This window comes from Staurois parvus, unplaced genomic scaffold, assembly GCF_062004578.1.
Source record: "Staurois parvus isolate SC_StPar_1 unplaced genomic scaffold, SC_StPar_1.0 ptg000417l, whole genome shotgun sequence".
Classification (NCBI taxonomy): Eukaryota; Metazoa; Chordata; class Amphibia; order Anura; family Ranidae; genus Staurois; species Staurois parvus.
Window position 1 is genome coordinate 308,564 of NW_028318213.1, and position 72,089 is coordinate 380,652.

Below are 72,089 nucleotides of genomic sequence, written 5' to 3' on the forward strand. Positions count from 1 at the left end.
CTATTAATATGCCCCAGTGATTACTGCTAGTGCCTATAACTAAAGCTGGTTCACTCAGAATCTTGTGCATTTCTGCATGGAAACCAATCCGCTTCCAGGTTTTATTGCTAAAGCTTAGTTGAACAAGCTGAGGTTAAAAGCTGATTGGCTGCCATGCATAGCTGCACCAGATTGAGTGAACCAGCTTTAGTAAATCTCCCCCACTATGTTCTGGCTGGGACGTCTCCCCCCCCGCCCCCTGTCCATGGGATTCCCCCATTGACACTAAGGGGATCAAGCATATTGTATGTGTAGTTCCCTGAAACCCATGGTGCTGGAAATAAAATCACATGGTCTATGGTTGGTTTTACACAAAGCATAAGAGCAATAAATTTCCATGTGATAAAATTTAAAGATACTCTTTAGGTATATGTCCAGGATTTATATAAGGACCGGGTGTAAACATGCAAAACATCAAAGGCTTAAAAATCTAGCCATAGAATCTATGGACACTGCCTCCACATGTATGGGTGCAGAACTGGAAAATTGGTGACCAAATATTCAGGCATCACAGAATGGGGAAATAAAATGAAAGCAAAGGTTTATCTGGTATTAAACTAAGGCTTCCCAGGAAGAAAGTATTAATTACAAATCTGAAGGTGACACAAAAACAAGGAATTGATGGTAAAAGCAAAGACTGAGCAGAATCACATCATAGGTTCATACAAAGTGGTCCCAGTCCCACCCGAGAGAAAAGGGAAACATTACAGATCATGCAAAATGCAAACCATTTCAATTTTCAAAGGTCAGACTGCTATAGTAGACAGGTTGGGACACATTCTCACAATCACTTCCATCTGCACCTATGATGTAGGGAGGGATGAGGGCTATGAGGAGTATTGGGAAGAGAAGGATGCAGATCTAAATTTTTTATCTTTCCAGTGATTATGGAAGAAATTGCTGATCTAAAGGAAAGCGGCAAGTGCACTACTGTGACCCAGACCACAATGGGACCAAATTCTTTTAACTGAAGGTATTAATAAATCTCCCAAACTCTAATATCTGATGCCTGGACAGTCAGCTGGCTCCATGAGCTGCTGGGAGACTGAACAAGCTGCTCCCACCCCCTCCACAGTCCAATGTTCCAGTGAGTGCTGGAGGGACAGTGAGGAGAGCAGGTGGCTGACGGTCATTGCTCTCTGCTCCAGTAAAAACCAAGAACTGAGCGTTCAGTGGTCATGTGATCACTCAGTTCTGATCTGATTTTAGATGGGGGTTGAGCTTATGTCTTTGTATGTAATTGTGTTCAGCGGAGTTTGTGGTCCACACATGTCTCTTTAAACCTCTTACTGGTATTGGCTTGCCCATGATTGAATTCTCTGTTTCATCTGTTTTTGTAATGATCCTATATGTTGTAGTCTATGGGGAGGTGATCAGGGCCCTTGCTGGTCTGGTTCTCTGGGCAAATGGTTGGAAATGCTGCTGCAGTATGGCTCAGCAGTGCATGTGGTCCCCATTAGGGGGGCATGTGTCTGGGGGCTGGGTTTTTCAGCAGTGTAATGAAGTGGGATTCCTTCATCTTCTGTTCCATTTGGTGCCGCACCCACCTCCCTATTCGATTGGCGCACAAGCTCTGGTTGCCACCATGTTTAGAGGCAAAAGCCAGACAGGCACATGGGCATTATGTTCTGGCCAGGCCGGGTGATGTCAAATACTGGAAATCCTGCAAGTGTGCACCCTGGCAGGGGCTATGTAGGACTGGCTGTAGAGTGGCACCATATTACTATTCCAGGCATCTGCCTGGCAAGGAGGCAGATAACTTATGCTGAGAACATCCAGGGACTGGTATTTCACCTTGTGACATGTGTTGTGATTGGTCAAAGCAATGCACCTGATCTGTGGTCCAGTGTGTTGCTTTGACCAGCAATCACAGAGATTGCTGGGGGGGACGCGGGAGGGTGCATCCTGGTAGGACGTCATATGACGCCCTCCCAGAACTGGACAACTGCCCTGTAACTGTCATTCAGCTATAGCAAAGTTAGAAAGTGTTTTAAATGTGAAATTCAAGAAATCAAAGGTAGCTGTTCCACAAACCAATACGGAGTCAGCGGCTAGACATGTGCAGAACAAACTGTTTTGTTTTGGATTGATTTAGTTAAGTTGCACATTTCATTTCATTGCATTTGTAACAATTTGTATAGTTTTGCTTCATCCTTTTTGGTTTCAGCCATATTCAAAATTTTCCAATGGATTCAAAAGTATAGCTGATTCTATTTACAATTCAGAAGACTATATATATATATATATATATATATATATATATATATATATATATATATATATATATATATATATATATATATATATATATATATATATATATATATATAAATTTTTTTTTTTTTTCTTCTTAGTCTACCTTTTTTATTTTTTAGTCTCTCCTATTTTCCGTTCTATTCTTCTTTTTTTTTTTTTTTTTTTTTTTTTTCTATTCAATTGTTTTTTTTTTCTTTTTTTTTTCAACTTGCATTTTGGAAAACTACTGTAACACTAAAACATAGTCTTCAAAGGAAATTGGTAATGTTATGTAAAATTGTATTCAGGATTTATAGCACCAAACATTTTGCTCAGCACTTTATAATATAACTGGAGACAATACAGCAATACAAGAGGGTTCAGAAGGCCCTGATCCTGGGAGATTACAATCTAAGAGGGAGGGGCTAGTGGTACAAAAGGTAATAACTGAATCTTCTATTCCTCATCAGTTCATACCACACAGTTATTAGCTGAAGACAGGATTGGCTTCCCTGAAGAGGTGGGCAGAGTAGGCGATAGTCAGATTGGAGTAGAGTTCCATAGAATGGAGGAGGCTCTGGAGAGGAGCATGGGAGGACAACGCAAGGGAGCTAGAAAGCAGGAGGTCATGGGAGGAGGAGTTTTGATATTTCAGGTCTAATTAAAAACTAAATCAAAATTTAAAAACTAAAATTCTGTTTGAAATTTCAATTTGAAATTGGTAACTATTGTAATTTGGATACATCCAAATCTCCGCATAATGAAGTGTGTGAAATTTGGACAAAAAAAAAAAGTTTGGAACAAAATGAACTGCACATGTGTCAGTGGCACCAAGTTAACTAGTTGCCGACCGCAGATAGCCGAATGACGGCTTCACTGCGGCCGGCCAGTTCTGGGTGGACGTCATGACGTCCCCCCAGAACGCGCTCTCCTGCGCGCCCCAGGGGGCGCGCACCCGGCGATCTCCGTGATCGCTGTGTCCTACGGACACAGCTGATCACGTGATGTGGTAAAAGGCCGATCCCAGCGACCTTTTACCACGTGATCAGCGGTGGCCAATGACACGCTGATCACAGGGAAATGCAAGTGCCGGTTCTCGGCTGCACTTTCCTCACGCTGTCAGATCGTGAGGAAAGTACTGCCGAGAACCGGCAGTTGTCACAGCGGGGATTGGCACCGATCATCAGGACACTGATGATCGGTGCCCTGATGATCGGTGCCCAGCAGTGCCACCCGCAAGTTCCGCCCACCTGTGCCCAGCAGTGCGCCCACTAGCTCCACCCACCTGTGCCCAGCAGATCACCCACCTGTGCCCAGCAGATCACCCACCTGTGCCACCTCATTAGTGCTGCCTATCTGTGCCTTTAAGTGCTGGAGAAAATACCTGTTTGAAAAATTTTATAATAGAAACAAAGAAAAAAATTTTTTTTTCAAATTTTTTGCACTTTTTTTATTTATAGCGCAAAAAGTAAAGCGCCCAGTGGCAATTAAATACCACCAAAAAGCTCTATTTGTGAGAAAAAAATGATCAAAATTTCATATGGGTACAATGTTGCATGACCGCGCAATTGTCAATCAAAGTTCGGCAGCGCTGAAAGCTGAAAATTGGCCTGGTAAGGAAGGGGGTATAAGTGCCCGGTAGGCAAGTGGTTAAAATCCCCTTTTTGGAGAATGTTCAAGAACCAGGACCACACAAACAGATCTACATTATTAATGGACTGCTGTGAATTAAGAGCCATAACTTTTTATTATGAACTCATTACATTCAGAGCAAATGATGGATTATGAAATATGATTGCCATTTGAATATGGAAAGTTTTTTTTTTTAAAAAAACAATTAAAATTTTTACAAAATAGTTTTGGCAATGTCTTTCTGGATATTGCACATGAACTATTGTTGTCAGCTGGTAATAACGGACTCTTAAATTGAGGTTCATGTGAAATTGGCAGATGTAAGTAGTCATGTACAGAAATATTTTGAAGGTTTTATGGTTTAGTTATGTTAGCCATCTGTCTTATTTTTTTTTTATGTAAAAATGTAATTAAAATATGAAACAAAAGTCGGTGTATTCTGTGAGCTCCAGATAATATGCTCAATAGAAGACAATAGGCTGGGAGAACTCCTACAGACAGGTCGGTGCTAGATGTATTTATTTAAACAATGTGAAGTTCTTTGTCTCCATATTCTGGTTTCAACACCCTTCCTTGTCTGCAATGGTGGTGACCAGATTGTCCATACATTGGCTAGAAGTCCTATCACATCTATGCATTTCCCTCTAAAATTCTGGGCAAATCTCATAACCCTTTCCATGAAAAGGGGTGAGGTTATGGTAACAAAGAATTCAATCCTCAGAGGATTAGTCTGATTTATTAGGTGAGTGATGGCTGCCCAACAATTAGTGCTGCCTAATTAATGGAAGCTAACCCTATAATAATGGAATTAATTTGGTGGTGGAAAGACTCATTCATTTTTTTTTCTTTTTTTTCTAGTCTTAATATCGTGTCGGATTGGTTCAATACCAGAATAAGCCAGCAGATTCATTGAATCTGTACTAACAGAGGAAAGGTGAATGAACCTCTTCCACAAAGTCCTCTCTTACCTCCCCAAGTAAAGATTTGCATAAGGTGTACAACATGTGCCCATGGCAACATCTTGGACTTGTAGATATAATTGGTCCATGAAAACAAAGACATTTCTAGTCAGAATAAAGCGTAGATTCAGAATAAAGCTGTTAAGGAGCAAGATGATCCCCCAGGGGGGAAGGCACCTCTCTTGGTGGTTTAGAAACTCATGCCTCCTTGTTTGTCCTGTCATGGCTGGCTTATCCAGTCAGTCTTTGGCAAGTGCACGGGTCATTTGATCTGGTGCAGTGTGCATGGCGGACTGGGGGTATATAGAGAGGATCCACTCAGCCTCCCCCTGTGAATATGTGGCAGGAGGACATGATACACTACATCTTTCCAAGGTAGGTGTCCGCTTCTGCTGTCCTATATGTATTGGCATCTGGCCCTAGTGAAGCCATGTGAGGCCTTTTGTTATCTTGATATATTGACACTGGTAAATACGCTGTGTTCGAAGACACATACTTGTGATCTACATAGAGTATTACCATCAAAGGGATTTTTCTGGTATCTACCTATAGCTGCTTGCCTGATATGATGGTTCACCTCAGGTAAAAAAAAAAAAACAGATGTGTGGAAGTATATGCCTAACTCTACATTGGACCCAGTCATGGTGGATAATTTGCACCATATTAACTGTAATTTCTCTGCTTTTGGTCTATAGAAGGCCAACAATCCTTCACCCTTAAGCCTTGGATACTTATATCTACCAGGTTCATGTTCCTCCTGGTTTTTCCGTTACATGCATTGAAGGTGAGTACATAGGCTAATTTTTTCCTAGTATATGGTGATTATTTTGGCTTCTATTTTCAGTCATATAGGCTGTGTGCCAACCCCTTTGCCCCCTGTGCCCACCCTGGGGAAGGGATATTGGCTCCTCTATGTGGCCCCTCACAAGCAAGTGTCCAGTGGTAAGCAACTCGTCCACTAATCTTAGTGTCTCATACTGTATTTCCTGCGCTCATTATGTGCTTGTATTTTGATCATTGTGGTTTTGTTGCAGATATAACGGATTCTTCTTCCTGAAGAAGCAACTAAAATCTGCAAGACATGTAGAGGAGCAAGCGTGAAAATACAATATCTGACTTGTGTACCTTTATTGTACCATGCTTCCACTTTATGTGGTTTTATTATATGGATTTGTGTATGCGTGAAAGATTTTACTTTTTTTTTTTTTGCACCAATAAATATATTTTCATATTGTGTCATTTATGGGTACAGAGTCCATTTACTCTAGTCTGGGGTCATCCCCTCTCAATATCTAGTCTTACTGAGATGACCCCACAGACTGAGCTAGAAACTGCTGGACAGACAGTATCCTGGGACTTGTTTATGTGCATTGTCTGTCACGGGGTTTTTTATACAATGTTATAGCATTCCTGATATTTTCCTTGTGTATATACTTTGCTGGTTTGCCACAGTTAGGTCTTTCTACAATGATACCTTTTTTCTGTTGGTATGTTTGAGCTCTTCACTTAAAGTATAATTAAAGGTAAGACTTAATTTTTTTAGCTTTGGATATAGTGGAGAGGGATTGAATGCTTTTCAGTTTGTATTGTTATCTGTGCCCATTATGGAGATTCCTCCTCTCAACCTGTCCTGTATACCATTGTCATTGAAAGTAAAAATAAAATCCCAAATTTTGGGTTGTCCAAAAAGTAATAGAGGGGAATTCTTCCAATGGGGATACTTGTTCTGGTCAACTTGGCATCCCTAAGGAATTCTCTTAATTTGTAGGGATTTCATCACTTCCTGTTTGGCCATGGGACAGGAAGTGAAGAGAAATCTCCACAATGAAACACAGTGACAAATCTATGAAGGGTTATAACTCTTCCTTGCTCTATCCAAAAGGACACTTAAAGTAGAACTATAAACAAAACTTTATTTTCAAACCTCTTTAGCATGTTATAGAAGTATTAGGTGGAGGATTTATAATGCAGTCATATCTCTAAGTATCTCTATTTTTGTTTGGGTAACTTGAAATGATGACTCTGTCTGGTATCTATGATACCAGATCAGTCTGTAGTTGGATCCCCAGCCATCATACATCACTTAGGGATAAGATCAAACAGAGGAAACTAGTTCCATAGACCCAGGAATTGTCTTTGTTCCTTTGGTGTCCTTAAGGATGGTACTCGTTTACCTTTCAGCTACCTCAGTCACGTGTTTGATTTCTTGTACTTTCCTAGAAAATTATCCACCTCTAGCAGATTCTGTCAGGGGTATATAAAGCGTATTAGCACACCCTCATTCATTACTATGGCTGGGGCCACCATATGTAAAAGGAAAATAAAGGCATGGTTGCTATTTGCTGTAGAGGCCATGCCCCAGCCAAAACTTTGTTCTTATAAACTGTGGCACTGAATGGGGCTGCATATTAAAAAAAAAAAACACATTTCTGGATGGGTCTTAAAGTGTTACTAAACCCACACCAGTACCACCAGCCTGTATATCATCCTTGTTCTACTCCTAAGGGGTTATTCCTCTGCATTGTGTAAAAAAGGCTGTTTTATTGGTCGTCTTTGATTTTTTTTTTTCCCTTTTCCCTTTTACTGTCCACAATCTATCTGTTGCTACAATTCACAAAAACATTGGGGAACTGGAGAAATTACAGAGAAGGGCAACTAAACTGATATGAGGCATGGAAGAGATTGGAGGAACTGAATTTATTCTGTACGGAGATCAAGGGGGGGGGGATATGATCTCCATGTATAATACATGGGGGGGAGAATATGATCTCCATGTATAATACATAAGGGGGGATATGATCAAATGGGGTGGGATTACAATTCACTATTAAAACCGTTTTTGGAGGGAACAAATTTTTTTCCCCCTCTGAGTAAAGAATATTGCAGCTAAATAGATAAAAATACATGACTAAAAGATATAAAAAAAAAAAGGGTAATTATGTTCAATTTTAAATCTTAAAGTTTATTTTTGAGGTTAGATGAGTGGCGGTATTCTCAATTGAGACATTTTGTGGCAGCCACTAAGGGTGGTGGAGAACATGTATCCATTGGAACAGCTTTTCAGTCAAATGATACATAAACTTATATATAACTTCTTGTATTTATAAGCTTCTCACTAATAGATCTGGATTTGTTTCTCCACTGTTCTTGGAAAAGTAGGAAAAAGAACTTGGAACAAAATGGGAGGAGCAAGAAAAAAAGAAAATATTCAAATTGACACATTGTGCCAGAAATATGAATGTAGTACCTGGAATTGAGGGTTCTGGGTCGTGCTCATTACTACAGGACTTGGGGCTGTCAGTGAGACCCCAGTCTCTGTGCTGGGAGAATACCATGCAGCACACCCCCAACACAAAGACAGATACACAAAAATGTCCCACAGAAACAAAGTCCAGTCCAGCCTTGATGCTCTGCACCAAGGGGTTAAATAGATCTTGTTAACCCAAGATCGCCACATGGGTGCTGTGTAGCACACCAAAATGCTGCTCTTTTGACTTGGAAACTAAACAAAAAATGACCAATTGGCCCATTGAGTCTGCCCCCTTTTTTTGTAAACATATTTTTGTTTTCCTGTCTTTTGCTAACTTGATCATTGTTTGTTTGTCCCAAGCATGTCTAAAGCCACTTACTGTTGACTGGCTCACTACCTCTCCTGGAAGTCTTTTCCAACCATTGACTACTTTCAGTAAAATAATACCTTCTAAAATTAGTTTTGAACATGTCCCCGTGTTCTTGATATTGGCTTCATATTAAAGATCCTGCCCTCTGGAACCTTAGTTACCCCCTTGATGTATTTAAAGGTTTCAATCCTGTCCCCCTCCCCTTTCCCTTTTTTCTTCCATATAGAACATATTAAGTTCCTGCAGTCTCGAATATGTTTTATCCCTCAGACTTTTCTCCATTTTTGTTGTCCATCTGTGAGCTCATTATATCTTATCAATATCTTTTTGCAAGTGAGGTCTCCAGAACTGGACATAGTATTCTAAATGAGGTCAAACTAAAGATTGATGTAGAGGAACAAGAACTTCCTTCCTCCTGCCAGTGACCCCTCTAGTGATATAAAGATCTCCTGTATATAGAAAAATCAGAACCTCCTTCCTTCTTCTGGTTGTCCTTCTAGTGATATAAAGATCTATTTAGAGAAATAAGGCTATCCTTTCTCCTGTTAGGGATCCCTCTAGTGATAGATCTATATCGGGGAATCAGGACCTCCTTCCCCCTGCCAATGATCCTGCCGATGAACCAAAGATATATATCTATGAGAGATAAGAAGAAAAAAAATAATAATCAGCAGGACTTCCTCCTGTCAGTGACTCCTCTAGTGATATAAAGATCTATATAGAAATCAGGGTCTCCTTCCTCCCTCTGGTGACCCCTCTAGTAATATAACGATCTATATAGAGGAATCAGGACCTCCTTCTGCCAGTGACCCCTCCAGTGATATAAAGAGAAATATAGAAGATTGCCTCCTAAAATTCTAATCACTTTTCTCAGAGCCTGGCCACACTGTTTGCTCATTTTGCAGTCTGAAATCAGTACCCCATTTTTTTTTCCTCTGTGGTGCTGGTCAGCACTGTACCCCTAATGTACTCTGCTAAGGGATTCTTGTTCCTTATGTGCATTATTATACACGTAGAAACAATTCCACTGCTTTGACCAATCTTCCAGCAATGCCAAATCATGTTTCATATACCTCCAATAAATATCAACCCTATTATACACCTCCATATTATCGTTGAAAGACATACCTACCAAACCTTTATTTGTATAAAATATATATATATATATATATATATATATATATATAGCTTAAAAAGAGCAAGACCTAGCACAGAGCATTTTGGTACACTACTAGTGACTGTTCTCCATTCCAAATAGACCCATTCCAAACCCCCATTTAAAGTCACTCTGGTATCTATCATTTGGCCAACTGCATGTCCACTGCACCACCCAAGTATTAACCAGCTCCTAAGCTCAACTGACCCCTCTATTTGTGTGCAAATGAGACCACATACAAATTAGATATATTAAAACAGGGGATTTAATAACAAAGTTTTTTTGGGGGGTGAAGAACACAAATATATAATATAAATGTGTATACAAAAATCTGAAATAAAATCTAGCATGGATGTGGAAGATGCAGCTGTGAGGAGGGTTAGATTTGGTGGGCCAAGGTTGGAGGAATTAATCAGAAAGCGGAGGACTGGGATGGGGAAAGGTTGATGGGGATGAGGAAGATCAGGAGAAATAGAGGAAGGAGGGTGTGAGGAGGTGGAGGAGCTGAATTTGGTTGAGAAGGATAGGAGTATGTTTGGAGGATGAAAAGTGGGCAGAGGTTTGTGTGGGACAATAGGAATGCATTGTAGAAGATTTAGTGTTAAAGGGTTGAGTGGCAGAAAAGAAATACTGATGGGGGAATAGTGAAGTTGTGCTGCAAAGTTAATAGGTTCAGAATCATGGGGATATATGGGGGTAGGGGAAGGTAAAGTGTGTTCGGCCGAGTTAAGGAGAGGTAAGGGGTCGGGATATGAATGTGTTAGAGGGAGGAAGGGTTTAGTGATGTGAGGAGATGGAAGCATGGCCGGAAGTGGACATTCCAAAGTTATTTCTTGTTGTGGTGTTCATGTTTCTCGAGATATTTGAATCTGCACATCTAAGACTTGGGAAACACCCCAGTAAACTAAGTTTTGTTTCAATGTTTCATTATAGACGTTACAGACATTGTAGATTTGATGCAGGCATGCTGGTATTCTTTCTGAAAATGTTGCTCTTATCTGTAACTTGGATGTTGCCATTTGCTTCTGGTCACTGAGATGCTGCATGCCGCTCTGCTTATTCTTCACCTAAGAGGTCAGACATGCCTAAAAGAAGGTGCTAATACATCTCACAGTCCTGCCTCAACCCCTGGAGAAATTGCTGTTGGAGCATCAGTATTCATGCCAAATCTGTAGAATTATTGGACGGGCCTTCTTTTGCTCCCATAATCTAGCCATGAAGGCAGCCAGACTTTCACCAACATCTAAAAGTTGGCCGCACACCTTTTGGTAAGTCAATCCAGCTGCATCCAATGTTTTCTAAAAAAAAATGAACATCAATGAAAAGTGTTTAGGTCACAGCATAAGTATATAATAGAAGAGGTGAGGGTCTTCATAAAAAATTAGACCATTATCATGTTGCAAGGGTTTATACACTTATGAAAATCAAAGTGTCAGCAGTCACAAACATTCTATTGTAAGATTTCCCTTCTATTTGTATTGTGGCGTCAACTTCTACTTAGTCATTTGTTTGAACTTCCCCTCTTGGAGAGTGCAGTCACCCAGGACATATAGACCAACGGGGGCACAGGCAGCAATAACAACCTGATAGGAATGTTAATATTTGTACAGTTTATTCAGATAATATATATATATATAGCCTTTAGTTCTACTTTCATGGAAATGTCAAGCTGTTATCTTTGGTTTGAAGGGGAGAGTGAAAAAGGTTGTAACTCCTGTGTGCTTCTGGTTGCTCTTGTGGCCAATGTTAGCTAGATTACCAATCACTTCCAGTCCTGCAAAAACTCTTATACATGCGTCATGTAGGTCCAAAGAGCAGATCAACCTGGCTGGGGGGTTTGCCTTCTCAACTTTAAGCATCTAATCATTTACAGGTCCTTGTTACTGGTGGAAAGTGTCTGCCATTTGTTGGAGTAACATTTTGGAATAGTTAGTAAGTGATGTGAAAAGTGTCTCTTAAGGAAACAAGGCAGCTAATGACTTGAAAAAGGGAAGCTTAAGAAATGGAACTACGTGGCCCATTGTAAGGAAATGGGGAGTGTGATTAAACAAATAATACCAAAATTAATAATAATATAATTGTTATTGACCCCCACCCACTTCTCACTGTTCTTTCAGGGGTAGGCCAGCAAGGAAACAAACACTGTAGGTGAAAAAGATTCTATTGTACAAAGAATAAACATGAACAGCTTTGCTGCAGACAAGAAAATATGACTTTAATTACATAGAAATATAACCAAGTGGCATATAAATCATAGGCAAGGATTAGCAGCAATATGACCCAATACCTTCAAGCAATAGACCCTCTGCATCATGGAAAACAAAACCAAAAAAACAAAGACAAAAGTCCAGTAAATATATTTAGCTAGCCAACAAGATATCTAGCTAGCAAGTACATCACACATTACCACTCTCCATAGTCAGCCTCCACTCAAGGTCTCCAGGCAGCTCCCCCCATCAAATCTCCAGTAGAGCTTCTCAGTCAAGCTTCCCCCCCCCCCCCCATTAATATCCAGTCTGGCTATTCTTATACTAGTTCCCTCCATTCACCATCAAGGAATTTCTAAGTGGTTCAATCATATCTTTCTGAAGAAAGCAATTGGATGTAACTTATGTCCTACTATAATGTGATGGCTGTCCAATGTTAACATCTCTGCCTACTAGTTGGTGACGAGATGTCTTCAAGATGTATGCATTCATTAAATCTGCCATCACCCTAGACTTTTAGATAAACAGACTCCATATTAACATGATAAAGCCCTTTAACAAAATGGAGACACAGGGGTTTATTTACTAAAGCTGGAGAGTCCAAAATCAGACTCCCTTCTGCATAGAAACCAATCAGCTTCAAGGTTTCATTGCCAAAGCTTCATTGAACAAGCTGAGGTTAGAAGCTGATTGGTTTCTATGCAGAAGGGAGTCTGATTTTGGACTCTCCAGCTTTAGTAAATAAACCCCACAGTGTCTCACCACCACCTTTCAGCAGGCCTTAAAGACAAAAATGGCCATCTTAATTACAATGTCTAGCATTTGGCTTTGACATACTAATAAAGACATGGGCGGTTAGTTCTTTTGAGAATCAGGAAGACATTTTGTTCCATATGGTTTACAAACTTACTTCAAACCAACTACTTTCATAGTCATATCACTATGTAGTCACAAATATCCTATTATTCCCATATAACATAACATAACATATTACCTATTGGTGATGGGCATTTCTTACATCATTTTACCTAAGAAATCCACAATGACCCAGATAGCAGTGTGCCCATTTGATGGACATATCATCATCCATCGGAATTACTGGATATAAGGTATTATCCTGCCTTTTGACTTGGTAACCGCCTGAACTGAGATCCAGAAATCTGAAGATATGGAGGTGAGAACCAACACTTCTGTCAAGGTGGTTGATTAAACAAGTTGTGTAATGGCTGAAAGAGTCCTTAGATCTGGTGAGTGAACTGGAAGTGTCTGAAGGAGTCATTAGATCCTGTAGATTAGCTGGAAGGGATGCCACTTAGGTTCAATCTGTTGAATAGGTTGAATCTGTTTTCCAGCTCTCCTCCATATAACACAAGACTTCAGTCGGTTTGCTCCTCTGACTGTAGTCCACAGCTAAGAGACATCTGAACATTCTCTGCAGACATGTGGGCAGTTTGTTCCATGATGCTGGGGGGTCATCACAATGATTTTTTTGCCAGGCAACAAATCTGCTGAATCTTTTGTCTTTATCTGTGGCCACCTTCCAGGGAAATTTTCCTGTGATCAGGCAGTAGAGGAGCACTCCAAAACTCCATACATCCAGGGTGGAGTCTATAGCCAGTTCTTCTTGTCCAGTGAGATCACACATCTCAGGGGCCCTGTAGGAGGTGCTGCCAGACTTAGATCTAATCACTGTTCCTTTCGTACGAGTAAGGCCAAAGTCAGTGATTTTTACACAATGACACTCCTGGTCAAATACCAAAATGTTTTTACATTTTATGTCCATGTGCACCAGTCCTTTCTCGGCAATAAATTCCAGAGCACTGGAAATCTGCATGGCACATCTCTTAACACTGACTTCTGGAAGTCCAACCTGGAATATAGAAAAAAAAGTTATTACCCTGAAATAGAATGATCCAGAAAATTGCTAAAATTCGGAATCAGCTGGAATCAGACTTACATTGCGTACAATTATAGAGGACAGGTCACCAATTGGTGCCGCCTCTAGGCCAAATACAAAGTGGTCTTGGGTCTTGAAGGCCATGTCAAAACTCCTGATGATGTTGGGATGAGGAGAAAGGTAGGAGGACAAACTGAACTCTATCAGAAATTGCCTTTTACTTGTTCTTTTCTTTTCCATGATCTTCAAAGCCATCTTCTGATCTGTAAATAGGACATGATTAGATTGATATTAAGCACAGCATTTGTGTACATTTATATTTAAATCATGTTATGGGTATGGAGAGATGTATAAAATTAAAACATCCTGTATAACTGGCACTTACTTGTTTCTTTGTCCTCCACCAGCAGCACTGAACCATGTCCTCCACTTCCAAGTTCCTTTATGAGGTGGAATCTCTCCTGTAAGTCTATCTCCTGTAGACCTTGTGATGATGAGGAGACAAGTCCTTTCAGAAGGATCTTCACATCGTGATCAGCAGAAGTCATTTTGATCTGGAGAAGACAGAACAGTTTTTAGCCCTTATTCAAATAACATCTAAAACCCCCCAAATAACATGTAAAATATCCTTCTCATAATACAACCAAACGCACAACATAATAAAACATATACTAAAATATTGACTTAAAGTCTTCATTTGTACCAACTATATGTACAGGCTGGTAGGGAATAACATGGAAAATGTGGTTGATAGTAAAAGCTCCAATTAAATTCTGATTTTCATAAACACATACAACTGAGGGCCGATATAAAACTACAACATTACTATATACAGCTCAGTTATATTTGTGTATTGATTGACAAGTGTCATTCTGTAATAGTAAGGAAGTAACAAAACATTCCTTATAATAGTAAAAATATAATGACTTACCTTAGGAAATGTTGAGATCACTCTTCAATGTATCCTGCAAAGTGTTCCTCTGTTATCAGGCTCCACTGATTTCCAGGTGAGATCTTCAGCTATTCTACAATGTCACCCTAGATCTGGTGTTGGAGAGGAGTGAAAGAGGGAAGAGAAGGTCACCTTTAAATGGGAGTTTAAATGGGGGGGGTGAAGTTGAAGCATTCTGATTGGCTGCCTGGGAATTTACATACGTTGTACAAGTAAGCCAACATTCAGTTTGCCAATTTGCATTTGAACTGATCACTTGTAGACTGTAATCAGAATGTGAGAATGAATACAAAGAAACAAGGAAGACTTGAGGTTCGGGAGTATCAGCGTTTGCTGGGCTATAGATGATCACTTTATATACAGTATATTACACAGTACAGTAAATTGAACACATTTAGGATGATTGTTTAGTCAATGACTTTGCATGTATATCATCAATTTCTTTTAGTTTACAATTATACTCATCAATCAATAGACATCATATTTTTAGAGTGTATTGTGAGGTGTGTTTTTTTTATTTTTTTCTCATTCCTCCAAAGTTGAACTGACCTTTTTCCAAGGTGGAAGGATTTGAACTTGGGATTGATATCCTCTTTGATGTAATTTTCAAAAGATTGTACGTGCCAAAAAAACCCTTTTCTCTACAAAATTTTACATAATTTAAAAGGCTGAGTTCAGAATCCTTAAATTCCTTCTGCCCAACCACAAGTCTGTGTTTATATACTGTGAATTGCATTATTCTACATATATGCACATAATTAACTTTTTTTTTTTTCTTTTTTGCACCCGTTTTTAATCATTATGACCTACTACAAAGGTAAAAAATGTGAAATCCTTGTGTCCAATCAATATGAGGAGGATTCCAGCGAACATAATAGGATACTCCATAGTATTTGCATTTCCACCCTATGGGCCATTGGAAGTCCCCAGTAGTCCCTCTGGTCTCTGTATTGTGGGTAGTTGATATGGTCATGCTCATGGGACGTATTCAGTACACATTACTGGACAGGATGCATTTATTCAACAGAAAATGGGATGGTTGGATGGTGCATTGGCACTTAATGATTAAATCTCTGCTGTACCATTATTTGTCTTTGACTCTTGTCAGTTATGTGGTTAATCTGCCTACAATGATGACTTCCTCTTTCATGTATTTGATCTTTATTTTTTTGTGATTAGCTTTATTTCATTGTAAATTATTATGTGCATTTTTTTTCCTGCTGTTCATTCTACCTCATGTATGATGTGCAGTTTTTGTAGTCTATCTTTCAATAAAAACTTTGTAAACAAAAAAAATAAACTGAACTAAGATTTGATACAGTTTTTTTTTTTTTTTTTTTTTTCTCTTCACTTAAACTTCTCTCTAACATGTTTAGAAATACTGCATTATAACAAAACCAAATCTGGCTATTTATAAAGTATTTACGGCAAAGGTTTGATGGACATTTATTCATCTGTATTTTATGCCACTAACTGGAGATTCATTCTCTTGGAAAAATGCAGCAGATGGATGAATCTTATTTGAGAAAGGTAAACAATATTTAACCGTCATCTACATACAGCATAATGTCAACTAAACTAAGATTTGTCCATCGCATTTAAATTCAAAGAGGATTCACCCATCATTTTCCATCAAGAATCACACTTCCGCAGTGAAGCATATAATCCATGAAAGTGACACATTAATTCTCATGAATTCCTATAAATCATACTTCTAGTTAAACCATTACATATCCTTGTGATCAATAAAATATAACTGAGCTGCGTGCAAAAGAAGTGACTTAGTGCAAATGATCCACTTCCGGGAATTCAGCCAAAAACGCAGCTGGTATTCGTGTTTCTCCACCCCCACAAGGATATGCAATGAATTATTTATATGGTTTAATACAAATTTGTAATTTTCATGATTTGATTATATGCATCCCTGGATTCATTGAGATGATACAGGGCCAGCACAACACATTTGATCTGATAATAGTTGGGTTGTTTATGGCAACTCTTGTAGCAGTTACTAATGTAAGCAGTTGTGTCCCTTCCTATGCTGAGATAATCCTGCAAATTTGTCATTACCAGAGGTCCACAGTTGGACATTATTAGTCCCAACAATGGAGGGTGGCTTCCATAAACAAGGCCATTGTGAAAGAAACAGTATCATCAGTTACATCTCAGCCAGGTGTTCTACCTCCTCTTTAACATCTATTCACAAGCCCTTCACCATTGATATGATCAGTTCTGTCCTGGGGGTAACATTTCTCTTTATTCTGCAACTACATAGTCATTGTCATAGAATGAAGAAAAACCAAAAGCATATTTCAGTGAATATCACAATCTCTGTTGTATTGTTACATTTACCTAACTTGTAAAATTTGTTTTATAGTTTTCACTATATTTCAGCTGTTTCTTTTAGTGACCATCTCCATGCAGTAGACCTCCTTGATGAACAACAGCTGACATGAGGGGGAAGCTACACAGCAAGTGTATTGATTGTATTCAGTCTGTTCAGACAGGTAGAACAATAATGAGAAGAGGTGAATTACAACAAATATGATAAGATGGAATCAGATTCTCCTTATAATGAGCCAATATGACTACCTTCCTGCAACCCGGTCTATTGTTATGTCATACAGTATCACCTGTAATTAATAGAATATCGCCCCTTGGCAGCTTACATTTAAATAAAACAATTCCCTTCTATCTTCAGAACCCGGACATACAGTATAAGATATTACACAACCACATTGATCAAACTCTAGCTAATATATATTTCTCAGTACAAGAACTATTGATATCTACCAATGGAGATTTCACATAAACTCATATTGTAACAGTCACCCCCTTGTAGCCAGTAAAACTAGACCACATATGTAATAATGGTTTATATGCAATCTCCTTTAAGATTTAAAGTTTTTTGCCTTTGTATTCTGAAGACGCTTTAAGCACAAAATGATATCTACTGACACATTGGACCCCTTTGGCAGGGAGGGGGACTAGATCCCATAGCCAGGCAGAATGGAGGCAGATTGGACCCCATTGGCAGGCAGCATGGAGGTAGACTCCAGTACAGCTCTGTGATCTCTCTTCCATAGATCTGGATCTCAATATCTTTAGTCCATCATTTGCTCTGGGTGTACTCAGTTCATAATCACAAAAGAAAATTAATTTATTAATATTATTATACAGGATTTATGGCGTCAACAGTTTGCTCAGTGCTTTACAATATAACGGGAGACAATACAGCAACAATACAGTTCAATACAAGAAGGATAGGAGGCCCGGGTATCCAAAGATACTCATTCAAAGTTCTTTTTGAACCTTTAAATGTTCACATTGCTCAACCATCCAACAGCAGCAAATGTTAGCCTTGTCTTTCCATCACATTTACTGAATTTTATCGATAAGCCTTCATTTCACATCCTCCTGTGTCTGGTGCCATGGGCTTCCTTCATTACTTTTATCATTTCAGCCCTTTCTTCAACTTTGCCAATCTTGTCCATCAACTTCTCCATAAAGCTCAAAAGTTTTGGTAGCTATTCAACAGTACACCACCACCACATAAAAAAAAACGTATCCCACAATGTTCTAAGACTGGAATATTCCATACACAGGATTGAGACACAAAATTTAGAATAACAATGGTGTCTACTTTGAATAACCAACACCTAATAGTCAATAGACAGAGGGGACATAAATAACAATAGTGATGGGATCCTGTATGTATAGTAAGCTTGGAATGAACAATAGTACAGGTGGACCCCCCCAGGAAGACAAAAATTCAATAAAAATATTAGAATATAAAAAGGGTAGCTTAAGAAATAGAATTGCGTGGGCCATTGTAAGGAAATGGGGAGTGTGATTAAACAAATAATACAGAAATTAATAATAATATATTGTTATTGACCCACACCCACTTCTCACTGTTCTTTCAGGGGTAGGACAGCAAGGAAACACACACTGTAGGTGAAAAAGATTATATTGTACAAAAAATAAACATGAACAGCTTTGCTGCAGACAAGAAAATATAACTTTAATTACATAGAAATATAACCAATAGGCATATAAATCATAGGCAAGGATTAGCAGCAATATGACCCAATACCTTCAAGCAATAGAACCTCTGCATCATGGGAAACAAATCCAAAAAAAAACAAAAGTCCAGTAAATATATTTAGCTAGCCAACAAGATATCTAGCTAGCAAGTACATCACATATTACCACTCCATAGTCAGCCTCCACTCAAGGTCTCCAGGCAACTGTCCAGTCAAGCTCCCCCCATCAAGTCTCCAGTAGAGCTTGTCAATAAAGCCCCCCCCTTTAATATCTAGTCTAGCTATTCTTATACTAGTTCCCTCCATTACCCATCATCAAGGAATTTCTAAGTGGTACAATCATATCTTTCCGGAGAAAGCGATTGGATGGAGCACAAGTCCTACTTTAATGTGATGGCTGTCCAATGTTAACACCTCTGCCTACTAGTTGGTGACAAGATGTCTACAGGATGTATGCATTCATTAAATCTGCCATCACCCTAGACTTTTAGATAAACAGACCCCATATTATCATGCTAAAGCCCTTTAACAAAATGGAGACACAGTGTCTGACCACCACCTTTCAGCAGGCCCTAAAGACAAAAATGGCCATCTTATTTACAATGTCTAGCATTTGTCTTTGACATACTAATAAAGGCATGGACGGTTAGTTCTTTTGAGAATCAGGAAGACATTTTGTCCCATATGGTTTACAAACTTACTTTAAACCAGCTACTTGCATAGTCATATCACTATGTGGTCACAAATATCCTATTATTCCCATATAACATATCATATATAAACATATTACATATTGGTGATGGGCATTTCTTACATCATTTTACCTAAGAAATCCACAATGACCCAGATAGCAGTGTGCCCATTTGATGGACATTTCATCATCCATCGATATTACTGGATATAAGGTATTATCCTGCCTTTGACTTGGTAACCGCCTGAACGGAGATCCAGAAATGGGAAGATATGGAGGTGAGAACCAACACTTCTGTCAAGGTGGTTGATTAAACAAGTTGTGTAATGGCTGAAAGAGTCCTTAGATCTGGTGAGTGAACTGGAAGTGTCCGAAGGAGTCATTAGATCTTGTAGATTAGCTGGAAGGGATGCCACTTAGGTTCAATCTGTTGAATAGGTTGAATCTGATTTCCAGCTCTCCTCCATATAACACAAGACTTCAGTCGGTTTGCTCCTCTGACTGTAGTCCACAGCTAAGAGACATCCAAACATTCTCTGCAGACATGTGGGCAGTTTGTTCCATGATGCTGGGGGGTCATCACAATGATTGTTTTGCCAGGCAACAAATCTGCTGAATCTTTTGTCTTTATCTGTGGCCACCTTCCAGGGAAATTTTCCTGTGATCAGGCAGTAGAGGAGCACTCCAAAACTCCATACATCCAGAGTGGGATCTACAGCCAGTTCTTCCTGTCCAGTGAGTTCACACATCTCAGGGGCCCTGTAGGAGGTGCTGCCAGACTTCGATCTAATCACTGTTCCTTTCATACAAGTAAGGCCAAAGTCAGTGATTTTCACACAACGGCACTCCTGGTCAAATACCAAAATGTTTTTACATTTTATGTCCATGTGCACCAGTCCTTTCTCGGCAATAAATTCCAGAGCACTGGAAATCTGCATGGCACATCTCTTAACACTGACTTCTGGAAGTCCAACCTGGAATATAGAAAAAAAAAGTTATTACCCTGAAATAGAATGATCCAGAAAATTGCTAAAATTCGGAATCAGCTGGAATCAGACTTACATTGCGTACAATTATAGAGGACAGGTCACCAACTGGTGCCGCCTCTAGGCCAAATACGAAGTGGTCTTGGGTCTTGAAGGCCATGCCAAAACTCCTGATGATGTTGGGATGAGGAGAAAGGTAGGAGGACACACTGAACTCTATCAGAAATTGCCTTTTACTTGTTCTTTTCTTTTCCATGATCTTCAAAGCCATCTTCTGATCTGTAAATAGGACATGATTAGATTGATATTAAGCACGGCATTTGTGTACATATATATTTAAATCATGTTATGGGTATGGAGAGATGTATAAAATTAAAACATCCTGTATAACTGGCACTTACTTGTTTCTTTGTCCTCCACCAGCAGCACTGAACCGTGTCCTCCACTTCCAAGTTCCTTTATGAGGTGGAATCTCTCCTGTAAGTCTATCTCCTGTAGACCTTGTGATGATGAGGAGACAAGTCCTTTCAGAAGGATCTTCACATCGTGGGCAGCAGAAGCCATTTTGATCTGGAGAAGACAGAACAGTTTTTAGCCCTTATTCAAATAACATCTCAACCCCCCCAAATAATATGTAAAATATCCTTCTCGTAATACAACCAAACACACAACATAATAAAACATATACTATAATATTGACTTAAAGTCTTCATTTGTACCAACTATATGTACAGGCTGGTAGGGAATGAGATGGAAAATGTGGTTGATAGTAAAAGCTCCAATTAAATTCTGATTTTCATAAACACAACTGAGGGCCGATATAAAACTACAACATTACTATATACAGCTCAGTTATATTTGTGTATTGATTGACAAGTGTCATTCTCTAATAGTAAGGAAGTAACAAAACATTCCTTATAATAGTATGAATATAATGACTTACCTTAGGAAATGTTGAGATCACTCTTCAATGTATCCTGCAAAGTGTTCCTCTGTTATCAGGCTCCACTGATTTCAAGGTGAGATCTTCAGCTATTCTCCAATGTCACCCTAGATCTGGTGTTGGAGAGGAACGAAAGAGGGAAGAGAAGGTCACCTTTAAATGGGAGTTTAAATGGGGGGGGTGGTTGTAAAGTTGAAGCATTCTGATTGGCTGCCTGGGAATTTACATACGTTGTACAAGTAAGCAAACATTGTGTTTGCCAATTTGCATTTGAACTGATCACTTGTAGACTGTAATTAGAATGTGAGAATGAATACAAAGAAACAAGGAAGACTTGAGGTTCAGGAGTATCAGCGTTTGCTGGGCTATAGATGATCACTTTATATACAGTATTCCATTCTACTGGAATATGAAATGACATTTTTCATTTTGCTGTGGAGCTCCTGGTGAGAAGGTTCGGTGTGTGAAGGTGAACTCAGGTTCTGTGACTTTCCGGCCACAGCAAAATCCTAGAAGGTGGAAAAGACATAAGCAGGAATCTTCTGGTATCGGATTTTTAGATATATTGTTAGTTTAGGATAACTACAAAGTGAATGGTAACATTTATCAAAGCAAAGGATCTTAGTAAGTTTAACCGATTTCCCAGCCGCCCTATAGTAGAAATAGCGCTACAGGGCGGCACGTGCGTAAAATCAAATACCACCGAAAGAAAGCTCAATTCATGGGAAAAAAAGGACGCTGAGAGTGTTTTACTATGGGGCTGTGTGTGTGCGTCACTGTAATCACACGCGATGACAGGGAGGAGAACTGTTAGTAAACAAAACAGTTCTCCTCCCCGGCGGAGATCCTCGGTAATCATGGGGTGCCGGCGAGTAATCACCGGCCAGGACCTAGTGATTGACAGCCATGGCCCCTACCTGGAAATGCAAAATCATGTGTTTGTGTGTATGTGTATATATATATATATATATATATATATATATATATATATATATATGTATGTATGTGATTATGTGCACCCGTGCCGCCCTGTAGCAGTAATTCTTCTATAAGGCGGACAGGAAGCGGTTAAACTGGGTGTTTAATTTCTTCCCTCTGTAAAATACGTAACATGAGACCCATCCAATGATTTTTATTATGTGGCCCTGCTCAGAATTTGCAATAAACAGCTCTTGCTAGAGCCTGTATTTACGGCAAATTGCAGTCCATGCCCTTATTTCCTTTACTCATTTCGGCTTCATCCATAGGAATGATTCGGGTCGTGCTCATAAGTTTACATACCCCTGACAGAATTTGTTAGATACAGACCATTTATTAGGAATGCATTCATGATCAGGCCAAAAACACCACCAATGTAGTTCCCAGAAACCACTTCCCATCCTTGAAGACACCACAGGAACAAAACACAATCCCTGTGTCTATGGAACACGTTCCTTCTGTTTGGTCCCCAACCACCATACACTAACTCGGGGACAAGGTCAGCCAACCACAGACATACTGATCCATAGATACCTGGTCACTACAAGCTGACCAAACCAAATGAGGACACCTAGAGTCATGACTGCTGTATACGCCTCCACATCTACACTAATATTCCTTTAGATCAGCAATTTCTCCCATAACCACTGGAAAAGGATCATTTAGATCTGTATCTTTCTCTTCCCAATACTCTTCACATCCCTCACCCCTCCCTACATCATAGGCACAGATAGAAGCACCTTACGAACCTCTCTGTTTCCACCACCCCCCTCTGCCAATCCCTCCACTGGCTTCCGATTGCCCAACGGATCAAATTCAAAATCCTAACACTGACGTACAAAGCTGTCCACCATACTGCCCCAAACTACATCTCCGACCTAATATCCAAATACCACCCAACACGCACTCTCCGCTCCTCACAAGACCTGCTTCTCTCTAGTTCCCTGGTCTTCTCCTCTCATGCCCACCTCCAGGACTTCTCCAGGGCGTCACCCATCCTCTGGAACTCCCTACCCCAATCCATCAGATTATCACCTACTCTCCTCTCCTTTAGGTGCACCCTGAAAACTCTTCTCTTCAGGGAAGCCTACCCCACCCCCTGCTAATTGCCAACCTCCTCCACTCTTCTTACCACTCCTTCACCCATAGCCATTTCCTCCTGTACCACCATTCCCTCCCTCCTAGATTGTTAGCTTGAAAGAGCAGGGCCCTCGAATCCTTCATGTATCACATTGTATTGTTATTGTTCTTTTGCATGTACTGTCTCCCATTGTAATGTACAGCGCTGAGCGAACTGTTGGGGCTTTATAAATACTGTATAATAATAATGTGATAATATGTCCCAACCTCTCGGCTATGGCAGCCTGACCATTGAAAATTGAAATAGTTTGCATTGTGCATAATCTGTAATGTTTCCGTTTTCGCCCGAGGTTGGACTGGGACCACTTTGTATGAACCTATGATGTTTGCTCAGTCTTCACTTTTGCTATCAATTCCTTGTTTTGTGTCACCTTCAGATTTGTAATTCTTAATTTTTAAGACTTTCCTCCTGGGAGGCCTTAACAATAATAATACTTTAACAATACCAGGTAAAAACCCTTTACATTTACTCTTTTTCATTCTCCGATGCCCTAATATTTGGTTAATAGATTTTCCTGCAACCACGGGTTTCAGGAAAGAAAATTGCTTGATTCCCATATCCACACAATCAGTGTTGATGGGAGAATCCCTTCCATGAAGCTATTGTGTTCTCTCAGTGGGGATAGGGGGTGGGGAAGTCATCCCCACTGGGAGAACACAGTGATTTCTGCTAGTGGCTATATTAGCCTCTAGCAATGATCACATGGAAAACCCAACAGGTTGGTTGTACTAAATTTGACCAATCAATCAACTTAGATACATTCAGCCTGCCTATACATAGGTTAAATCTTGGCCTTGAACCATCCGAGATTTGAACCTTCTATGGACGGCTTTAGTTACAAAGCTTTCCATGCTAGATATGGCAGCTGTTTCCAGCAGATGGTGCCCACAGTTTCCAAGTAATTACCTTAAAACTTTTCAAAGCTCCACTAACAAGTTGAGAAAATGGAAGAAAATAAGTGATAGAAAAATAAATGACACAAAAAAAATATATATATATTTTTTCAAGCCTTTAGTCTGAGACTACAATATTCAGTACACCCAAGGTGTTGGAGCACAGAAATTTACCATAACAATAAGATCTACCCTGAATGGTTTCAGCCGACACCCAACAGACAATACACAGAGGAGGAACTGAAGGCAATGGGGATGGGATTTGGTAATTACAGTAAACAAACAATAATAGAGGTGAACACCCAGACACTCAGCAGAAACAATTGACAATGACAATGGCTACCATTTTCCCCAACAATGTTTTGTAGTGTATACTAAAATAACCTAAAAATACTCCATACTCTGGTCCAGAAAAGTTCCACTTTTCCAAAAATGAGGATGCTAAAATGTGAACATTACCAAACATCCTCCCTGCTACATTTAGCTTTAATTTCATACAAATACAATCCATTTCAATAAAACAAATCACAACTAAATCAAACTAAAACAAGTTTTTAAAAAATAAAAATGTCAATTCATGATTTTTTTGCATTAATAATAAAATAAACAAAAAAAAAATAAAATCAAACAAGCAAAATAATATTTCCTCTTCCGTATACTATTATCCCTATTAAATTGACCGGCTTCAGTTGGTTCTTCCAATATCCTTTTCCTGAATATGGCACTCCAGCAATCTAGTAATATAGAAGGTAATTATCAAGCATGTTCTACTATCCAACCTAATGCAGAGTAGCTGGTTATTTCCTGCATTTCCTCCACATTTGGTCTATGATTCCCTATGCCTTGCTCAATAAAGTACTGGAAGTATGGGACACACTGGTGAGGCCACCTCCTTACCTTTACTATGGCACCCCAAAAACACTTCATTACCCTTAGGAGAGAAGAAAATCTGGATTTTACCAACATCAGGGGGTTTATTAACCTTTTCAGTTAAAATAATTTGGCCCCCAATGTGATCTGGACTTGTCACAATGGAGTACTCTCTATTTTCGGTTTTGTGACCTCAAAGTGAACATTTAAAGTAAAGTAGATTGTGGAGACAAAATACAACAAATACAAACCAAACATGACAATAAAGACATACATTTCACCATCTCAGGGAAAGTTCCTTCATCTCCCCAATGAACATATATGTGTATGAGCGCAGTGCTGAGTCTGAGCAGTTCCACATTACTAAAAATGACTAGTGATGAAGCCCCATAGCAGAAAAATGTATTTTGGCCCTCAAACTTTATATGTAAATCCTCTGCTTGTAAAAGATTAGTATATATCGTAAGAATCTGCAGAAGATTTTTGAAGCTTTTAGTGATGGAACATCTTTGTTAAAACCTTTAAAGAATAACTTTACTTTCAGGATCCAATCACAGCTCAGCATTCCAGCCTTTGTCAGTTCATATATATTGTCCACTTTATAGTCTCAGGTGGGTGGAGTTCTATGTTGGTTTTAGATTGTATATTTATGATTTATATATGGATGCATGTTTATATTTCATTTATTTAGACAGATATTTTATACATACATTTTCCATGGCTAAATTGGGTGAATGTGATATTTTGCATTTTTGTAAATTTATGTTGAGCGATTTAATAAAAATATATTAAAAGAAAATTAAGACATTTTATACATTATCTCTATAAATCTTAGCATCTAGAAACTTTTTTCTTGGTAATTAAATCAATCAAAATTAGCAATTTTCCCGCCCTCATCACACTGGCACAGCATAAACAATCCCCATTCATATGGACCTACCTGCTCCACCCTTCAGGAGCCCATTCCAAAGTCCACAATCATATGTTAATGAGCAGCTCCTCTGTGTTGGCCAATCAGAATCTCATTTAACAAATTCCCTTTTCTCCTCACATATATACCAGACCTCCAGTTCTTACTTTCAGTGACTCTCATTTTGCTTGTAGCAAAAGTGATTCATCTTCTCCATTGACTGCTTCCCACCAGAATTACTTTTCAGAAGACCACATAGATTTCTTCCGTGAAGACCGACTTGGAGACCATCTATACCTTCATTTTCCAAAGTAAGTCATAGAGAACTTCATAGTTTTATAATCCTCAGTTTTATCCTTTTCTAGGGTTTTTTCTACTATTAGAAGATGTACTTAGCAGAAAGTTAGATAGTAAAACTGTTTAATGTTCTCTATTTTTCACACTTACCTGTTATTTATTGTCACAAAAATAGGCCTTTTATTTTACAGATTTATATATTGATTAAATATCCACATTATCTTGCAGTCATTTATTTTTAAAATATATTCAGCCTTAAGCTTTACATTCAGATGTTCATTCTTCTTGTACCCTTGAAATAAAATGAAACAATTCCATCCTCGGTTGTGTGATAGATGGTAGATTAGCAGTTGCATGTTAAATACAATTCAAAATCAAAAGTTTCACATTTTGCATTCCTGTAATTTTGCCATTCCAGTCTGTCTTTTTCATATATGGAAATGTTTTCCTAATTCTCTCTTTCATCATATTTTACAATGACAACCTAACAATACAGATTTTTTAGCAGAAAGTTAAATAGAAAAAAAACTGTTTTTAATTCTCCCAAAATTTAAATTATTTTTTCTTTCTCACTTGCCTGTTATTGCCTTACAAAAGGGATTAAATCATTGTCTTTTGTTTAGAGATCCATAGATTGATGGAATATCCACATTAACTTGCAATATGTTGTTTTTACAATCTACCCAACCTCATGCATTACATTCAGATGTTCTTTCTTCATGTTCCCTTGAAATAAAATGAAACAATTCCATCCGAGGTTGTCTGGTAGGTTGTAGATTAGCAGTTGCATGCTAAACAATTCAGTACCAAAACATGATTTCATTTATTGCTAGCTGGAAATATTTTTTTCATTCATTAAGCTCTGACATTGCTCTGTATTACTAGCAGTGCATGCAGAGAATGAGGAAAGTGAGGCTTCCCACCTGTTAGCTAGGTGTCTCATCACACAGTGGAAGCAAAAATGTGTTACATCACCTCTGCATTCACCACCAAACATGGAGTCACTTTCACACCTGCAAATGGTGGAGTATTTCCATCTTTTGTCTAACCCCTGTATATTCCCTATAAATGAGACAAACTCAACTGATGATAAAAGAATAAAAAATACAAGCCAATTACTCTCTGATTCTCTGACCACATATACACAGCTATATACCCTAGAACATTCTAGCCAAAAAATCTCATCAACCTGTCACATCACATGCCAGGAAAATTAAGAAAACAAATAAGTTGTGCTTGCATATAATTGGATGATGGAAGTCAGCAGAGCTCCTCCCTTATTTACTCTAACAGATTCTATGATATCTAACAGAAAGCACTCCTACGCTGAATATTATCTAATGTATTTCATAGATTTTGAATGTGTTGTAGTATTTATTATACCCTTTTTCTTTTCTTTCTGTCTTTTCTATCTTTAATTTGTATATATGTGATATTTAGCATTTTTGTAAATTTATGCTGAACAATTTAATAAAAAGATATTATAAAGAAAAAAGAATATTAAGACATTTTATACATTATCTCTATAAATCTTAGCATCTAGAAACTGTTTCCTTGGTTAATTAAATCATTTAAAATTAGTTTCAGGGTAATTTTCCCGCCCTCATCACACTGGCACAGCATAAACAATCCCCATTCATATGGACCTACCTGCTCCACCCTTCAGGAGCCCATTCCAAAGTCACCAATCATATGTTAATGAGCTGCTCCTGTGTGTTGGCCAATCAGAATCTCCCATCAATTAAATTCCATTTTCTCCTCACATATATACCAGACCTCCACTCCTTACTTTCAGTGACTCTCATTTTGCTTGTAGCAAAAAGTGATTTATATTCTACATTGCTTCCCGCCAGAATTGCTTTTCAGAAGACCACATAGATTTCCTCCGTGAAGACCGACTTGGAGACCATCTACACCTTCATTTTCCAAAGTAAGTCATAGAACTTCATAGTTTTATAATCCTCAGTTTTATCCTTAGCTAGCATTTTTCTCTACTATTAAGAGATGTACTTAGCAGAAATTTAAATAGTAAAAATGTAGAATGTTCTCTATTTTTTCACTTACCTGTTATTTATTGTCAGACAAATAGGCCTTTTATTTTAGAGATTTATATATTGATTAAATATCCACATGATATTGTGATCATTTACTTTTTAAAATATATTCATCATTAAGCTTTACAATCAGATATTCATTCTTCATGTACACTTGAAATAGTTAAAAAAAACAATTACTCCTCAGGTTGTCTGTTAGATGGTAGATTAGCAGTTGCTTGTTAAACACAATTCAAAATCAAGTTTTTTTACTGAGTTCAAAATTTTGCCATTCCTGATATTTTGCTATTCTTGTCTGACTTTTTCATACATGGAAGTGTTTTCCTAATTTTCTTTTTCATCATATTTTATAATGACAACCTAACAATACAGATTTCTTAGCAGAAGGTTAAATTGCCCTACAAAAGGGATTCAATGATTCTCTTTGGTTAGAGATCCATAGATCGATGGAATATCCACATTATCCTGCAATATGTAATTTTTACAATCTACCCAACCTCATGCATTACATTCAGATGTTCTTTCTTCATGTATCCTTGAAATAAAATGAAACAATTCCATCCGAGGTTGTCTGGTAGGTTGTAGATTAGCAATTGCATGCTAAACAATTCAGTACCAAAAGATTTTTTATTTCCCTAAGTTTCATATGTTGCCATTCCTGTCTGTCTTTTTGTACACGCCATTGTTTTCCTATATTTCTCATTCATCATATTTTACAATGACAACCCAGCAATACAAATGTTGTAGCAAAAAGATTAAATAAAAAGAATGTTTTAATGTTCCCTGAATTTAGATGATTTTATCTTTATTTCCCTTGCCTGTTATTGCCCTACAAGAAGGATTAAATGATTGCCTTTTGTTGAGCGATCCATAGATTGATGGAATATCCACATTGTTTTGCAATATGTTATTTTTACAATCTACCCAACCTCATGCATTACATTCACATGTTCTTTCTTCATCTTCCCTTGAAATAAAATGAAACCGTTCCATCCGAGGTTGTCTGAGAGATTGTAGATTAGTAGTTGAGTGTTAGACAGGAATGGTGAAAAAACTTTTGATGGTGAATTGTTGTTTGTCTTTTTGTACATGAAACTTTGTTTCCCCCCTAATTTTCTTTGCTTTTCCAAATTTTCCAATAAGAACCTGTTTTAGCAGTAAGTTAAATAGACAAACGTTTTTATGTTCCCTCAATTAGATTTTTTACCTTTTATCTAAATTGCCTGTTATTGCCCTACAAGTATGAATACATTATTTTCTTTTGTTTAGAGGTCTGTGTATTGATTGAATATTTTTTTTAGAATATAACCAACCTCATACATACATTGAGATTTTCTTTCTTCATGTATCCTAGAAGTAAAATTATACAGGTCTTCTTAGGTCATCCTAGATTGTCTGTTAGGCAATTTTCAGTTTGGTTTGAAAGCACAATCCAGCAAAAAAATGTTTTTTTATAGTAATCGGGTTCCAAATTCCACTGTTCCCATTTGTCATATTTAGTACATGTGGGGTTCTGTTTTCTCTTCCACTATATTGTTACAATGACAAGCTTACATAACATTGACTAGAATGTTGGCAACTCTGACCAGCAACTCAATACAATGGCTGTAGCTAGAGGCCAACTCCAGCCAATCCCATTTATTTGCTTGATTTATGAATGAGTTATAACTTCTGTCAGGTTTTTATTACCACCTGGGTCCTTATTGGGAAGATCCACTAGTGACCCAATACTGGGACACACATGGCAATAAACACCTGACAAAGATATGAGTCTGAGTGCTCCAACTATCTTGTCCTATGACATGCTCAGATCATTTGTTGTACTTTGCGCTTCACATTCAAATATACTGTGTGTGTATATATATATTTTTTTATTTTTTTTTTCTGTTTATATTCATGCCTTGCTAGTCTGGCTAGAGTATTCTATGGCAATCTTTTTCAACCAGGGTGTCCAGGTACCCTGGGGTGCCTTCTGGGTTATTCAGCGATGCCTTTGGTAGAATTGCCCCAAAAACTGTAAACAAGACAGTAAATGGATCAGTCCTGCCTTTTTGTTACACAAACCACAAATTTGTATTGTGCAGCATTACAACCTTGGGTTCTGTGGGGTCCAGCCGCTGACATTCCTAACAACGGATGATGTAATTGGTTGAAAAGGAGGACATCGGTCACCTGAATCCTTGTTTGCCCCTCTCCATCAGCACTGGGGTCACTTTAGCTGAGTGAGGGAGAATGTTGGGACATGTTGGTAGCAATGTGCAAAGGTGCAATAGTTATGAAAGAACAAACCACTTCTAATGTTGGGGGTCCTACTTGTGTGGATGTTGCTGCTTTACGTAAAACTATTTGTTTAGTTCTTACATTTTAGCATGGGGTGCCTCAAGATTGTGTGGAATTGTAAAGGGCACATTGACTAAGAAAAGGTTGAGAAACACTGTTCTATGGTGTATGCATAGCAAGACCAGTATAGGTCCATGATGAGGGACCCCTTGTATTTCCCTGTTACTATATAATGCTAGAATGCAGTTTTTCATTGTCCAGTTATACCTGACTCTGGTATATTTCCTATTGTGAATTGATGTTGGTCACCTTTGGAAATAGCCACCAAATCTTCTTTCTGTTTATGTACCTGTTATTAATCTTTAATAAAAATATCATGGAGCAAAAAAAAATTACAAAACCTAATAAAGGTTTTCATTCTTCCCCCACTTGTGCCCTCTTAAAGAGGTTTTGCTGACCACACACATGAAGTGAGGGAAGATCGGACGTCAGAAACGACAATAAAAAGTTAAAAGATGTTCTAACCTTGTCCTATTTTTGTCCAAATTCTTTGGTTGGATTTGTACTTGAAGTCTCAGGAAGTCACATATCTTTAGTAAATCATTTACTGTATTACAGCAAAGTAAAACCAGGGACTTCCTAGGATGGCATCTAAGGACAGAAAGTCAACACCCAGCTATAAAAGATATTTTCATAAATGTTAGTCATATCATGCAAAAGTTTAAAGATTCACACATGATGTTCAATACAAAAACTTTTGTATGATGTGACTAATACATTTGGAATTTGTATCCCTATGTTTTGAATTGATATCCCTGGCTGCCATCCTAGGAAGTCCCCGGTTGTTACCTTGTTGTAGTCATTTGTTGGTTTGGAATGATGGCACTCTCGGTCCTTTGCCCAGTGCCATTCTACATCACTCCTTTCTCTCTTTGGAATCTATAAAATAATTGGACTTCTTACATATAACTTGTATGTATCAGAGTAAGGGTTCGTGTCAATAGAATCAGTTTGATGTCCATTTGAGACCCTTCTAAAATAATTTATAATACTGTATATTGACAGGTGAATTTGATCGGCTTCAAGTGGGTTTTGCATTACCATAGACTTATATAGGAAAGCAATATCCACTTGCTGTGAATAAAAGCTCATCAACATAAGCCCAACATGTATTTAATAAGAATTGGAAGCATATATCAGCTTTAAAATGTAAAATAACTGTCTTTAGTTACAATACTACCCCTCCCCCCACCTCTAATGAAGGTGACAATTAATAACAGTAACTGGGTGATATCCAGAGAGATGATTAATGCCGCTTACTAATGATTAGTGCCAAATGAAACTCATTTGTATTTTTTGATGTTGTGATTCCAGAATGGCTTCTAGCATTGTAGAAGTAACCAAGAACACTGCAAGGAAACTTCTTGAGCTCATTGCCGAAACCTCAGAAAACCTGACGATGATGGAAGTCGCAGACCACTTCCACCTCATCAAAGAGCTCGGGACAGGATCGTACGGAAAGGTTCTCTTGGCCAAACATCGGGGTTCAGGTAAATTTGTAGCCTAATTCATGTAAAGAGAATGATTTACAGAATCAGTTGTGCTTCTGAGTGCTTTTGAGCAGCATTTTTAAGTTTCTAAGTTTTCCAAGCCCCCCTTGCTTCCAGTTTTTGAGTGATGGTTATGGATCTTAATAAGTCAGAGCTTTTAGATTTACATAAACTTTTAACTAACTTTAGCAGGTTTTTAGCAAGCTTCATCATTTCTCTAATGTTGGGTTTATGATACTCATTGTCTTTTTATGTCTTTCTTTTTAACAGATGAGTTGGTGGCTATGAAACTGATGAATAAAGAGAAAACTCCAATGGACAACTTCCTAGTGGAATATGGAATGTCTCTTAGTCTCAGCGGCCATCCAAATATCATCGAAACCCATGAAATCGCTTTCCAAACCAGCAACGATTATGTCTTTGTCCAGAAGGTGGCACCAGCTGGAAACCTTCATTCAATAGTAAAGCTAAATGTAAGTTTGTATCAAAAATGTATTGATCTTTATAGTCACAATTTCTAGTTTTAGTTGCTTTTGAAGCATTTCTGAGTTTTAAAGGTTCCTTTCCCAGGGCAGTGAGTTGGTAGGATGTATAGTTGGCATACGCTTGTTGTTTAAGGTATGTGTATCACTCAGGTTATGAAGCAAGGTTTAAAATGGAGTAAGATGGGTTAAGATGGATCTTGCACCATTAATGGCACCATTTTGTATGCTGACAGGTTTCCTTTAATCATACTCCTTGTGTATTCAGCTAATGTATGTTTGTTTCCCTGTACACGAGGTAAGGTGGGTTCAATATGTTGGGTAACATTGTGTTATATTTGTGTCTAGTGACTAATTTTCTCTTTTTTTTCTACAGGTTGGTTTAAATGAAGATCTTGTAAAGGGCTTTATTCCACAGGTAGCGAGTGCCTTAGACTTTATGCACAGCAGAGGAATGGTCCATCGGGACATTAAACTGGACAACATTTTGCTCATGGACATTGAATGTAAGGAAGTCAAATTAGCAGATTTTGGACTGACGAGGCTCCGGGGCACTCAAGCACCATGTATGGCCTGGTCCATCCCATATACTGCTCCGGAATTGTGCAGCTTAAAAGAAGGGGATCAATTGCTGCTGCACCCGAGCATTGACGTGTGGGCGTTTGGAGTCTTGTTGTACACAGTTATGACTGGCACATTTCCTTGGGAAGAAGCAGGGGGTCATGACCCCATGTATCGGGAGTTTGCTTGGTGGCAAACGAAGAAAGACCTAACCTTGGCACCAGGAAAGTGGCAACAATTCTCCATGGAAGCCAGGCAGATGTTCTGGGACTTGTTGGCCCTCAATGCCTCTGAGAGGTGTTCTGCTATGGACATTTTAAAATATGTCCACCTGCCATGGACAGCAAAAATGCCTCCAGAGAATCTAACCAGGAAAACAGTCATACATGTGATATAACAGAGTGCATGATGTCCATTGTGGAGCCTCATCAAGTGTTGCCTCATACAAGACTCATGTCCTAGGGGAAGGTAAGTCTAAATCTTAGGACTGCTGGCTTTTTCTGTATCTGGTCACATGTTTGCTTATCTACTGTAATTGCTGATTTCAGGAATACTAACTCATAGCGTAGGAAAACCGTATATAATGAGCCACAGAAGCACAGATCTAATTGGAGCACATGTCCACTTCTTTCCACCACAGTTCTCAAAAGCAATTTCACTATTCAAACATATACCATTCTAAAGCTATAACACCGATGTATGCTTACATGGTACCTACACTAATTACACATTCATTCTGTTTGGCTTTAGTCTCCCAATGCTTCCCCTGCCTAAGAAAATATTATATGGTCAAATTATGGGACCCTCTGCTCCAGGGCCACAGAGCAGCTAATGGCTTGGTTATACTACATAGAGATTACATTGCACTTCTTCTCACCATTGATTTTATTGTTCTCCTTAAATGGCCTTAAAACTCATTTCCAGTTTTATTCCTTCATGTGGTAGGAGGGGGGCCTGTTTACAAAAACAAGCAATGTTCACCCTCCTCAAGCTCTAGTGCTGCCCCATATTGTCTTTGCTCCAGATTCAGTCTTTTCCAGGATTTGACACCCAATGTTATGCAACATCTTCTGTGAGCTGACAGGGAAATGATTCAGGGAGCCAAGCTCACCGCATCACATGAGCCCAGTTCTCTGCAGCAGCATTCAGGACCTGTTCCCTGCTGGAGGATAGATGAGGATGGGAAACACATGTCAATCATATGTCCAGCCCGGCCAGCAAGACAAAAGACAGATTTAAATAAAGCTCCTAAACATGTGTACTATATTAGAACAAATTGATGGTTTTTACATTTTGTTGGTTTTCTTTTCCCTTTTTTTGTTCATTGTCAAGTGTATTGGAATGTGTTCTGCAATCCTTCTGTACAAGGCATATATGGTAAGTATAATATTGTCATAATAAATGAAGACTTTAATGACTCTATTGCAGTATGGACTGAGGAATCCTTGGATACATTGATGGAATGATGTTACATTACCGAGCCTGAGATCAGCAAGCCCCCCCCCCCAGCCGCATAGTGTAGTAACTTTTGCTAATCTGTGGTTACTCCTCCTGTGCACTGGGTGGTGCTCTTGTGCTTCTTCACCTCTGGTTTATTCAATATTGTATTATTATGTTTATACAGCAATATGACTATTACTAATACTACTATCACTTTATACTACTTTACTACTTCTGCTGCTATTACTCCCACATGTATGGAAAACCTCTATTTCTTTGATGTTCCAGTGTTCAGATTTTGATTTTTCTGTTCTTTTTTTTTCTATTAACATTATTTTGAAAACTTTACACTCTATTACCTAGCAGGAGAAATGAGGGGCTCCACTGATTGATACTTTCCAACCGTTCCCGATTTGGCAGGGCATGCCCATTTTTTAGTTTATTGTCCCATGACGGTTGTGTCTGGGCTGTGTCCTGGGATCACAGCATGAGGATCTGATGGTTTCAGCTGTAACAGCATCAGTGTTGGCTTCTAGTCCTGATCCTTGTTTGCCCACATTCCCAGCAGCAGCTGTGCCCACTGATCTCGCCCTTTACCAAGTCACAAATCCCAGTGTATTGCATGCTATGCCAGATGGCCCTTCTGGCCAAATTAGGAAAATGATCTGATCTGGTGGAGGCTCTTACTGACTTCATGGTTGTGTCCGTTTTAGAAGACACAGCCTTGGTTGCCAGCTAAGGGTTATCAACAATCTCCTGCAAGGAAATTTTTTTCCCCCAATGTGCTGACCCAAGTTGTCAATCCAAATATTCAGGTTGTGAGCCACACATGCAGCTGCCAAGGCTGGTGCCACAGAGGCAGAACTTGCTTCCTAGATTATCCTAAGGAGGTCCTCTATCTTCCCATCCATTAGGGTTAAGATGAAGGTTTAGTCTGGATTTTCCTTTAACTAACACCCAAACCTTTCCCCAAGCATCATATGTAGGAGCTGTATTTCTAACAGTCCTACATATGACAGGTTCCCACTGTCACAGGATTTTAGAAACCACTGCTGTCACTGGGAATACTCAGCCATGTGTGTGTGGGGGGGGGGGGTGCATATGAGGACCACATATTTTATAGGGGGTTTCCAGGTTTCAATAAGTATCTGCAGAACCAAACAACCACTAATCAGGGTTGTGGGGAAGAGACCCTTGTCCTCATGTATTATAGGGATAAAGTGCTTTGCTAAGGGTTCCCCCTGGCAAGGCACCCCTGAATGTTGAGGGCATGTGGCCTGAGGCTGAGATTTCTTTTTTCTGATTCCTTCCTCTGATTAAGGTCCTTCAAGGATTGATTTATGGAAAAGGTCCTCCCCTTTTTGGTCTAGCAATCATGCAGGTCTTTGCAAAAGCCCAATGAAAAATATTGTTTTCTGTGTGCCCTGTTCACACCACACCATCTGCACATGACATTAGCATCGTGGTGTGAACAGGACACATAGAACGCAATGGTTTTCTTTATACCCATGCAGAGACCTGAGAGGTGCATAAAAATATGTCAATGCACATGGTGTGAGCGAGCCTATAAGGTACACCCAAAGCAACACCGTATCCATGAAGTCTTCAATAAAGAGGTAATGAGGTAAGCATTAGGAATGCCATTCCCACAACCATATGGAGGGACAAGAACCTACCAATGAAGGGTAGCCTGGGGAAAGAGACAAGAGGGAAGTGCACATATCTGTGATCCCAATGACCACTGGCCCAACAGCCATCCGGTAAAAAAAAACAAAATCTACATCACACTTTATTCCTGTTGGCAGTATACACAAGCAGAACTGGAGGGGTGGGTGGGCTATTGTATGCTGTCTTGTATTTCCTGTTGAAAGTAGAACCATTCATCTCTGGTTGGACCTTGAAGATGAGGATATACCCTGAAAACTTGTCCTGAAAATTGAATGTTAGTGCAAATAAAAAAAGTATCCAGGACAGTACTCAATTGTTCTTGTTAGCAGAAAACTAAAAAAAGAAATGTGTGGGTGGGCAAGACTTTAAGGCCTTAGATCACTTTTCACAGAAAAGCACAGGGGCAGCTGACAGGCATCGTGAGGCCATACTGCTTCTTCCTGAATGTTTTGGGCTGTCTTGGACAGTTGAGGAAGTATTTGCAATGGTATTTTCAAGTGCAAGCCTAATGTTGGACAGGCAGTTGCAGCACAGCTCTATTCACTTGAATAAGTCACGTTCAGCGACAGTACTGCCTACTGAATGTGATTTAGGGAGATAATTTTGGATGTTGAGCCCCACTGAATCAATGGGTTTGGGCATTTTCAAAATGGAGGTCATTGGTGGTCAACTTCTTCTTCCTGGTTCCCTGTGCCGGCCCATTTATGTCCTGTTTTATAAAACATTCTTAAGTTAATTAATGTAATTATTTCTAAGAACACAATTACTAGTTCTTATAATATAGATGGACAGCATAAGAATAGCAATGTTAGGTTATTTGGCCCCATATTATTGTGGGAGGGTGTGACCTACTGTTGGGTCCATCCTTCTCAGCATAGTCTATTTGGTAGGGCGTCTCCCACTCCAGTACTGTATATGCATTTTGGTATGTAGTTAGTGGGGTTGCTGCATTGCTACGTGTCCTCTTTCACAATTCTAGTCATTTTGATTGTAGAAGGTTTGGCAAAACCTCAGGGGAACATCACCTTCTCTTATTACTGCTTGGAGCCACCTTTGTGGGCCGAGGCCTGGTTATGTCCCCCTCCCCCCTCTTTTTGTACTTCTAATTTGCATTGTTTATTGTAAACCCAGCTATCTGATTTTTTTTCCTTTTTTAATGTCTTGTTGATTTGTTTTTTGTCTGCAGTTATTTTTGTATTCTTTGTATTGTATTTTGTAATCTCTTAAATTCTGATCAATAAAATATTATGCAAAAAAAAGTCACATGCCTGAAGAAGGGGCCTTGCATGGCTCAGAGACCAGGATGTTGTTATGGTGTGATGTGATCATTTAATAAAATGTTTGGATGCTTTTTGGAGATCCTTCATGTGCTTCCGGCATATCTCTTGTTCTATTATATCTAAAGGTGAATTCCCAAAACATGACCTACTTGGGGTACTTGACAGCTAAGGTTGGGAACCATTGCTATACACAAATTTTGCTAACCCCAAAAAATTAATTTCACTCTGGTGACCGTGGGTTACATTTGGCTTCCATATCCACTTCCGTCAAAAGAACCGTACCTGTACATCCTCTGGTTGAATTTGGTATACTGGGGTCATGGCTGGAGCTCCAGTCATGACCCCAATATCTTTTTCTTTTTTTTTTTTTCAGCCAGCCATGTGAAATAAAGTGATCCAAGTGGCTAATGAATCACTGGATCACTTTCACATGCAACTGAAGGGGGCCCCCCCGCTGCCTTCTTGGGCTCTCCCATCCCACCAGGGAGCTCCACACTGAACTCGCAGGTTTTGCCTGCCAACTATAGAGATAATCAAAGACCAGAACATCCCCAATCATTTCTATGATCTAACAAACTGGAAGCAACAAGTATTTTGTCATTTCTGGTTTTGGTTTAATGTAAACAAGCCATTACCAGCCTGTGAAAGCATCTGATCACACCGATCTCAGTCTGATCAGATCTTTTTAAGAGCAGAGAAGAGGTCTGGGGTCTAATGGACCCCGTATGTCTCAGTAGAGAGGACCTGTCACTGCCCATGCTATCACAAGGGATTTTGTTCATCCTTTGTGATAGCAATAAAAGTGATTTAAACAAATGAAAACAAATAAGTATTAAAAAATAAATAAATACAAAAATAAAAAAAACACTTCAATACCAGAATCCCCCCTTTCCTGCCCAGGCCAATTTTCAGCTCTCAGCCCTGTCGCACTATGAATGACAATTGCACTGCAACACTGTAGTCATTAGAAACTTTTTTTAGACAGATACAGCTTTCTTTTGGTAGTATTTAATCACCAATGTTTTTATTTTTTTCTAAAAAAATGAAAAAAGACAACATTTTGAAAAAAAATTTTCTTAGTTTCTGTTATAACATTTTTGAAATAATTGATTTTTTTCCTACACTGATGTTTGCTGATGAGGCTGCACTGATGGCTATTGATAGGCGACACTGATAAGGGGGTACTGATGGGTACTGATAGGCGGTACTGATGATTATTATTATTATACAGTATTTATAAAGCGCCAATAGTTCGCTCAGCGCTGTACATTACAAAGGGGGACAGAACATGTGACAGAACAATACCAATACAATGCAAAACATGAGGGGATCGAGGGCCCTGCTCTTTCGAGCTTACAATCTAGGAGGGAGGGGATGGTGGCACAGGAGGAGAAAGCTGTGGGGGATGGAGTGGTAGGAAGAGTGGAGGAGGTCGGCAAGTTAGCAGGGGGTGGGGTAGGCTTCCCTGAAGAGGTGGGTTTTCAGGGTGCGCCTAAAGGAGAGGAGAGTAGGTGATAATCTGATGGGTTGGGGCAGGGAGTTCCAGAGGATGGGTGTTAGGAATGGACTGGCCAGCAATGGTGGGACTCACCTGCCTTTTGATCTGCAGTACCAGGGCTGGCCAGCGGGTGCTCCCAGCAATCAGAGACTCAACCTTTCAGCCAGCTAACACCTGGAACTGATGATGCTGGGGTATTTAAGGGATGGCCAGACCCACAGACTCTGCCTTGGTGTTGTGTTTGTCCTGGGCCCTGTATCTGTCCTGCATCCTGTTTCTGTCCCTCTGCCTGACCCTCTGTACTACGCTGCTTGTTACCTGTTTTGATCTCTGGCTTGTGACCCTGACCATCCCTCTGCCTGACCCTCTGTACTACGCTGCTTGCTACCTGCTGAACCTGGCCTGTGACCCCGACCATTCTCTGCTTGCTCCCCCTGTACCTACCTGCCCAATTGATATTGACCCGGCCTGCCTGACGACGCTTGCTTGTATGTACTGTTATCTGTGGGTGGTTGGTTGGGTTTGTTTGCACTGTATTATGTTTAGTATTGCACTGCGTTTATGTTTGTATGGTTAGTGTTAATAAATTGTATTGTTTATCACATATCTGAAGTCTGCGTTTCCCTGCATCAGTCACACACCTCTGGTCATACCTGGGAGCCCTGACATTACACCAAGGCCAATCCTGACCAGAAGTGGCTGCACAGGGAAGCCATCTTGGCTTGTTGATGGGAAGGATGGATCTTGATGAGGTTGTGTATTTATATCTGCTAGTGTTTGATGACAGGGAGTATGCTTATCAAACTCTGAAGGAGTATCCCCGGGATGAACTGCTAGAATGTATACGGCTCGCTCATGTTCTAGTAGATCAGGGCACAGAGTTCTCTGAGGTGCAGCCATTGATTGAGGTTTGTGCTGAGTTGGTTTCATCTGGTTCCCCCGAATGCAGGGATGAATTTTTGCCACCATTTAGTGCAGACCAGGTAGAGTCCCTGGTGTGGTTATTAGAGGATGATGTGGGTTACTTTCTGGAGCGTTATTCCACATGTTCACCACAGACACTAAGAGATTGTATAAACGCAGTGCAGTCATTGACCAGACAGGCTTTGTGTAAGCTCAGCTTTGTTCAACCCATACTGCAGACATGGACAGATTTGTTGCACCCAGCCTCAGTCAGCTTACAAAGACCCAGTCCTGCTTCTAATCTATTTCCTCAAAACTCTATTCCTGCATTCCCAACAGCTCCTCCTGCCCTGCTATCTACCGCATGTCAGTACCCTGTTCCCACTCGCTGCACCTATCCTGCCTTTAACCCTGTAAAAAAGCCCCCTGTAGCAACCGCTCCCTCTCCTGTTCCATCCTCCAGTTCTTCTCTGTCTCCAGCTGCTCCATTCGTTTGCAGACCTGCGTTTACTTGCAGTGCTCCAGTAGTTAAAACCAGAAAAAAGCGAAAATTCTTTCCAACCAATACCATCCTGCCAGTATCCAAACCGGTGAGCCTGCCTTCCGTGGTTCAGCCTGAAGCCTCTACTCGGCCTGATGCCTGTACTCGGCCTGAAGCCTCTACTCGGCCTGAAGCCTGTACTCAGCCTGATGCCTCTACTCGGCCTGAAGCCTCTACTCGGCCTGAAGCCTCTACTCGGCCTGAAGCCTCTACTCGGCCTGATGCCTCTACTCGGCCTGAAGCCTCTACTCGGCCTGAAGCCTCTACTCGGCCTGATGCCTCTACTCGGCCTGAAGCCTCTACTCGGCCTGAAGCCTCTACTCAGCCGGACGCCGGCATTCAGCCTGATGCCTCTACCCAGCATGATGAACTGATCCAGCCTGACGATCCTATTAGGCCAGTTGACTCGATGCCCGCTGTTGATCCAGATGATCCGGTACCTGATCCGGTGCCCGCTGTCGAGCCAAATGACCTGATGCCTGGTGACCCAGTGCCCGCTGTCATACCTGGTGACCCGATGCCCACTGTCGAGCCAGACAATCCGGTACCTGATGACCCGGTGCTCACTGTCGTGCCTGTTGACTCGGAGCCCACTGCCTTGCCAGATGACGCGGTGCCCGCTGTCGAGCCAAATGACCTGATGCCTGGTGACCCGATGTCCGCTGTCCAGCCAGACGATCCAATGTCTGACCCAGTGCCAGCGGTCATCCCAGTTGACTCGGAGCCCACGGTTGTGCCTGGTGACTCGGTGCCCGCCGCCCTGCCTGGGGGCCTGAGACCTGTCGTTCCGCCTGGGGGTCCGGCGCCCGCCACTCCGCCTGAGGGTCCGAGACCTGTCGCTCCGCCTGGGGGTCCGGCGCCCGCCGCTCCGCTTGAGGGCCCGAGACCTGTCGCTCCTCCTGGGGGTCCGGCGCCCGCCGCTCCGCCTGAGGGCCCGAGACCTGTCGCTCCGCCTGGGGGTCCGGCGCCCGCCGCTCCACCTGAGGGCCCGAGACCTGTCGCTCCACCTGGGGTCCGGCGCCCGCCGCTCCGCCTGAGGGCCCGAGACCTGTCGCTCCATCTGGGGGTCCGGCGCCCGCCGCTCCGCCTGAGGGCCCGAGACCTGTCGCTCCTCCTGGGGGTCCGGCGCCCGCCGCTCCGCCTGAGGGCCCGAGACCTGTCGCTCCGCCTGGGGGTCCGGCGCCCGCCGCTCCGCCTGAGGGCCCGAGACCTGTCGCTCCATCTGGGGGTCCGGCGCCCGCCGCTCCGCCTGAGGGCCCGAGACCTGTCGCTCCGCCTGGGGGTCCGGCGCCCGCCGCTCCGCCTGAGGGCCCGAGACCTGTCGCTCCACCTGGGGGTCCGGCGCCCGCCGCCCGCCGCTCCGCCTGAGGGCCCGAGACCTGTCACTCCATCTGGGGGTCCGGCGCCCGCCGCTCCGCCTGAGGGCCCGAGACCTGTCGCTCCATCTGGGGGTCCGGCGCCCGCCGCTCCGCCTGAGGGCCCGAGACCTGTCGCTCCTCCTGGGGGTCCGGCGCCCGCCGCTCCGCCTGAGGGCCCGAGACCTGTCGCTCCGCCTGGGGGTCCGGCGCCCGCCGCTCCGCCTGAGGGCTCGAGACCTGTCGCTCCATCTGGGGGTCCGGCGCCCGCCGCTCCGCCTGAGGGCCCGAGACCTGTCTCTCCACCTGGGGGTCCGGCGCCCGCCGCCCCGCCTGGGGGCACGATGCCTGTCGCCCCGCCTGGGGGCACGATGCCTGTCGCCCCACCTTGGGGCACGATGCCTGTCGCCCCGCCTGGGGGCCCGATGCCTGTCGCCCCTCCTGGGGGCCCGGTGCCTGCTGCCCCGCCCGGGGGCCCGGTGCCTGCTGCCCCGCCCGGGGGCCCGGTGCCTGCTGCCCCGCCCGGGGGCCCGGTGCCTGCTGCCCCGCCCGGGGGCCCGGTGCCTGCTGCCCCGCCCGGGGGCCCGGTGCCTGTCGCCCCGCCCGGGGGCCCGGTGCCTGTCGCCCCGCCCGGGGGCCCGGTGCCTGCTGCTCTGCCCGGGGGCCCGGTGCCTGCTGCTCTGCCCGGGGGCCCGGTGCCTGCTGCTCCGCCCGGGGGCCCGGTGCCTGCTGCTTCGCCTGGTGGCCCGCTGCCTGCTGCTTCGCCTGGTAATCCGATGTGCCTCTGCCCGGAGTCCTGCCCGATGTGCCTCTGCCCGGAGTCCTGCCCGATGTGCCTCTGCCCGGAGTCCTGCCCGATGTGCCTCTGCCCGGAGTCCTGCCCGATGTGCCTCTGCCCGGAGTCCTGCCCGATGTGCCTCTGCCCGATGTGCCTCTGCCCGATGTGCCTCTGCCCGGAGTCCTGCCCGATGTGCCTCTGCCCGGTGTGCCTCTGCCCAGTGTGCCTCTGCCCAGTGTGCCTCTGCTCGATGTGCCTCTGCCCGGAGTCCAGCCCGGTGTGCCAGTCTTTGATATCCCGCCAGTTACCAGACCCGGCGGTGGAACATTTTGCCCAGCTAGGACTGTTTGGAGCGTCCTGAGGCCGCTCCTTGGGGGGGGGGGGGGTACTGTTAGGAATGGACTGGCCAGCAATGGTGGGACTCACCTGCCTTTTGATCTGCAGTACCAGGGCTGGCCAGCGGGTGCTCCCAGCAATCAGAGACTCAACCTTTCAGCCAGCTAACACCTGGAACTGATGATGCTGGGGTATTTAAGGGATGGCCAGACCCACAGACTCTGCCTTGGTGTTGTGTTTGTCCTGGGCCCTGTATCTGTCCTGCATCCTGTTTCTGTCCCTCTGCCTGACCCTCTGTACTACGCTGCTTGTTACCTGTTCTGATCCCTGGCTTGTGACCCTGACCATCCCTCTGCCTGACCCTCTGTACTACGCTGCTTGCTACCTGCTGAACCTGGCCTGTGACCCCGACCATTCTCTGCTTGCTCCCCCTGTACCTACCTGCCCAATTGATATTGACCCGGCCTGCCTGACGACGCTTGCTTGTATGTACTGTTATCTGTGGGTGGTTTGGTTTGGTTTGTTTGCACTGTGTTATGTTTAGTATTGCACTGCGTTTATGTTTGTATGGTTAGTGTTAATAAATTGTATTGTTTATCACATATCTGAAGTCTGCATTTCCCTGCATCAGTCACACACCTCTGGTCATACCTGGGAGCCCTGACAATGGGTGACACCCTGGAGAAGTCCTGGAGGCAGGCATGGGAGGAGGAGACCAGGGAACTAGAGAGAAGGAGGTCTTGTGAGGAGTGGAGTGTGCGTGCTGGGCGGTACTTGGATATTAGGTCGGTGATGTTGTTCGGGGTAGTATGGTAGACAGCTTTGTACGTCAGTGTTAGGATTTTGAATTTGATCTGTTGCGCAATCGGAAGTCAGTGGAGGGATTGGCAGAGGAGGGTGGCGTAAACAGGGCAGTTGGAAAGGTGAATGAGTCTGGCAGGATGGACTGAAGCGGGGATAGCCAGCGACGAGGCAGGCCAGTAAGGAGGGAGTTGCAGTAATCGAGTCGTGATACGATGAGGGAGTGGATGAGCTGTTTAGTGGTTTCTGGGGTTAGGAACGTGCGTATTTTGGCGATGTTGCGGAGGTGGAGTCTGCACGAGTTTGTTAAAGATTGGACTTGGGGCTGGAAGGATAGGTTGGAGTCCAGAATGACACCAAGTACTCTGGCTGCGGGGCGGGTTTGATGGTGGCGTTGTTTGACGTGATGGAGAAGTCAATGGGGGGTGGGGTCCGGGCTGGGGGGAAGACAAGAAACTCGGTTTTAGAGAGGTTCAGTTTAAGGAAGTGGAGCGACATCCAGTCTGACATGTCGTTCAGTAGGTGTGTAATTCGGGCAGAGACTGAGGGGGTGAGGTGGGGGGTTGAGAGATTTGTGTGTCGTCCGCATATAGGTGGTAGTTGAAGCCGTGGGAGTGAGAGTGTATGAGTTGGCCAAGGAAGGAGGTGTAGATGGAGAAGAGAAGGGGCCCAAGGACAGAGCCTTGAGGGACCCCAACAGAGAGGGGGAGTGAGGGGGAGGTGATAGCATTATAGGTAAGGCTGAAGGAGCGTTGTGACAGGTAGGATGAGAGCCAGGAGAGAGCAGAATCTCTGAGGCCGAAGGAGTGTAGTTTTTTAAGGAGGAGGGGGTGGTCGACTGTGTCGAAGGCCACGGAGAAGTCAAGGAGTAGGAGCACTGAATAGTGGCCATTAGCTTTGGCGGTTAGCAGGTCATTGGAGAGCTTGAGTTAGGCAGTTTTGGTAAAGTGTAGGGGATGGAAGCCGGACTGTAGGGGATCAAGGAGGTTGTTGTCATTGAGGTGAGAGCTTAGGTGGGTGTAGACTAGGCGCTCGAGGAGTTTGGATGTGAATGGGAGCAGGGAGATGGGTCTGAGGTTGTTCGGGTCATTGGGGTCCAGAGAGGGCTTTTTAAATATGGGGGTGATGTGTGCATGCTTCAGAGGGGAGGGGAAAGGGCTGGAGGAGAGGGAGAGATTAAAGATGTGGGTGAGGAAGCATAGGATGGAGGGGGAAGAAGGTTGTAGGAGTTGTGAGGAGATAGGGTCGAGGGGGCAGGTGGTGAGGCAGGTACCAGGGGGCAGGTACTGATAGGCGGTACTGATGGGTACTGATAGGCGGCACTGATGAGGAGGTACTGATGGGTACTGATAGGCAGCACAGATGAGGAGGTACTAAAAGGCAGCACTGATTGGGCTGCACTAATAATCAGGCCAGTTGATCATAGACACTTCTGAATCCCAGTCGGAGATGACTCCAGATCCACCCAAAGATGACATGGAAGAGGCACTAGTGATTTTTGACGATGAATTCTCTTTACACATTGGAGCAGAAATACACATTGAGTAAAGAAGAATTGGTGAGTGATGGCGCATCTGAAAGAACATCACATATGGTCAACTTTCTCAGGTATGTGGCTTTCTTGAGAAAATTAAAGCATCAAAAGATCCTATATGTATTTTGTAGTAGTCAGCTCCACAATTCAAACTTTTAGGGGCAAGCCACACTAGCATTTCTGATCTAAGTGTGTAGTCATTACTCTTTGTCCCACCATATTACCACTGTTGAACTGACCACATGCAGTTTGTCATTATAAATTTAATTTTCTTGTTTGCATTTCACAGATAATTTCTATATTTTCTTCTAACAATATTTCTTTAATTTTTTTAGCTGACAAGTCTGGACTATCCCCAATGGATGAACAAGACCCCTGCCTGGTACATGGGAGATGTAACTTGTACATATATAAGTAGTTACTCCTCCTTTGCACCGGGTGGTGCTCTTGATGTGTCTCTGTACAGAAAAAGAAGTCCAGTGAGCTCCTAAATTCCTCTTTGAGCTAACAACACTTTTTCTGTTGCATACATTAGTAAGTCAACCACTTAGCCATGTTTCTTGCATGAATTGGGTTCATCATCTCTTCATCTTTAATCCTCAGCAAACCAACCAGACTTGTTTAGGACAGTCAGGTACATAGAATCTTTAGAATGAAAGGTCAGCAGTGACTCTGTAATGATCTCATTAGAGGTTCTCTTTCTCACTCCTTTGTTTTTCCTTCTCTCTTTTTACCCTTTTTCCTCTCAAATTTCTATTGTCCTCACCACCCTCCTTCCACTCCAATTTCCTGCTCTCTCTCTCTTTCCATTTTCTCTTTCTCTTCCCCTCTCTTTACCCCCCTTCACTCTCTCACTTTCCTCCACCCTCTCTCTCTCTCTTTCCATCCCTTCCAATCTTTCTCCTCCTTTCTTTCACCCATCCTGTCCCCTTTCCTTTCATTCTTTGCCTTCCCTACCCACCATTCTCGCTTCCTCTCTTTTCCATTCTTTCTTCCTCATTTCTACTCCTTCTCTCTCTCATCCTCCTCCCCTGTTCTCTCTCTCTCTTTCCCAATCTCTACCCTTCTCTCCTCTCCTTTCCTCTCCTCTGATTTTTATAATCATAGTGGTATTAACCATTAAGAGGGTCCAATTATACTGTTTTCAAATATTACATACTTTCTATACATCAGGTATTTACACAGGGCAGGCGGCTTTCCCCCCCCCCCAACTTTGTGGGGATCCCCTCATTGACTGGCCTCTCATGGTATGCCCGGATGGTCCCTCCCATTGCCTTTGTGCAGATGCTTGTATCTTATGGTATTTTAGTCTTCCAACTGGTCTGATATGTATACAATTGGTAATGATTATAATGTGTGCTCATCACCTTATATCTCTTCATATAGAAGTCTCCTTACAGCTCCTGAAGAAGTGATATTATCACAACACATGTTGATCTATCGCACTTACTACTATCAGAGTGTCTTCCCTTAACGTTTGCCGAGTTACAGTGTTTCTTACTGTGGGACCTACTAGCAGTACATGTATCTGCATTGATTACACATAGCTGTATGTTACAGGGGTGGTTCACACTCTGTAATCATTTTATAATTGTATGTATCATTGTATGTCTATGTATGCTTAATAAAGAGATATTCTTTTATGGACCATGTTGTAGTGCCTATAAAGTCCTTAAGGGTCTTGTTCTTCCAATACTATTTTAATAGGACATGGCACTTTGGAGCGATGTTTATGTCCCCACAGTAACCACCCTATGCTGGGAATTGATTTCCACATCTCAATGCTTTACAGGAACCAATCATCTCCATTTTCCTCCTGAAACTGCTGAAATCTGCTCGCATTTAGAGACTGCAGGAGGATAATGTTCATTACGCTGTGCAAAAATAAAAAAAAAATACATTCTGATCCATTTTATCTAATCGTAGCCCTTGATTGGTTATGAAATCGCTTACGTTGCCCTTGCTCTTCAAAAGGTTGAGCTCTCCTGATCTACATACTGTACAACATAATAGATTTCACCAAAAATAAGATTTGTCCATTGCATTTAAATTTAAAGAGGATTCAACCATCATATTTCATCAAGATTCACTCATCAGCAGTGAAATATATAATCAATTCATGAAAGTGGGAAATACATTCTCATCAAATCCTATAAATCATACTTATAAGTAAACCATTACATATCCTTGTGATCAATGAAATAAAACGGTGCTCAGTGCAAAAAAAAAAGGTGAATTTGTGCAAGGATCCACTTCCAGAAATCCAACCAACAAAGACTGCGGGTGGGATACCAAATACCCTTGTTTTCTGTGTCTATGGGACATTCGAGACCGACAAAATCACTGGACCAAGAAGAGTTGGCAGCCGAGGGTGCTAACAGTCGGTGAAGAAAATGTCCTCCGAGAGACTTTGGTACCTTCCCATAAAGTTCTTCTACCACCTCTCCACATAAAATTGGGATTGATGAAGCAATTCGTAAGATCACTTCCAAGAGATGGAGAATGCTTCAAATACTTGGTCACCAAGTTTCAAGGCCTGTTGGAGGCAAAATTGAAGGAAGGTGTGTTCGTCGGACCAGACATTAGAAGGCTTATAGTTGATCAAGAGTTTGTCAATTCCATGACGGATCCTCAAAAAGTAGGGTGGATTGCATTTAAAGAAGTCGTACAGACATTTTTAGACAATAACAAAGATCCTAACTACAAAAAGATCCTCAGAAGAATGCTGAAAGCATTTCAAGCTTTAGGCTGCCTGATGAGTTTGAAAGAGCATTTCCTCCAGTCCCACCTTGACTACTTTCCTGAAAATTTGGGAGCTGTGAGTGAGGAACAAGGTGAACGATTCCACCAAGACATTAAAGAGATGGAAAGGCGATACCAGGGAAAATGGAGGATTACAATGATGGCAGACTACTTTTGAATGCTTCAGACAGACATTCCAGATGCTACTCACAAGCCTAAATGCACCAAGAGGAGCCTCACAGGGAAGAAGAATCGAGTTTAGTGTGTGTAGGTGAGCTCATTTCAGTTCAAAAAAGGATTTTCATGAAAAAATTGTAATAAAACTTTAATTTTATAAGTCTATTTCCATTTATTTTGAGGTATTGCCTTATTTAACATAGTTACCTAAATTGTCAGGAAACGTGATGTCCTATGACAAAATGGAGGTCATGTTCAGGTTCAGCGCACCAAAAAAACATAAAGATTACAGGGAATAACCAAAACAGCTCTTCAAAAAATTTTTTTTGCAGACCTGTGTAATAGTTGGGTTGTTGATGTTTATGGCAACTCTTGCACTGGTTGCTAATGTAAGCAGTTGTGTCCCTTCCAATACTAAGATTATCATGTAAAATTGGCATTCCTGAGGGCCACAGTTGGACACCCCTAGTCCCAACAATGGAGGGTGGCTTCCATAAACATGTCCATTGTGATGGGAACAGTATCATCAGTCACGCCTCAGCCAGGTGTTCTACCTCCTCTTTACCATATCAGTTCACAAGTCCATCACCATTATTATGGTCAGTTCTGTCCTGGGGGTAAAAGTTCTCTCTATATTTTGCAACTACATTTTGCTATGAAGCAAAACCAAAGTGTATTTTAGTGAATATCACAATCTCTGTTGTATTGTTACATTTACCTAAATTGTTAAATTATTTGTTTTATATTTTTTACTACATTTCAGATTTTAGGTGTTTCTTTTAATGACTATCTCCATGCAGTAGGCCTCCTTGATGAACAACAGCTGACATGAGGGGGAAGCTACACAGCAAGTGTATTGATTGTATTCAGTCTGTTCAGACAGGTAGAACAATAATGAGAAGAGGTGAATTACAACAAATATGATAAGATGGAATCAGATTCTCCTTATAATGAGCCAATATGACTACCTTCCTGCAACCCGGTCTATTGTTATGTCATACAGTATCACCTGTAATTAATAGAATATCGCCCCTTGGCAGCTTACATTTAAATCAAACAATTCCCTTCTATCTTCAGAACCCGGACATACAGTATAAGACATATTACACAACCACATTGATCAAACTCTAGCTTTGGGGGGACTAGACCCCATAGGCAGGCAGCAGGGAGGGGGACTAGACCCCATAGTCAGGCAGAATGGAGGCAGATTGGACCCCATTGGCAGGCAGCATGGAGGTAGACTCCAGTACAGCTCTGTGATCTCTCTTCCATAGATCTGGATCTCAATATCTGTAGTCCATCATTTGCTCTGGATGTACTAAGTTCATAATCACAAAAGAAAAAAAAAATCACAGATCACAGTTCTCGGTAGTCCAATAATAAATATGTCTGAAATGCCGATCTGATCATGTTGCACTTTTTACTGGAACATCCTTCCATAATGATTTTAATTTGGTAAAGCTGACTTAGTAAAGTCCTTTGGATCAGCTTTCCTGACTTCCTGAAATTATACTTTATTAGTGTGAGCACAAATTATTATTATTATACAGGATTTATATAGCGCCAGCAGTTTGCTCAGCGCTTTACAATATAACGGGAGACAATACAGCAACAATACAGTTCAATACAAGATGGATAGGAGGCCTGGGTATCCAAAGATACTCATTCAAAGTTCTTCTTTTTGAACCTTTAAATGTTCACACTGCTCAGCCAACCAACAGCAGCAAATGTTAGCCTTGTCTTTCCATCACATTTACTGAATTTTATCGATAAGCCTTAATTTCACATCCTCCTGTGTCTGGTGCCATGGGCTTCCTTCATTACTTTTATCATTTCAGTCCTTTCTTCAACTTTACCAATCTTGTCCATCAACTTCTCCATAAAGTGCAAAATTTTTAGTAGCTATTCATGGGTACACCACCACCAAATAAAAAAAAACGTATCCCACAATGTTCTAAGACTGGAATATTCCATACACAGGATTGAGACACAAAATTTAGAATAACAATGGTGTCTACTTTGAATAGCCAACACCTGATAGTCAATAGACAGAGGGGACATGATGAACAATGGTGATGAGATCCTGTATGTACAGTAAGCATGGAATGAACAATAGTACAGGTGGACCCCCCCAGGAGGACAATAGGAACAGTAAACATTGGCAGTGTTATGCTAATAACTACCACAAGCAATTCACCAGCCAATGTTAGGGGGGCAGTACACCTCAAAAGTCAACCTCAACTTATAGTAATGTATTCTAGATGTAACAGATATTAAAAACACAATCCAACAAATACGTATCTGATAAACTGACCCCAATGCATTTAGGTGACACAAAATTTAAATGAAAAACTGTTAAGGCTTTTATTTAAAAAAAAAAAAGTCCAGCTTTTTTGCCTTATAAAATAAAAATATCATAGTGAGAAAAAATAAGTAAAAGCTTTAACAAAAAAAACAATCTTTCTGTTCCTTCTTAATAAAAATATGTCACCAACAAAAACACAAACCCAAGAAACTGAAGTAAGTTGAGCACATTTTAAACAAATCAAATTAAACCCAAAAATTTCCTCTACTGGTATCCTGCCCATTAAATTGAACTGTGTTTAATGGTTCTTCCAATATATTTATGGGAGATCTAAATATTGAAAAACAATTCTGTGGTGTATCCTCCCTGTTTGTTTTGGAGGTCTTCTAATACCCACTATGTTGCACTGAAACCCTCAGTTGAGTGTTCTGACAAGTGGTCACAAATTAAGTTACCTAATCAATATACTTTACTAAATTATACCACTAGAGATAATAGATCTCAGAGAGTTCATTTTCTTATAGTCACGAGATGCAGGAAACAAAAATTGCTTGATTCACCCACCAACAGCAGTCAGTGTTGATGGGGGAATCCTTCCCATGAAGCTATTGTGTTCCCCTGGTGGAGATAGGTGGCGGGGGAGTCTATATTAGCTGCTAGCAATAATCACATAGAAAACCCAACAGGTTGGTTGTACTCAATTTAATCGATCAATCAACTTAGGTACATTCACCCTGCCTATACATAGGTTAAATCTTGGCAGGTCCCTGCTGAACCGTCCAAGATTTGAACCTTCTTTAGTTACAAAGCTTTCCATACTAGATATGGCAGCCATTTCTAGCAGATGGTGCCAACAGTTTCCAAGTAATTACCTTAATACTTTTCAGAGTTCTGCTAACAAGTTGAGAAAATAAGTGATAGAAAAATAAATGACACAAAGAAAACTAATTTTTTTTTATTTTTTTAAGCCATTAGTCTGAGACTACAATATTCAGTACACCCAAGGTGTTGGAGCACAGAAATTTACCATAACAATAAGATCTACCCTGAATGGTTTCAGCCTACACCCAACAGACAATACACAGAGGAGGAACTGAAGGCAATGGGGATGGGATTTGGTAATTACAGTAAACAAACAATAATAGAGGTGAACACCCAGACACTCAGCAGAAACAATTGACAATGACAATGGCTACCATTTCCACCAACAACAATGTTTTGTATTGTATATCAAAAGAACCTAAAAATACTCCATACTCTGGTCCACTGACCACACACAGCTTTATACACTAGAAAGTTTTTACAATGCACAGAAAAAAAAATAAAACTAATTTATCTGCAACATCTGTATTCACTTTATTCATTTTCTTCAAAGTTCCACTTTTCCAAAAATGAGGATGCTAAAATGTGAACATTACCAAACATCCTCCCTGCAACATTTAGCTTTAATTTCATACAAATACAATGCATTTCAATAAAACAAATCACAATAAACTAAAACAAGTTTTAAAAAAATAAAAATCTTTCAATTCATGATTTTTTTATCTTAATAAAATAAACCAAAAAAAAAAAAATCAAACAAAATAAATTTCCTCTTCAGTTTACTATTATCCCTATTAAATTGACCGGCTTCAGTTGGTTCTTCCAATATCTTTTTCCTGAATATGGCAATCCGGCAATCTAGTAATATAGAAGGTAATTATCAAGCATGTTCTACTATCCAACCTAATGCAGAGTAGCTGGTTATTTCCTGCATTTCCTCCACATTTGGTCTATGATTCCCTATGCCTTGCTCAATAAAGTACTGGAAGTATGGGACACACTGGTGAGGCCACCTCCTTACCTTTACTATGGCACCCCAAAAACACTTCATTACCCTTAGAGAAGAAAATCTGGATTTTACCAACATCAGGGGGTTTATTAACCTTTTCAGTTAAAATAATTTGGCCCCCAATGTGATCTGGACTTGTCACAATGGAGTACTCTCTATTTTCGGTTTTGTGACCTCAAAGTGAACATTTAAAGTAAAGTAGATTGTGGAGACAAAATACAACAAATACAAACCAAACATGACAATAAAGACATACATTTCACCATCTCAGGGAAAGTTCCTTCATCTCCCCAATGAACATATATGTGTATGAGCGCAGTGCTGAGTCTGAGCAGTTCCACATTACTAAAAATGACTAGTGATGAAGCCCCATAGCAGAAAAATGTATTTTGGCCCTCAGACTTTATATGTAAATCCTCTGCTTGTAAAAGATTAGTATATATTGTAAGAATCTGCAGAAGATTTTTGAAGCTTTTAGTGATGGAACATCTTTGTTAAAACCTTTAAAGAATACCTTTACTTTCAGGGTCCAATCACAGCTCAGCATTCCAGCCTTTGTCAGTTCATATATATTGCCCACTTTATAGTCTCAGGTGGGTGGAGTTCTATGTTGGTTTTAGATTGTATATTTATGATTTATATATGGATGCATGTTTATATTTCATTTATTTAGACAGATATTTTATACATAAACTTTCCATGGTTAAATTGGGTCAATGTGATATTTTGCATTCTTGTAAATTTATGTTGATCGATTTAATAAAAATATATTATTAAAAGAAAATTAAGACATTTTATACATTAGCTCTTTAAATCTTAGGATCTAGAAACGGTTTCCTTGGTAATTAAATCAATCAAAATTAGTAATTTTCCCGCCCTCATCACACTGGCACAGCATAAACAATCCCCATTCATATGGACCTACCTGCTCCACCCTTCAGGAGCCCATTCCAAAGTCACCAATCATATGTTAATGAGCAGCTCCTCTCTGTTGGCCAATCAGAATCTCCCATCAATTAACAAATTCCATTTTCTCCTCACATATATACCAGACCTCCACTCCTTACTTTCAGTGACTCTCATTTTGCTTGTAGCAAAAAGTGATTTATATTCTACATTGCTTCCCACCAGAATTGCTTTTCAGAAGACCACATAGATTTCCTCCGTGAAGACCGACTTGGAGACCATCTATACCTTCATTTTCCAAAGTAAGTCATATAGAACTTCATAGTTTTATAATCCTCAGTTTTAGCCTTAGATAGCATTTTTCTCTACTATTAAGAGATGTACTTAGCAGAAATTGAAATAGTAAAAATGTAGAATGTTCTCTATTTTTTCACTTACCTGTTATTTATTGTCACACAAATAGGCCTTTTATTTTAGAGATTGATATATTGATTAAATATCCACATGATATTGTGATCATTTATTTTTAAAATATATTCATCATTAAGCTTTACAATCAGATATTCATTCTTCATGTACACTTGAAATAGTAAAAAAAACAATGACGCCTCAGGTTGTCTGTTAGATGGTAGATTAGCAGTTGCTTGTTAAACACAATTCAAAATCAAGTTTTTTTACTGAGTTCAAAATTTTGCCATTCCTGTAATTTTGCCATTTTTGTAATTTTGCCATTCCTGTAATTTTTCCATTCCTGTCTGACTTTTTCATACATACAAGTGTTTTCCTAATTTTCTTTGTCATCATATTTTACAATGACAGCCTAACAATACAGATTTCTTAGCAGAAGGTTAAATTGCCCTACAAAAGGGATTCAATGATTGTCTTTGGTTAGAGATCCATAGATTGATGGAATATCCACATTATCCTGCAATATGTAATTTCTACAATCTACCCAACCTCATGCATCACATTCAGATGTTCTTTCTTCATCTTCCCTTGAAATAAAATGAAACCGTTCCATCCGAGGTTGTCTGAGAGATTGTAGATTAGTAGTTGTGTGTTAAACAACAATTCACCATCAAAAGTTTTTTTTCACCATTCCTGTCTGTCTTTTTGTACATGCAACTATGTTCCCCCCTAATTTTCTTTGTTTTTCCAAATTTTCCAATAAGAACCTGTTTTAGCAGTAAGGTAAATAGACAAACGTTTTTATGTTCCCTCAATTAGATTTTTTTCTCTTTTATTTAATTTGCCTGTTATTGCCCTACAAGTATGAATAAATTATTTTCTTTTGTTTAGAGGTCTGTGTATTGATTACATTTTTTTTTAGAATATAACCAACCTCATATATACATTGAGATTTTCTTTCTTCATGTATCCTAGAAGTAAAATTATACAGGTCTTCTTAGGTCATCCTAGATTGTCTGTTAGGTAGTTTTCAGTTTGGTTTGAAAGCACAATCCAGCAAAAACTTTTTTTTATAATAATCAGGTTCCAAATTCCACTGTTCCCATTTGTCATATTTAGTACATGTTGGGTTCTATTTTCTCTTCCACTATATTGTTACAATGACAAGCTTACATAACATTGACTAGAATGTTGGCAACTCTGACCAGCAACTCAATACAATGGCTGTAGCTAGAGGCCAACTCCAGCCAATCCCATTTATTTGCTTGATTTATGAATGAGTTATAACTTCTGTCAGGTTTTTATTACCACCTGGGTCCTTATTGGGAAGATCCACTAGTGACCCAATACTGGGACACACATGGCAATAAACACCTGACAAAGATATGAGTCTGAGGGCTCCAACTATCTTGTGCTATGACATGCTCAGATCATTTGTTGTACTTTGCGCTTCATATTTAAATATACTGTGTGTGTATATATATATATTTTTATTTATTTATTTTTTCTGTTTATCTTCATGCCTTGCTAGTCTGGCTAGAGTATTCTATGGCAATCTTTTTCAACCAGGGTGCCCAGGTGCCCTGGGGTGCCTTCTTGAGTTGTTCAGCGATGCCTTGGTAGAATTGCCCCAAAAACTGTAAACAAGACAGTAAGTGGATCAGTCCTGCCTTTTTGTTACACAAACCAAATGTTTGTATTGTGCAGCATTACAACCTTGGGTTCTGTGGGGTCCAGCCGCTGACATCCTAACAACGGATGATGTAATTGGTTTAAAAGGAGGACATCAGTCACCTGAATCCTTGTTTGCCCCTCTCCATCAGCACTGGGGTCACTTTAGCTGAGTGAGGGAGAATGTTGGGGTACATGTTGGTAGCAATGTGCAAAGGTGCAATAGCTATGAAATACAAACCACTTCTAATGTTGGGGGTCCTACTTGTGTGGATGTTGCTGCGTTACGTAAAACTATTTGTTTAGTTCTTACATTTTAGCATGGGGTGCCTCCAGATTGTGTGGAATTTTAAAGGGCACGTTGACTAAGAAAAGGTTGAGAAACACTGTTCTATGGTGTATGCATAGCAAGACCAGTATAGGTCCATGATGAGGGACCCCTTGTATTTCCCTGTCACTATATAATGCTAGAATGCAGTTTTTCATTGTCCAGTTATACCTGACTCTGGAATATTTCCTATTGTGAATTGATGTTGGTCACCTTTGGAAATAGCCACCAAATCTTCTGTTTATGTACCTGTTACACTGTTCAACAGGTAAAAAGTTTTGGGCATAAAATTTGCTAATCTTACATAATTTTGGGGTGCTGAAAACGAAAATGACCCTAAAAAATGTTGATTGGCTCTAGTTTCCATGATATATTCACCCATCTAATGATGTAAGCCATTCAAAATTATGATGCAACTTCAGCTGCATATTGCGCAATTGATACTGGTGACCAATAGAAAATTGCATGTATACTGAGATGATGCAATATTAGCCTTTAATTGCATCACTTCACTGCATAAAAGCTGCAGTATCTGTAGCTGATTGTAGTTCGACAGCGTCTTTACATTTCATTTTATGCTTATATAGGCTACTCAGTAATGCCTCGAACTTGTGTGAATAAAGCAGATAATTTCTGCTATATCTGCGGTGAAATAACTTTTATCTCACAAAAAAGGAGGATAACAGGAATGATTAAGAAAGTCTACAACTTGTAATAGCTTTTACGGTGCATCAACTATGATGAACATCAATGGTCGATTTGTGGTGACCTGAAGGTGATTTCTATCCTACTTGGACTTCAAGGTGGATATACTAAGTACTGCTGCTTCTTCTGTGAGTGGGACAGTCGTGCGAGAGAAATGCACTATGCCAAAAGAGACTGGCCAATACGCCAGTCATTGCAGCCTGGAGAAAAAAATGTTAACTATCCAGCACTTGTAGACAGCAATAAGATCTTATTACCTCCATTACACATCAAGGTGGGATTAATGAAAAACTTTGTTAAGGCAATGGACAAGAATAAAGCAGGTCTCAAGTACCTGATTAGCAAATTTCCAGCACTTAGTGCTGCAAAAATAAATGAAGGAGTCTTTGTTGGGCCACAGATTCGTAAACTTATTCATGATGATGAGTTTCTTTCTCTGTTGCGTGGAAAGGAAAAGGCTGCCTGGACAGCATTTGTATCAGTGACATCAAATTTTCTTGGAAACAATAAAACACCAGACTACAAGAAAGTGGTAGAAAAACTCATCCAGACTTACAGAAATCTGGGTTGCAACATGTCTCTAAAAATTCATTTTCTACATTCGCATCTGGATTTTTTCCCACCAAACTGTGGAGCAGTGAGTGATGAACACAGAGAGTGCTTCCATCAAGACATTGCAGCTATGGAAAGATGATATCAAGGTAAATGGAGCCCATCAATGCTTGCTGACTATTGCTGGACAGTTGTAAGAGATAGCCCTTTCCTCGAATACAAGAGAAAAGCCAAGAGAAGCAAAACCGACAAAACTAGTGAGAATCCTAAGTATTAAAATGATTCAACTTGGCTTATGGCTATAATTTGTCTTGGTAATCCTATGCAATATATTATGCCATTTAGGCTTTGTTATGTAGTCAATATCACTTGCTTTATATTTGTGGAAAGACATCTATCTATATAATTATTGTGCATTATGTAGTCATTACGCCTATAGTAGAAAACTTTCCGTTTACAGAAAAACTAGAGCCAATTGACAAATTTCATTGTTATATTTGAACTCAGAATGTGAAATTCATTAAGAAATGGATCCTTTTGTTTCCAAAACTGGCAAAAAATAAAAATTTGTTGAACAGTGTTATTAATCTTTAATAAAAATATCATGGGACAAAAAAAATTACAAAACCTAATAAAGGTTTTCATTCTTCCCCCACTTGTGCCCTCTTAAAGTGGTTTTGCTGACCACACACATGAAGTGAGGGAAGATCGGACGTCAGAAATGGCAATAAAAAGTTAAAAGATGTTCTAACCCTTTTCGGTTTTTGTCCAAATTCTTTGGTTGGATTTGTGCTTGAAGTCTCAGGAAGTCACATATCTTTAGTAAATAATTTTACTGTATTACAGCAAAGTAAAACCAGGGACTTCCTAGGATGGCACCTGAGGACAGAAAGTCAACACCCAGCTATAAAAGATATTTTCATAAATGTTAGTCATATCATGCAAAAGTTTAAAAGATTCACACATGATGTTCAATACAAAAACATTTGTATGCTGTGACTAATACATTGATATCCCTGGCTGCCATACTTGGAAGTCCCCGGTTGTTACCTTGTTGTAGACATTTGTTGGTTTGGAATGATGGCACTCTCGGTCCTTTGCCCAGTGCCATTCTACATCACTCCTTTCTCTCTTTGGAATCTATAAAATAATTGGACTTCTTACATATAACTTGTATGTATCAGAGTAAGGGTTCGTGTCCATAGAATCAGTTTGATGTCCATTTGAGACCCTTCTAAAATAATTTATAATACTCTATATAGACAGGTGAATTTGATCGGCTTCAAGTGGGTTTTGCATTACCATAGACTTATATAGGAAAACAATATCCACTTGCTGTGAATAAAAGCTCATCAAGATAAGCCCAACATGTATTTAATAAGAATTGTAAGCATATATCAGCTTTATAACTGTCTTTAGTTACAATACTACCCCTCCCCCCACCTCTAATGAAGGTGACAATTAATAACAGTAACTGGGTGATATCCAGAGAGATGATTAATGCCGCTTACTAATGATTAGTGCCAAATGAAACTCATTTGTATGTTTTGATGTTGTGATTCCAGAATGGCTTCTAGCATTGTAGAAGTAACCAAGAACACTGCAAGGAAACTTCTTGAGCTCATCGCCGAAACCTCAGAAAACCTGACGATGATGGACGTCACAGACCACTTCCACCCCATCAAAGAGCTCGGGACAGGATCGTATGGAAAGGTCCTCTTGGCCAAACATCGGGGTTCAGGTAAATTTGTAGCCTAATTCATGTAAAGAGAATGATTTACAGAATCAGTTGTGCTTCTGAATGAGTGGAAATAAACTAAGGGAAAGAGTAACTAGCAGGTAAAGGTTCTTCGGTTGCATGGTGCAACAAGGGGGATCATACTGTAGATATTGCATCACCAGAGGAGGGGAGACTATAATGAGCAAGTCTGCCATAATATACAAGTCTGATATTTACATATTCTAGTTAATGCTCTGGGTGCCCTCTGCAGATTTAGTTCTATTTAGAGCTCAGATCTCTAAAGGATCTTTACTTCTAAACTGAGATATGAGTGTGACATCCAAGATCTAAGAATCAACAGAATGCTTCGGCTGCAGAACATTTCCAAACCTTTGAGCAGCATTTTTTAAGTTTCTAAGTTTTCCAAGCCCCCCTTGCTTCCAGTGTTTGAGTGATGATTATGGATCTTAATAAGTCAGAGCTTTTAGATTTACAGAAACTTTTAACTAACTTTAGCAAGCTTCATCATTTCTCTAATGTTGGGTTTATGATACTCATTGTCTTTTTATGTCTTTCTTTTTAACAGATGAGTTGGTGGCTATGAAACTGATGAGTAAAGAGACAACTCCAATGGACAACTTCCTAGTGGAATACGGAATGTCTCTTAGTCTCAGCGGCCATCCAAATATCATCGCAACCCATGAAATCGCTTTCCAAACCAGCAACGACTATGTCTTTGTCCAGAAGGTGGCACCAGCTGGAAACCTTCATTCAATAGTAAAGCTAAATGTAAGTTTGTATCAAAAATTTATTGATCTTTATAAAGTCACGATTTCTAGTTTTAGTTGCTTTTGAAGCATTCTGAGTTTTAAAGATTCCTTTCCCAGGGCAGTGAGTTGGTAGGATGTATAGTTGGCATACGCTTGTTGTTTTAGGTATGTGTATCACTCAAGTTATGAAGCAAGGTTTAAAATGGAGTAAGATGGGTTAAGATGGATCTTGCACCATTAATGGCACCATTTTGTATGCTGACAGGTTTCCTTTAATCATACTCCTTGTGTATTCAGCTAATGTATGTTTGTTTCCCTGTACACGAGGTAAGGTGGGTTCAATATGTTGGGTAACATTGTGTTATATTTGTGTCTAGTGACTAATTTTCTCTTTTTTTTCTACAGGTTGGTTTAAATGAAGATATTGTAAAGTGTTTTGTTCCACAGGTAGCGAGTGCCTTAGACTTTATGCACAGCAGAGGAATGGTCCATCGGGACATTAAACTGGACAACATTTTGCTCATGGACATTGAATGTAAGGAAGTCAAATTAGCAGATTTTGGACTGACGAGGCTCCGGGGCACTCAAGCACCATGTATGGCCTGGTCCATCCCATATACTGCTCCGGAATTGTGCAGCTTAAAAGAAGGGGATCAATTGCTGCTGCACCCGAGCATTGACGTGTGGGCGTTTGGAGTCCTGTTGTACACAGCTATGACCGGCTCATATCCTTGGGAAGAAGCAGGGGGTCATGACCCCATGTATCGGGAGTTTGCTTGGTGGCAAATGAAGAAAGACCTAACCTTGGCACCAGGAAAGTGGCAACAATTCTCCATGGAAGCCAGGCAGATGTTCTGCGACTTGTTGGCACTCAATGCCTCTGAGAGGTGTTCTGCTATGGACATTTTAAAATATGTCCACCTGCCATGGAAAACAAAAATGCCTCCAGAGAATCTAACCAGGAAAACGGTCATACATGTGATATAACAAAGTGCATGATATCCATTGTGGAGCCTCATCAAGTACTGCCTCATACAAGACTCATGTCCTAGGGGAAGGTAAGTCTAAATCTTAGGACTGCTGGATTATTCTGTATCTGGTCACATGTTTGCTTATCTACTGTAATTGCTGATTTCAGAAATACTAACTCATAGCATAGGAAAACCGTATATAATGAGCCACAGAAGCACAGATCTAATTGGACCACATGTCCACTTCTTTCCACCACAGTTCTCAAAAGCAATTTCACTATTCAAACATATACCATTCTAAAGCTATAACACCGATGTATGCTTACATGGTACCTACACTAATTACACATTCATTCTATTTGGCTTTAGTCTCCCAATGCTTCCCCTGCCTAAGAAAATATTATATGGTCAAATTATGGGACCCTCTGCTCCAGGGCCACAGAGCAGCTAATGGCATGGTTATACTACATAGAAATTACATTGCACGTCTTCTCACCATTGATTTTATTGTTCTCCTTAAATGGCCTTAAAACCCATTTATCCAGTTTTATTCTTTCATGTGGTAGGAGGGGGGCCTGTTTACAAAAACAAGCAATGTTCACCCTCCCCAAGCTCTAGTGCTGTCCCATATTGTCTTTGCTCCAGATTCGGTCTTTTCCAGGATTTGACACCCAATGTTATGCAACATCTTCTGTGAGCTGACAGGGAAATGATTCAGGAAGCCAAGCTCACCTCATCACATGAGCCCAGTTCTCTGCAGCAGCATTCAGGACCTGTTCCCTGCTGGAGGATAGATGAGGATGGGAAACACATGTGAATCATATGTCCAGCCCGGCCAGCAAGAAAAAAAGACAGATTTAAATAAAGCTCCTAAACATGTGTACTATATTAGAACAAATTGATGGTTTTTACATTTTGTTGGTTTTCTTTTCCCTTTTTTTTGTTCATTGTCAAGTGTATTGGAATGTGTGTTCTGCAATCCTTCTGTACAAGGCATATATGGTAAGTATAATATTGTCATAATAAATGAAGACTTTAATGACTCTATTGCAGTATGGACTGAGGAATCCTTGGATACATTGATGGAATGATGTTACATTACCGAGCCTGAGATCAGCAAGCCCCCCCCCCAGCTGCATAGTGTAGTAACTTTTGCTAATCTGTGGTTACTCCTCCTGTGCACTGGGTGGTGCTCTTGTGCTTCTTCACCTCTGGTTTATTCAATATTGTATTATTATGTTTATACAGCAATATGACTATTACTAATACTACTATCACTTTATACTACTTTACTACTTCTGCTGCTATTACTCCCACATGTATGGAAAACCTCTATTTCTTTGATGTTCCAGTGTTCAGAGTTTTATTTTTCAGTTCTTTTTTTCCTATTAACATTATTTTGAAAACTTTACACTCTATTACCTAGCAGAAGAAATGATGGGCTCCACTGATTGATACTTTCCAACCGTTCCTGATTTGCCAGGGCATTCCCATTTTTTAATTTATTGTCCCATGACGGTTGTGTCTGGGCTGTGTCCTGGGATCACAGCATGAGGGTCTGATGGTTTCAGCAGTAACAGCATCAATGTTGGCTTCTAGTCCTGTTCCTTGTTTGCCCACATTCCCAGAAGCAGCTGTGCCCACTGATCTCGCCCTTTACCAAGTCACAAATACCAGTGTATTGCATGCTGTGCCAGATGGCCCTTCTGGCCAAATTAGGAAAAGGATCTGATCTGGTGGAGGCTCTTACTGACTTCATGGTTGTGTCCGTTTTATAAGACTTGGTTACAAGCTGAGGGGTATCCACAATCTCCTGCAAGGGAATTTTTTTCCCCCCAATATGCTGACCCAAGTTACCAGTCCAAACATCCAGGTTGTGAGCCACACATGCAGCTGCCAAGGCTGGTGCCACAGATGGAGAACTTGCATCCTAGATTATCCTAAGGAGGTCCTCTATCTTCCCATCCATTAGGGTTAAGATGAAGGTTTAGTCTGGATTTTCCTTAACGCCCAAACCTTTCCCCAAGCATCATATGTAGGAGCTGTATTTCTAACAGTCCTACATATGACAGCTTCCCACTGTCACAGGATTTTAGGAACCGCTGCTGTCACTGGGAATCCCCAGCCATGTGGGGGGGGGCTGCATATGGGGACCACTTATTTTATAGGGGGTTTCCAGGTTCCAATAAATATCTGCAGAACCGAACAACCACCAATCAGGGTTGTGGGGAAGAGACCCTTGTCCTCATTTATTATAGGGACAAAGTGCTTTGCTAAGGGTTCCCCCTGGCAAGCCACCCCTGAATGTTGAGGGCATGTGGCCTGAGGCTGAGATTTTTTTTCTTATTCCTTCCTCTGATTGAGGTCCTTCAAGGATTGATTCATATGAAAGACCCTCCCCTTTTTGGTCTAGCAATCATGCAGGTCTTTGCAAAAGCTCAATGAAAAATATTGTTTTCTGTGTGCCCTGTTCACACCACACCATCTGCACATGACATTAGCATTGTGGTGTGAACAGGACACATAGAACGCAATGGTTTTCTTTATACCCATGCAGAGACCTGAGAGGTGCATAAAAATATGTCAATGCACATGGTGTGAGCGAGCCCATAAGGAACACCCAAAGCAACACCGTATCCATGAAGTCTTCAATGAGGAGGTAATGAGAAGCATTAGGAATGCCATCCCCACAGCCATATGGGGAGACAAGAACCTACCAATGAAGGGTAGCCTGGGGAAAGAGACCAGAAGGAAGTGCACATAGCTGTGCTCCCAATGACCACTGGCCCAACAGCCATCCGGTCAAAAAAAACAAAACCTACATCACACTTTATTCCTGGTGGCAGTATACACAATCAGAACTGGAGGGGTGGGTGGGATATTGTATGCTGTCTTGTATTTCCTGTTGAGAGTAGAACCATTCATCTCTGATTGGACCTTGAAGATGGGGATATACCCTGAAAACTTGTCCTGAAAATTGAATGTTAGTGCAAATAAAAAAAGTATCCAGGACAGTACTCAATTGTTCTTGTTAGCAGAAAACTAAAAAAAGAAATGTGTGGGTGGGCAAGACTTTAAGGCCTTAGATCGCTTTTCACAGAGAAGCACAGGGGCAGCTGACAGGCATCGTGAGGCCATACTGCTTCTTCCTGAATGTTTTTAGTTGTCATGGACAGTTGGAGTATTTGCAATGGTATTTTCAGCTGCAAGCCTAATGTTGGACAGGCAGTTGCAGCACAGCTCTATTCACTTGAATAAGTCACGTTCAGCGACAGTACTGCCTACTGAATGTGATTTAGGGAGATAATTTTGGATGTTGAGCCCCACTGAATCAATGGGTTTGGGCATTTTCAAAATGGAGGTCATTGGTGGTCAACTTCTTCTTCCTGGTTCCCTGTGCCGGCCCATTTATGTCCTGTTTTATAAAACATTCTTAAGTTAATTAATGTAATTATTTCTAAGAACACAATTACTAGTTCTTATAATATAGATGGACAGCATAGGAATAGCAATGTTAGGTGATTGGGCGCCATATTGTTGTGGGAGGGTGTGACCTACAGTTGGGTCCATCCTTCTCAGCATAGTCTATTTGGTAGGGCGTCTCCCACTCCAGTACTGTATATGCATTTTGGTATGTAGTCAGTGGGGTCGCTGCATTGCTACGTGTCTTCTTTCACAATTCTAGTTTTTTTGATTGCAGAAGGTTTGGCAAAACCTTAAGGGAATATCCCCTTCTCTTATTACTGCTTGGAGCCACCTTTGTGGGCTGAGGCCTGGTTATGTACCCCTCCCCCCTCTTTTGTATTTCTAATTTGCATTGTTTATTGTAAACCCAGTGTCAGGGAACAAGAAGATCGCCGCAGCACATGAATCTGCGCATGTGCAGGATCCCGACAAGGCATACAGGCAGGCGGGCACTAGGACCCAGGCACGTCTGTCGGCGCTGGGTGGGCTATTTAAAGAGCACCTCGGTGCTCATTCAGTGCTGACTGGTCTTCAGCTTCCCCCGTGTCCTGCTTGTTTCCTGTGCGATTTCCTTTGGTTCTGACCCGGCTTGTTCCTGACCGGACTCTGAGTACTCTCCTGCCCCCCCGGTTCCTGAATTCGGCTCTGTTCCTGATTCTGGCATTTCCTCCTGATCCTGTACCGCGCTGCCCGACTGTTATGACCCTGGCTATCCTATACTCCGTTCCAGTCCTGTGTCCTGGCTACATACCTGGCTCTGCTGTGCATCTGGCAATCCACTGTACCTGCCTGGTCTATCTCCACAGTACCCAAATCAGAGGATATCCTGCTTATCAAGGTCATCATCTGCAAGAGCCGCAAGAAAAACCCTGGCGCTCTTGTCCCCCTAGTCGACCTCATCAATTCAGTCTCCCATCAGGTACGTGACACCCAGTTATCTGATTTTTTTTTTTCCTTTTTTAATTTCTTGTTGATTTGTTTTTTATCTGCAGTTATTTTTGTATCTTGTATTCTTTGTACTGTATTTTGTAATCTCTTAAATTCTGATCAATAAAATATTATGCAAAAAATAGTCACATGCCTGAAGAAGGGGCCTTGAGGGACTCAGAGACAACGATGTTGTTATGGTGTAATGTGACCATTTAATAAAATGTTTGGATGCTTTTTGGAGATCCTTCATGTGCTTCCGGCATATCTCTTGTTCTATTATATCTAAAGGTGAATTCCCAAAACATGACCTACTTGGGGTACTTGACAGCTAAGGTTGGGAACCATTGCTATACACAAACTTTGCTAACCCCAAAAAAATCAATTCACTGTAGTGAACGTGGGTTACATTTGGCTTCCATATCCACTTCCCTCAAAAGAACCGTACCTGTACATCCTCTGGTTGAATTTGGTATAACAGGGTCATGGCTGGAGCTCCAGTCATAACCCCAATACTTTTTTTTTTTTTTTCAGACAGCAATGCAACAAAGTAAAAGTGAACCAAGTGGCTAATGAATCACTGGATTGCTTTTGCATGCAACTGAATGGGGTTCCCCTAATGCTTTCTTGGGCTCTCCCATCCCACCAGAGAGCCCCACACTGAAGTCACTGGTCCTGCCTGCCAACCATAGAGATAACTAAAGACCAGAACATCCCCAATCATTTCTATGATCAAAGAAACTGGAAGCAACAAGTATTTCGTCACTTCTGGTTTTGGTCTAATGTAAACAATCCATTACCAGCCTGTGAAAGCATCTGATCACACCAATCTCAGTCTGATCAGATGTTTGTAAGGGCAGAGAAGAGATCTGGGGTCTAATGGACCCCAGATGTCTCAGTAGAGAGGGCCTGTCACTGCCCATGCTATCACAAGGGATGTTGTTCCTCCCTCGTGATAGCAATAAAAGTGATTTAAACAAATGAAAACAAATAAGTAGTAAAAAATAAATAAATACAAAAATAAAAAAAACACTTCAATACCAGAATCTCCCCCTCTCTCCTTCCTGCCCAGGCCAATTTTCAGCTCTTAGTTTTGTTGCACTTTGAATGACAATTGCACTGCAACGATGTAGTCATAAAAAACTTTTTTTTTTAGACAGATACAGCTTTCTTTTGGTAGTATTTAATCACCAACATTTTTACTTTTTTCTAAACAAATGAAAAAAGACCGAACATTTTTTAAAAAAAAATCTTAGTTTCTGTTATAACATTTTTCAAATAAATGATTTTCCTCCTACACTGATGTTTGCTGATGAGGCTGCACTGATGGGTATTGATAGGCGGCACTGCTGAGGAGGTACTGATGGGTACTGATAGGCAGCATTGATAGGCGGCACTGATGAGGACGTACTGATAGGCGGAACTGATGAGGAGGTACTGATGGGTACTGATAGGCGGCACTGATGAGGAGGTACTGATGGGTACTGATAGGTGGCACTGATGAGGAGGTACTGATGGGTACTGATAGGCAGCACTAATGAGGAGGTACTAATGGGTACTGATAGGCGGCACTAATGAGGAGGTACTGATGGGTACTGATAGGCAGCACTGATAGGCGGCACTGTTGAGGACGTACTGATAGGCGGAACTGATGAGGAGGTACTGATGGGTACTGATAGGCGGCACTAATGAGGAGGTACTGATGGGTACTGATAGGCAGCACTGATAGGCGGCACTGTTGAGGACGTACTGATAGGCGGAACTGATGAGGAGGTACTGATGGGTACTGATAGGCGGCACTGATGAGGAGGTACTGATGGGTACTGATAGGTGGCACTGATGAGGAGGTACTGATGGGTACTGATAGGCGGCACTGATGAGGAGGTACTGATGGGTACTGATAGGCGGCACTGATGAGGAGGTACTGATGGGTACTGATAGGCGGCACTAATGAGGAGGTACTGATGGGTACTGATAAGCGGCACTAATGAGGAGGTACTGATGGGTACTGATAGGTGGCACTGATGAGGAGGTACTGATAGGTGGCACTGATGAGGAGGTACTGATGGGTACTGATAGGCGGCACTGATGAGGAGGTACTGATGGGTACTGATAGGCGGCACTGATGAGGAGGTACTGATGGGTACTGATAGGTGGCACTGATGAGGAGGTACTGATGTGCACTGATTGGGCTGCACTAATAATCAGGCACTGACGATCAGTGTAAATATCCCCTGTCAAAATCGCTGGTAACTGGTTCTGTCACACTGTGACAGAGCGTGAGGAAAGGATTGCCGATAACCAGTAAAATTAGTTTACAATGTGATCAGCTGTGATTGGACACAGCTGATCACATGGTAAAGGCCACTGTGATTGGCCCTTTACCATGATTTGTGATCAGATCTATAGACACCCTCCCAGAACTGGATGATTCCGGACCATCTTTTGGCTATAGCACAGTTGGGAAGGGTTAAAGCACCCCTGTGCTTGTGCACAAAGGTGAACGCATACAGAAGTCCCGCCCACATATATAAACAGTGTTCACACCGCACATGAGAGGATCGCAGTGATCGTCAGAGAGAAAGCAATAATTCCAGCATAAAGCCTCCTGTGTGACTCTAAACTGGTGACCTGAAAAGGCTTTTAAAATGTTGTCTATGGAGATTATTAAGTAGTGCGGTTTGTCTCCATTCCATGAGTGCGCACAATTGTAAAGCGTGACAGATATCTAGTTACTCGGTGTAACACCATCCTTTACCACACAATTGACTATTATATCGGGTTTTGTGCATTAAAATTAAAGTGCATTTTTTCCCCCTTAAAAAAATGTGTTTGAAAAAATTCAGCACAAATACTGTGTGACATAAAAATTGCAACACCCACCATTTTACTCTCTAGGGCCTCTGCTTAGAAAAATATATAATGTTTTGGGGTTCTAAGTCATTTTATATAAAAAAAAAAAACAGGATTTGAAGGGGCAACGGATTTAGAAAGGGAGGGGATCTGTGCTGGGAAGGGTACCTTGACGGGGGGTTTTGCTAGAAGTAGGAATTTAGGGGAATTTTTCAGGGGATATTTGTCCTAGGAGGGGGGATTAGCAGGGGGATTTGTGCTAGATGGGGTAATTGGGGGAGATTTGTGCTAGAAAGGGGGGTTGGAGAGGTTTGTGCTAGGAGGGGGGATTAGTGCCAGAAAGGGGATGGGGGTATTTGTGCTAAGGGGTGAAGGAATTTGGGTTAAGAGGGGGGACTGGGGGGGGATTTATGCTAGGAGGGGAGATGGGGGGGATTTATGCTAAGGAGAACTTTGGGGAGATTTGGGAGGGGGAATTGGGGGCATTGGATGTGGGATTGGGGACAAAGATTGTGCTGGGACGGGGGTTTATACTGGGAGGAGGAGGAACTTTTGCATTTTTTTTTTGCACAGAATTTTGGCTTGCAGACAGAAGTTATGCTTGTTTGGGGGGGGAGCTTGTTTTTTTTTTTTTTTTTTTAGGGGGGGGATTTATGCTGAGACAGGATGCTCACACATAGAGGGCTTAGTTTTTCATCTTCGCCCTGGGAGCTAGATGACCTTGTCCTGGCACCACACACAGGGCAGTCAATAGATGTCCTCCTCCACACAGCACATAAGATCGTATTCCCTTTCAGACACAATCTGCAGTGTATAGCTGGCTGCTATGTTGCAGTTTTGACCCAATCCTCTTCTCTTCTGACCCTGTCCTCTACACTGCTGACCCTCTGTACCCTGCCCTGCTGACCCCTGTCCTCCATCATGCTGATCCCCACGCACCGCCTTTCTGACCACTGTCCTCAGTCATGCTGACCCCCTTTTTTCTGCCCTACTGCCCTGTCTTTGCTCTGATAACCCCCTCCGCCCTGCTGACCCCTGTTATTTTGTCTGTTGACCCCTGTCCTTTGCCCTGATGACCCCTATCTTTTGCCGTACTGAACCCATGTATACTACCCTACTGACTCTTGTACAATTCCCTGCTGACCTCTCATCCCTGACATCACCCCAAAACACTAAACCAAACTACAACCTTTTTTGGCTTTTTAAAAAAATAAACACAAACAACCTATTAACAAAATAAGGAACTCCCACCATTAAAGAAGCAGTCAAAGAAAACTAATGGGACTAATTAAAAATTAAATTGGAGCACAAGGAGGCTTACACTCCACGCTCTCTAGCCGCAGATACTGCAAAATCATCAATAGATAAATATATACAGCACACAATATAGTAATACATATAGCACTGAATACAATTTATAGCACGATACTGACAGCACACCACTGTAAATGGTCTCTTTCCCTTTAACAAATGTCAGCTGTCCTTCACTCACACTAAATTCACCAACACTGACAAAGGGTGCTGTGAAGTCGGCCTTTTATGTTGTGTGGGCTGACACTTTACTGTGACCCAACATTGGCCAATGTCTTGCACCTGAACAGAGGACAAGTATATGACCTTAGCCAACGATGGCTCAAGCATTGCATTGGGGGACATTTGGTGGGGAAATTCCAGCCAAACATCCTTAAAGTTCAGATATTTTATAAACAGTTAAAACAGGGAAGGTTCAGTTTGAAATTCTGCTTGGTCTGGAAGTTTGGCTCTACCCTACCTACTAACGTATCATGAGTTGTAGATAATTATTTTTGTCAGGGGTTCCATGAGACAAGAAAATTATTTCAAGGGTTCCTCTGTGTTGAAAAGTTTGAGAAGCTGAAATTTTGCCAACACTGATTTTTTTTGCTCCGGAAACATTTCATTTTAACTGTTTCTTTGCTTATCTAAAGTATTTTCTTGAGAACTACGGATCAATCATGTGAGCACAAAAAAAGAGGAGTGAAATGAGATGGTCTCATGATCATGTAGAAGACACAGCAGCACTTACGGTAGCTCCGAAATGGAAATCATTTGCTCTGTATGCTATATGTAGAACAGTACTCCTTGTAAGGGTTTCTGAAAACATTTGTGCTTTCCATGGCAGAGGTTTTAGAATGTTTTAAGAAGATGTAGCACCCTCTAGGTAGCTAGGTTTGTGGTTTTGTTTAGACAGAGGCTGGTTCAGCCTGGGACTGAGGTAGTGATTTTGCCTCAGGAAAGGCTGGGAAGCTCTACAGGTCAGGGGTTTTGGAGCCCTTCCACCCTTCCAGAAACGGTTCTGGAAGAGGGGAGGAGGAGGGGAGGATGCCCATATCTGCATGTATGAGGGAAGGTGACCAAGCAACAACCCTTAAATATGACAAAGCCAGGGACTCGGGTGGAAGATGGACTGAGAATACTGGAGTGTGGAGCCTGAGAGGAGGCCCCAGGGAGGGGAGCCTACCTACAGGCAGGATGCTGGAAAGAAGGATCTTCACTGCCCAAGGTCTTAGGAAGGACATCCTGTGCAACAGAGAAGGAGCCAGCCCAGCAAAAGGCCTGAAAGCAGCTACAAACCCTCCATACTGACAGGACAGTGAGTACTTCTACACCCCCTAGGCCAGATGGAGGGAGGGAGCAGTTAAGTGCAAGACCCAACTAGTTCTCATCCAGGACTACTTCATTGTTACATCTTGGAATTCCTTGCCCAGGGATAGCCTCAGTGCAGCTGGGTGAAGAGGAACGCTTCATCTGGGGTCTGAGGAGGTACATCAAGGGGACTTTAGCGCTCCAAAAGAGACAGTGCTACATGCTGCTTATCTGGATTTCACATTTTTGTACAGTGTACAGGCTGCTAAAAAGCTTGTCCTCAAGTTTTCAGTTCATTGGGAATCCCATATACCCCTAGACCCCGGCCAAGTTGTTAACCCTTAAGACAATTAAAAACCCAGCTCAAGGACTGTTGAAAATGCATGTTGCCTGGCTGTGCAGAGCTTAGGGCAATCCAAACAAATCAAGCAGCCCTCAAGATGTTAGTACTACAAAAGTGTACCTGAACCCCAGTGTTTGGCTAGAAGCACCTTTCCATTTGAACCTGTCCCAAGTTCTTGGATGGGGTCACATTGTTCTGAGAGGAGTTGAAGGACATACCTTGTGGTGTTTTTGGCCACTTTCTGGAGGTTAGAAGGCATTCTGGAATCATGAAAAAGAATATAGATTAGTTTCTAGTGACATTTTTAGTTATGTTAAACATGAACATTCCTCAGTATCTAGGGTCAGGCTTTTAGAAGCATACTTGTCCCAGTTGGGGAGATCATGTCCTGTGTTATCACCAGTGAAGTTTCCCCAGCAGGGGCACATATGACAATTGGTATCTGACAAAGGTCACAAACCAGAAATGGACTTGGCTGGAGCTGGTCTCTAAACTTCAGCACTTGTAGAGAGTTTATGGTCAAAATAATCAACATTCTAGCCAGAAATAGAGGTGATGTGTTCTGGTCATTGTAAAAATATGGAAAAAGAGAAATTAGAATAATGCTTCCATGTAAATTAAAAATATATGTGAATGGTGGAATGTGAAAGCCAAGCTATTAAAAAAGAATTGGTTTGTACTGTTACATCCAAGTGTTGGATGATGGAGATTACCAGACAACACAAGAGGTGCAGTTTATATTTACTTCACAGATATATGAAGAATGGACATCCCTATGTATGCATGACGTTATTTACTAAAAAAAAGTGTTGCAGGACAATGTGGATATTCAATAAATAGATCTCTACTCTGGCTGTGAACGCCAAGAAAGAAAAACCACAAGCTAAATATAAGTCCTAAGGGCAGATACAATCCTAGCATTTTAAAGGAAAATTATGTTTTAACTACATAACCTCAGAAAATGGAGGTGTCCTGGACCAGCCTGCAGAGTTCTGTTTCTTACCTCCTGGCTGGAGAGGTTCTGCTAGATTTGTAATTTCATTCACATGTGTTGCTGGTGTCTCTTTCCCTATGGGCGCCGCCTGCTCGACTGTGGATTTATATCCTTTTCCCTTCTATTACTTCCTGGGTCACTCCCAGTTTGCTTCCCTATATATACACATGTGCTCAGTGCAGGTAGCTTTACTGGAGCAATGGGACAATTCTTTGAGCTGCTGGGGCTGTAGGTGGTCATCTGTGTACAGAGCCTGGCTTTGGCTGCTTGTTTTCTGACTTTGGCCTATCTACTGGATTTCCTG

The 72,089-nt window shown here is 41.2% G+C and overlaps 4 protein-coding genes across 4 annotated transcripts; 2 read left to right on the plus strand and 2 right to left on the minus strand.

Annotated features, from left to right (window-relative positions):
* Positions 1-13,166: 13,166 nt before the first annotated feature.
* On the minus strand, positions 13,167-18,203 carry LOC149454754 (serine/threonine-protein kinase SBK1-like). The gene is made up of 4 exons (XM_089687075.1): positions 18,147-18,203; positions 14,131-14,299; positions 13,806-14,008; positions 13,167-13,718 (listed from the first exon to the last, which is right to left on the minus strand). Exons 1-4 carry the CDS (start codon positions 18,201-18,203, stop codon positions 13,167-13,169), a joined length of 981 nt encoding a protein of 326 aa, XP_089543201.1.
* A 1,653-nt stretch (positions 18,204-19,856) lies between these two features.
* On the minus strand, positions 19,857-20,984 carry LOC149454755 (serine/threonine-protein kinase SBK1-like). Its single transcript, XM_089687076.1, has 3 exons — positions 20,822-20,984; positions 20,497-20,699; positions 19,857-20,408 (listed from the first exon to the last, which is right to left on the minus strand). The coding sequence occupies exons 1-3, from the start codon at positions 20,982-20,984 to the stop codon at positions 19,857-19,859; spliced, it is 918 nt and encodes a 305-aa protein (XP_089543202.1).
* Positions 20,985-21,371: 387 nt separating this feature from the next.
* Positions 21,372-33,776, plus strand: LOC149454756 (serine/threonine-protein kinase SBK1-like). Its single transcript, XM_089687077.1, has 5 exons — positions 21,372-21,439; positions 26,350-26,466; positions 32,161-32,336; positions 32,607-32,809; positions 33,195-33,776. The coding sequence occupies exons 1-5, from the start codon at positions 21,372-21,374 to the stop codon at positions 33,774-33,776; spliced, it is 1,146 nt and encodes a 381-aa protein (XP_089543203.1).
* Positions 33,777-58,704: 24,928 nt separating this feature from the next.
* Positions 58,705-60,615, plus strand: LOC149454757 (serine/threonine-protein kinase SBK1-like). The gene is made up of 3 exons (XM_089687078.1): positions 58,705-58,879; positions 59,445-59,647; positions 60,034-60,615. Exons 1-3 carry the CDS (start codon positions 58,705-58,707, stop codon positions 60,613-60,615), a joined length of 960 nt encoding a protein of 319 aa, XP_089543204.1.
* Positions 60,616-72,089: the final 11,474 nt, after the last annotated feature.

Excerpts from the sequence above, each read along its gene's own strand:
- LOC149454754 (XM_089687075.1), bottom strand. The coding sequence starts at position 18,203 with ATGGAGAAGTTGATGGACAAGATTGGCAAAGTTGAAGAAAGGGCTGAA. Across the intron at positions 14,300-18,146 it reads AAAGGGCTGAAATGATAAAA|ATCAAAATGACTTCTGCTGA; the intron begins GTAATGAAGGAA and ends TGTCTTCTCCAG. Across the intron at positions 13,719-13,805 it reads CCTCTATAATTGTACGCAAT|GTTGGACTTCCAGAAGTCAG; the intron begins GTAAGTCTGATT and ends TCTATATTCCAG.
- LOC149454755 (XM_089687076.1), bottom strand. The coding sequence starts at position 20,984 with ATGGCTTCTGCTGCCCACGATGTGAAGATCCTTCTGAAAGGACTTGTC. Across the intron at positions 20,700-20,821 it reads GGTGGAGGACAAAGAAACAA|ATCAGAAGATGGCTTTGAAG; the intron begins GTAAGTGCCAGT and ends TCCTATTTACAG. Across the intron at positions 20,409-20,496 it reads CCTCTATAATTGTACGCAAT|GTTGGACTTCCAGAAGTCAG; the intron begins GTAAGTCTGATT and ends TCTATATTCCAG.
- LOC149454756 (XM_089687077.1), top strand. The coding sequence starts at position 21,372 with ATGTTGAGATCACTCTTCAATGTATCCTGCAAAGTGTTCCTCTGTTAT. Across the intron at positions 21,440-26,349 it reads CAGGCTCCACTGATTTCAAG|CAAAAGTGATTCATCTTCTC; the intron begins GTGAGATCTTCA and ends TTTTGCTTGTAG. Across the intron at positions 26,467-32,160 it reads CTATACCTTCATTTTCCAAA|AATGGCTTCTAGCATTGTAG; the intron begins GTAAGTCATAGA and ends TTGTGATTCCAG.
- LOC149454757 (XM_089687078.1), top strand. The coding sequence starts at position 58,705 with ATGGCTTCTAGCATTGTAGAAGTAACCAAGAACACTGCAAGGAAACTT. Across the intron at positions 58,880-59,444 it reads GGCCAAACATCGGGGTTCAG|ATGAGTTGGTGGCTATGAAA; the intron begins GTAAATTTGTAG and ends TCTTTTTAACAG. Across the intron at positions 59,648-60,033 it reads ATTCAATAGTAAAGCTAAAT|GTTGGTTTAAATGAAGATAT; the intron begins GTAAGTTTGTAT and ends TTTTTTCTACAG.